The sequence below is a fragment of the Pseudophryne corroboree genome, unplaced genomic scaffold, assembly GCF_028390025.1.
Source record: "Pseudophryne corroboree isolate aPseCor3 unplaced genomic scaffold, aPseCor3.hap2 scaffold_572, whole genome shotgun sequence".
NCBI classification, from domain to species: Eukaryota; Metazoa; Chordata; class Amphibia; order Anura; family Myobatrachidae; genus Pseudophryne; species Pseudophryne corroboree.
Genome location: NW_026970171.1, coordinates 338506 through 409915, shown reverse-complemented (window position 1 = coordinate 409915; position 71410 = coordinate 338506). Strand labels below are relative to the sequence as shown.

The 71410-nt window shown below is 44.2% G+C and overlaps 23 non-coding genes across 23 annotated transcripts; 14 read left to right on the top strand and 9 right to left on the bottom strand.

The window, feature by feature from the left end:
• Window positions 1–37806: 37806 nt before the first annotated feature.
• Window positions 37807–37970, top strand: LOC135033511 (U1 spliceosomal RNA). The gene has a single exon (XR_010228871.1). It is a non-coding gene; the product is annotated as a U1 spliceosomal RNA (small nuclear RNA).
• Window positions 37971–38122: 152 nt separating this feature from the next.
• LOC135033545 (U1 spliceosomal RNA) lies at window positions 38123–38285 on the top strand. Its single transcript, XR_010228903.1, has one exon. It is a non-coding gene; the product is annotated as a U1 spliceosomal RNA (small nuclear RNA).
• Window positions 38286–38959: 674 nt separating this feature from the next.
• LOC135033539 (U1 spliceosomal RNA) lies at window positions 38960–39123 on the top strand. The gene has a single exon (XR_010228898.1). It is a non-coding gene; the product is annotated as a U1 spliceosomal RNA (small nuclear RNA).
• Window positions 39124–39275: 152 nt separating this feature from the next.
• On the top strand, window positions 39276–39438 carry LOC135033547 (U1 spliceosomal RNA). The gene has a single exon (XR_010228905.1). It is a non-coding gene; the product is annotated as a U1 spliceosomal RNA (small nuclear RNA).
• Window positions 39439–40108: 670 nt separating this feature from the next.
• LOC135033528 (U1 spliceosomal RNA) lies at window positions 40109–40272 on the top strand. Its single transcript, XR_010228888.1, has one exon. It is a non-coding gene; the product is annotated as a U1 spliceosomal RNA (small nuclear RNA).
• Window positions 40273–40424: 152 nt separating this feature from the next.
• Window positions 40425–40587, top strand: LOC135033546 (U1 spliceosomal RNA). Its single transcript, XR_010228904.1, has one exon. It is a non-coding gene; the product is annotated as a U1 spliceosomal RNA (small nuclear RNA).
• A 674-nt stretch (window positions 40588–41261) lies between these two features.
• On the top strand, window positions 41262–41425 carry LOC135033538 (U1 spliceosomal RNA). The gene has a single exon (XR_010228897.1). It is a non-coding gene; the product is annotated as a U1 spliceosomal RNA (small nuclear RNA).
• A 152-nt stretch (window positions 41426–41577) lies between these two features.
• LOC135033553 (U1 spliceosomal RNA) lies at window positions 41578–41740 on the top strand. Its single transcript, XR_010228911.1, has one exon. It is a non-coding gene; the product is annotated as a U1 spliceosomal RNA (small nuclear RNA).
• Window positions 41741–42410: 670 nt separating this feature from the next.
• On the top strand, window positions 42411–42574 carry LOC135033533 (U1 spliceosomal RNA). Its single transcript, XR_010228892.1, has one exon. It is a non-coding gene; the product is annotated as a U1 spliceosomal RNA (small nuclear RNA).
• A 152-nt stretch (window positions 42575–42726) lies between these two features.
• Window positions 42727–42889, top strand: LOC135033506 (U1 spliceosomal RNA). The gene has a single exon (XR_010228866.1). It is a non-coding gene; the product is annotated as a U1 spliceosomal RNA (small nuclear RNA).
• Window positions 42890–43455: 566 nt separating this feature from the next.
• On the bottom strand, window positions 43456–43619 carry LOC135033531 (U1 spliceosomal RNA). Its single transcript, XR_010228890.1, has one exon. It is a non-coding gene; the product is annotated as a U1 spliceosomal RNA (small nuclear RNA).
• Window positions 43620–44290: 671 nt separating this feature from the next.
• LOC135033503 (U1 spliceosomal RNA) lies at window positions 44291–44453 on the bottom strand. Its single transcript, XR_010228863.1, has one exon. It is a non-coding gene; the product is annotated as a U1 spliceosomal RNA (small nuclear RNA).
• Window positions 44454–44605: 152 nt separating this feature from the next.
• On the bottom strand, window positions 44606–44769 carry LOC135033532 (U1 spliceosomal RNA). The gene has a single exon (XR_010228891.1). It is a non-coding gene; the product is annotated as a U1 spliceosomal RNA (small nuclear RNA).
• A 671-nt stretch (window positions 44770–45440) lies between these two features.
• On the bottom strand, window positions 45441–45603 carry LOC135033541 (U1 spliceosomal RNA). The gene has a single exon (XR_010228900.1). It is a non-coding gene; the product is annotated as a U1 spliceosomal RNA (small nuclear RNA).
• Window positions 45604–45755: 152 nt separating this feature from the next.
• LOC135033518 (U1 spliceosomal RNA) lies at window positions 45756–45919 on the bottom strand. Its single transcript, XR_010228878.1, has one exon. It is a non-coding gene; the product is annotated as a U1 spliceosomal RNA (small nuclear RNA).
• Window positions 45920–46590: 671 nt separating this feature from the next.
• LOC135033557 (U1 spliceosomal RNA) lies at window positions 46591–46753 on the bottom strand. The gene has a single exon (XR_010228914.1). It is a non-coding gene; the product is annotated as a U1 spliceosomal RNA (small nuclear RNA).
• Window positions 46754–46905: 152 nt separating this feature from the next.
• Window positions 46906–47069, bottom strand: LOC135033513 (U1 spliceosomal RNA). The gene has a single exon (XR_010228873.1). It is a non-coding gene; the product is annotated as a U1 spliceosomal RNA (small nuclear RNA).
• Window positions 47070–47740: 671 nt separating this feature from the next.
• LOC135033496 (U1 spliceosomal RNA) lies at window positions 47741–47903 on the bottom strand. Its single transcript, XR_010228857.1, has one exon. It is a non-coding gene; the product is annotated as a U1 spliceosomal RNA (small nuclear RNA).
• Window positions 47904–48055: 152 nt separating this feature from the next.
• Window positions 48056–48219, bottom strand: LOC135033529 (U1 spliceosomal RNA). Its single transcript, XR_010228889.1, has one exon. It is a non-coding gene; the product is annotated as a U1 spliceosomal RNA (small nuclear RNA).
• Window positions 48220–49298: 1079 nt separating this feature from the next.
• On the top strand, window positions 49299–49462 carry LOC135033524 (U1 spliceosomal RNA). The gene has a single exon (XR_010228884.1). It is a non-coding gene; the product is annotated as a U1 spliceosomal RNA (small nuclear RNA).
• Window positions 49463–49614: 152 nt separating this feature from the next.
• LOC135033499 (U1 spliceosomal RNA) lies at window positions 49615–49777 on the top strand. The gene has a single exon (XR_010228860.1). It is a non-coding gene; the product is annotated as a U1 spliceosomal RNA (small nuclear RNA).
• A 671-nt stretch (window positions 49778–50448) lies between these two features.
• On the top strand, window positions 50449–50612 carry LOC135033525 (U1 spliceosomal RNA). The gene has a single exon (XR_010228885.1). It is a non-coding gene; the product is annotated as a U1 spliceosomal RNA (small nuclear RNA).
• A 152-nt stretch (window positions 50613–50764) lies between these two features.
• On the top strand, window positions 50765–50927 carry LOC135033507 (U1 spliceosomal RNA). The gene has a single exon (XR_010228867.1). It is a non-coding gene; the product is annotated as a U1 spliceosomal RNA (small nuclear RNA).
• Window positions 50928–71410: the final 20483 nt, after the last annotated feature.

Below are 71410 nucleotides of genomic sequence, written 5' to 3'. Positions count from 1 at the left end.
CACTATATCTACCTGTCTCTCTTCACACAAGATTTATATCCTTGTCAATTGCTTGAGTAAAGAGATAGGCAGTAATCACTTATTGAACAGTGATTACTGACAGAGACCTATCCATCCAAGCAATGCAATTTTTGATGCAGACCACAACTGGAGATGTAAATTTATAAAGGACCACAAGAGAGAAAAGATGATCTGAATTGATAAAATCAACATAGATATCTAATAATTACCAGAGAATCAGATTGAGAGAATATATGATAACATATAGGGCCGAATAAATATGTTACTCATCTCTCATCATGAGGATAATTTATCCTATCAACTAGTGATGGAATAGGTCTACACAGGATCAAAACAGCGTACGGTTGAACTCTTGATTCCATGCTGACACGTCTCCTCTAAAGATGAGGCTCATACTCCCGTTAATCGTTGGAATATAGGGATAGGTAATAACCACTTACCTGAATATTGATTTTGAGTATAGAACCATCCTCCTACCCCATACAAGTTTCAAAGTAGCTCGAAAAACGGATCATAAGAGAGAAAAGATGATCTTGACCTACATAATCAATACAGATATTTAACCTTTGATAGAGGGTTAGACCGAGACAAACTTGTAAAACAGATCTATAGAGAAATTAATTATTAATAAACGATAAGATAATGGTGTCCCCCATTTTAATTGAACAGAATACAATATAATATTCCCTTAACACGAAATGGAAGGATGAAATCACGTTAAAGGAATAATGACACATCACATTTATACAATACATCACAATACCTTATTTGTTATGGTATAAATAGATGACAATTAAGGGCCACACTAACAATGTGATCACTCTCAATACACTTCAGCACTTGTATCACAACAATAAAATGATACCTATTTCACATCATACTTAATAAATGATTTTACCAGCACACTAGAATCACATACTTTAGCACTCTCCAGCACAATCACCCTATAAATTAATTTAATTTATACACATATTGAATCTACAACCACAGCAATCAATTTAATCACATGTACATGCATGACTAGATAAGTGCATGCCAGTTTGCTCACAGTATTCACAGTGTAAAGTTTTATTTTATTCACATATCGGCACACATAAATCATTTTTCACGTTTTTTCATTTGCACTTTATTTTACGTACATGCACATATTAATGAAATGAAGGCGATATCAGGATGAGAGAACTCCCACCCATACAAATATATTAATGAACCAGCGTTATAAACAATCTGTAGAAAAATAGAGGTGACGATCATTTACAATTCCGCGGACAGCCCATATTGGAGACAGATATGTCTTATGAAATTTTCCCCCTAGTACACACAAAATCGGGACCAGGATTGGTCAGAATTAAGCACGTGATCGGACTCATCACAACACCAGATCTCGAGTTGTGGGAGCCGTATTACGTCAGTGCAATTAAGTCACATGATTAGGAATGAGCCCCAGGATTGGTGCGGCTCAATCGTTAAATTCAGACTGAAGGAAGCAGTCTGGTTAGCCCTGACGAAAAGTAAACTGTGAAACGCGCGTCGGCGTCTTCACACTAGGCTCATGTGTACAATGATATGTGCAATTAGTCAATTGGTGTTAGCCAGAAAATAGAAGTGTGACATGCTTATATAAGGGATAGCAATGCAATGTGTTTAGCATAGAGAATGAGAACTGATAGGATTTGGTAGTCCATTAGATCCACACACCCAGCACAACTATTAATGAGCCAGTGCAGCAATACCGGACACTGTGGAAACTCACCAGCTATACATGTGATAACACAGTGATAGAATTTGACTGTAAGCCACTCAAGTACGGCAATATAGCCGTCACAGAACGTTATGCTTTGAATATATATTCACCTGTGAATTATACACAGTGTTCTTTACAAACATTCACAGCCGCATTAACAGCTGACCATTAATCCGATGAATTAACAGTGAACCATTTAACAAACAATCACACTGAATAGCTGTCAGCCAGAAATCGTGTGCTACTCACATTTCTAACACTGCAGTTACGTATTAAGAATTCCTGTGTCAGAAGGACACAGCTGCAACATAGTAACAAGATCTGTCTGCACAGCTGTGTGAGACAGTAACATTGCTAGTATAGCTCATTGCAACATATGTATCTGATTACAATCCACACACAAAGCCTGTAATGTTTAATAGGGCTTAGATAGTGGAAACCTAGAATTATCTTACTAGCATTTGTGATTCGCAGTAGAATTCAATTAACAATACATGTGTGAATAGCACAATAGAAGTGTGGCTGGAGTGAATTTCTAAAGCTGTTAATTTCAGTAACAGACGTATTGCTGCTACTGCTAGGCCTATCACGTTCATACTGACAGGCTGATTATACAAGAGACATCTGTGTCAGTCTTGAATACTTACACACAATGCAAGTAATCACCATTGCAAATAAATTATGTATATGATACAGATAACGAGATGTGCATGATACCAATAGTGATCATTTCCCAATAAATTTAATACCACATGTGAAAAACATAACTTGGTCAAGTGACCTTGCACAACTTCAGATAATGTGTACTATCATGGCTATTAAAGCGTAAATACTAATCCAGTGAAGAGTAAGACAATAAGTGTCAATTGATAAATATTTAACAAGTATATTTGACCACTTGGATGAGATTTATAAGCTGGTAGTTCTATATAGACGTTGACAGTAAAATCTGAGAACGCCAATAAACCAGCAGCATGCGTATATAGGAGGGTGGCATTTAGAAGACCACCTATACACAAAAAATATTTTTTCTTGCGTTGACAGCAGAGTCTGAGAACGCACAGATTTTACTTATGTCAAAGTTAACATACCAAAAATAAGCAATTTAAGTGCAATTGGTATACAATAATGAACTTGATGAATAAGTGTCATCCACAACATTAATATCTGCACGTTGACAGCAGAGACTGAGAACGTCTATTAATGCGCATAACAGTATTACGGCACTGACAGCAGTGACTGAGAGTGCCATACTGTTTGGAATACAGAACGGCTTCTCCTGATATGCATGCACCAATACATGTGACACTTAAATGTTTCTAACTTGTCTTTCTATCCAATGGACAGGAATTAGGGAACAATAGTACACTTATCTGACGCATGTTAGGATTGGAAATCACACATGTGGACAATACATTGCTTTTCACACTAACTATATCCAACCATTAATTGGGATAACTTTCTGGCAACACCGTATGAATTTGGTATAAGGTCATAGAACCTACTATAATAAATATTTAATATATTTGACTTTGCACAACACATTGGAGCAAGAGAGTGTGTTTTTTAATGTTTATGTTGCACTGTGTCTTGCACTTGTCTGAATTTATTTTAATATTTCACAGTTCTCAGCGTTTTTAAACAAACACTAATAAAAGTTACATTTTATATAAATTTTCTTTGACCATTTACACAATTACAGTGCGCCACCCACAGTCCAAATCTTTCCCTTTCCTTCAAATCTATCTTACATGTTGGTAACATACATGGTGTGGCAGCACCCCCATAATATGTGACCAGATTCAAAGTGGCAGAATAAGATATGGGGTTCTCCTTATATTTAATTTCATTTAAAGATACATACACTAGTGCAGTAGATCTTCCATTTCCCTTTTTCCCTTTATTCAATTGTCAAGGCTGAGACTTCAGCATTTCTAATCTCTACTAGCACAGTTAATTACGCATAGCAATTGATATTCGCAAATAACGACTTAATAAAAATTTCATTGATTCAATAAACCAGAATGGCTTCCTTCAGTCTAACAAAGGACCTAGATGATAGGCGAGAAAGGTTGAAAAACAGTTTGGATTCAACCTTTGGGAATGAAATCAACAATGTAGATCCATCCAACAGAGATTGGTCAGATGACCTTTTCTCTTTGAAACAAATACTGATCAAGCAAGGGAAAACGTGGTGGAACCGTCTGATGTTTGATAGTTACATCAAACATAATATCACCCCACGTGGGTTGAGACCACGAGTATTCCCGACATTTGAACTGGCAAATGCAGAGCTAAAGAAGGAATGGGAAATGGCATTGACCCAATGCTCTAGGGAGCTGATTAAAATATTAATCAAACACGATGAAATCTTGTTAACCCAATACACACAAGAGATCTCTGCTCTGGGGGAAAAATTAAAAAGATTTGAAACAGTGGAAAAATTCCAAGCCACATACAATAAGTACAAGAAAGACGTGGAGGATATGGAACAAGAGATCATAGAGAGAAAGAAAAAGAAACTTTCTAGGGACAAAAATGATTTTGCTCAGGATAAAGTTTACAGGTGGAAATCCTACCCACCAAGGAATAGTAAAATCAATAATCAATTGAATTATACAACCTCAGACGTAGAGTCCTCAGAAGGAGAAGATTTACAAACCAGGAGAAGACCCTATAATAGGGATTTTTTAGAACAAACCCCGAGAAGGGTCCAGGACCACACCAATATGGAAGAGTTAAGATCAGGAGGGGGAAGGGGGGTCAGAAGAAAGCGCGACAGCAGGGATTGGAGAGACGAACCCAGAGAACAGAGGAGAAAGCGATAAATGATGATGACACATTACGCATCATTAACCTGTCTGATAAGACCCTTACTGCAGATCAAATTAATCTTTTGAGCAAGGGCCTGTCTTTCTCACCTACACACAGACCTGATAGATTCGAATGTGAGAAGGATTTACAACTTTTTATGAGAAAAATATTACTGAAAAAATTCTTTTTCACACAACAACAGTGGAAAGAAAACCATCCAACTTTAGAATCTATCCCTTCTCAGGAGATATTGGTAACATCATTAACCCCTGAGGATCAAACAGCCCTTGAAATTTTGGAAGAACTAGAAACAGGGGATGAACTTCCCCTTGCCCCCTCCCCTTTTGATCCTCTTAAACTTAAGAACAAGTCCTCCTTTTTTCCGGAGTATAAAATCTCTCCATCGGCAAAAGTTTTCTATGACCTGGTTTCCAGAGATTTGGACCTCATGTTCACACGTATACAGCAATTTCAACCGCATGATGACAACTTGACAAGGGGAGAGAGAGCAGCCTTACAAGAAATCATTAAATGGCAAGACATTGTTATTAAACCCTCAGATAAGGGGGGCAACATCGTACTGTGGCCCAAACATATGTATGTCACCGAATTAAGGAGACAATTAAACGATCAGGATTGTTATAAACCACTGATATTTAATCCCACCAAAAACTTTCTCAGTATATACAACTCCATCATTTTGAAAGCATATCAAAGTGGAATTATAAAGAAAAAAGATTATGAATTTCTGAAAACAGACAATCCACGAGTGGCAACTCTATATCTTTTGCCAAAAGTGCATAAAGATGAGAGAACTCCCCCCGGTAGACCTATTGTCTCTGGTGTAGGCAGTCTAACCGAAAAGGCAAGCACATACGTTGATCAATATCTCAGACATCATGTGCTCACATTGCCTTCCTACACCAGAGACACTATGGATGTACTGAACAAACTGCAGGATATGACAGTCAATCAAGGGACGTGGCTGGCCACCTATGATGTCGAAAGTCTCTATACGAGCATTGATCACGACAAGGGTTTGGCAGCCACTAAATATTTCTTGAACATGGGAACCCATTACGAGTTCAATGAGTTTCTAATTTCCCTGCTACAGTTTATACTAACCAGAAACTATTTTATTAGCGAAGAGACCTTCTACCTCCAGGTTAGAGGGACAGCGATGGGGACAGCTTGTGCCCCATCGTATGCTAACCTCTACCTGGGATGGTGGGAGAAGGAACATGTATTCAATGAAAACTTAGAGGAATACACACAACATATCTTGTTATATCTTCGCTATATTGACGATATCCTGGTGGTCTGGGAGGGAGAAGCAGAGATGTTGGAGGAATTTATCACCATCCTCAATAACAATGATCTTAATTTGAAACTGACAGGGGAGAAAGACCAGAAGGAAATTCATTTCCTGGACCTCAGTATCAAAATAGAGAGTGATGGCAGGATCAGTACAGACATTTTTCGCAAAAAAACAGCGACAAATAGCATTTTGCATGCCAGTAGCTCTCATTTACCCTCTACAATCAGAGCTATCCCTAAGGGAGAACTGCTCCGTACAAAAAGGAATTGTTCAAATGATGTAATCTATCACGAACGAGAAACCCAGGCCTGTGACCGTCTAAAGAAACGGGGATATAGCAACAGGATTATTAAATCTGCGGTTAATAATGTAAGATTACACACAAGAGAGTCACTCTTATCCCCCAAGATTAGACCTCAAAAGGAAGAACCAGTCCGATTTGTGAGCACATTTAACCCCAAATGGAATGAGATCAACGGTATATTACAGAAGCATTGGTCGGTACTGCAAACGGATGAGGTTCTGGAGCAAGTTCTACCTAACCGCGTTCAGAGTAGTTGGAGGAGATCCAAGAACTTGAAGGATCTAATAGTGCAGAGCCATCTTGCTGCCCCTTCTAGACAACTATACAGTAAAAAAGGCTCGTATCAATGCGGTCGCTGCAAAGCATGCCAATACATGATATCTAAACAATCATACATAGATAAATTTGGCAAAAAATGGCTGATCCAGAACTTCATTAATTGCACCACAATGGGCGTGGTGTATCATCTAGAATGCCCATGTGGCAAAAGATACATTGGGAAAACCATTCGCCCATTAAAAGTTAGAATTTTGGAACATGCTAACAGCATCAGAAATGCAAAAAAGGATGCTGAAAGATTCAGAACATTAACACCAGTGGCAAAACACTTCCTATACCATCATGGAAGTGACACTGGAGGGTTGAAAGCCTATGGGATGCAACGAATCCAGCTAGGGATCAGAGGGGGCAATATGGACAATGAGTTGCTCAAACTGGAGACCAAACTTATTTTTTTGATGGATAGCATGCAACCTAGAGGACTGAATGAATATAACAGCTATCTTCCATTCCTGGGATAAAATAGCTCCCCAAAACTGATACTGGAAAATATCCCTTCAGGATTAGACAAACATAAGTTTAATCCCTGACACTATATCTACCTGTCTCTCTTCACACAAGATTTATATCCTTGTCAATTGCTTGAGTAAAGAGATAGGCAGTAATCACTTATTGAACAGTGATTACTGACAGAGACCTATCCATCCAAGCAATGCAATTTTTGATGCAGACCACAACTGGAGATGTAAATTTATAAAGGACCACAAGAGAGAAAAGATGATCTGAATTGATAAAATCAACATAGATATCTAATAATTACCAGAGAATCAGATTGAGAGAATATATGATAACATATAGGGCCGAATAAATATGTTACTCATCTCTCATCATGAGGATAATTTATCCTATCAACTAGTGATGGAATAGGTCTACACAGGATCAAAACAGCGTACGGTTGAACTCTTGATTCCATGCTGACACGTCTCCTCTAAAGATGAGGCTCATACTCCCGTTAATCGTTGGAATATAGGGATAGGTAATAACCACTTACCTGAATATTGATTTTGAGTATAGAACCATCCTCCTACCCCATACAAGTTTCAAAGTAGCTCGAAAAACGGATCATAAGAGAGAAAAGATGATCTTGACCTACATAATCAATACAGATATTTAACCTTTGATAGAGGGTTAGACCGAGACAAACTTGTAAAACAGATCTATAGAGAAATTAATTATTAATAAACGATAAGATAATGGTGTCCCCCATTTTAATTGAACAGAATACAATATAATATTCCCTTAACACGAAATGGAAGGATGAAATCACGTTAAAGGAATAATGACACATCACATTTATACAATACATCACAATACCTTATTTGTTATGGTATAAATAGATGACAATTAAGGGCCACACTAACAATGTGATCACTCTCAATACACTTCAGCACTTGTATCACAACAATAAAATGATACCTATTTCACATCATACTTAATAAATGATTTTACCAGCACACTAGAATCACATACTTTAGCACTCTCCAGCACAATCACCCTATAAATTAATTTAATTTATACACATATTGAATCTACAACCACAGCAATCAATTTAATCACATGTACATGCATGACTAGATAAGTGCATGCCAGTTTGCTCACAGTATTCACAGTGTAAAGTTTTATTTTATTCACATATCGGCACACATAAATCATTTTTCACGTTTTTTCATTTGCACTTTATTTTACGTACATGCACATATTAATGAAATGAAGGCGATATCAGGATGAGAGAACTCCCACCCATACAAATATATTAATGAACCAGCGTTATAAACAATCTGTAGAAAAATAGAGGTGACGATCATTTACAATTCCGCGGACAGCCCATATTGGAGACAGATATGTCTTATGAAATTTTCCCCCTAGAACACACAAAATCGGGACCAGGATTGGTCAGAATTAAGCACGTGATCGGACTCATCACAACACCAGATCTCGAGTTGTGGGAGCCGTATTACGTCAGTGCAATTAAGTCACATGATTAGGAATGAGCCCCAGGATTGGTGCGGCTCAATCGTTAAATTCAGACTGAAGGAAGCAGTCTGGTTAGCCCTGACGAAAAGTAAACTGTGAAACGCGCGTCGGCGTCTTCACACTAGGCTCATGTGTACAATGATATGTGCAATTAGTCAATTGGTGTTAGCCAGAAAATAGAAGTGTGACATGCTTATATAAGGGATAGCAATGCAATGTGTTTAGCATAGAGAATGAGAACTGATAGGATTTGGTAGTCCATTAGATCCACACACCCAGCACAACTATTAATGAGCCAGTGCAGCAATACCGGACACTGTGGAAACTCACCAGCTATACATGTGATAACACAGTGATAGAATTTGACTGTAAGCCACTCAAGTACGGCAATATAGCCGTCACAGAACGTTATGCTTTGAATATATATTCACCTGTGAATTATACACAGTGTTCTTTACAAACATTCACAGCCGCATTAACAGCTGACCATTAATCCGATGAATTAACAGTGAACCATTTAACAAACAATCACACTGAATAGCTGTCAGCCAGAAATCGTGTGCTACTCACATTTCTAACACTGCAGTTACGTATTAAGAATTCCTGTGTCAGAAGGACACAGCTGCAACATAGTAACAAGATCTGTCTGCACAGCTGTGTGAGACAGTAACATTGCTAGTATAGCTCATTGCAACATATGTATCTGATTACAATCCACACACAAAGCCTGTAATGTTTAATAGGGCTTAGATAGTGGAAACCTAGAATTATCTTACTAGCATTTGTGATTCGCAGTAGAATTCAATTAACAATACATGTGTGAATAGCACAATAGAAGTGTGGCTGGAGTGAATTTCTAAAGCTGTTAATTTCAGTAACAGACGTATTGCTGCTACTGCTAGGCCTATCACGTTCATACTGACAGGCTGATTATACAAGAGACATCTGTGTCAGTCTTGAATACTTACACACAATGCAAGTAATCACCATTGCAAATAAATTATGTATATGATACAGATAACGAGATGTGCATGATACCAATAGTGATCATTTCCCAATAAATTTAATACCACATGTGAAAAACATAACTTGGTCAAGTGACCTTGCACAACTTCAGATAATGTGTACTATCATGGCTATTAAAGCGTAAATACTAATCCAGTGAAGAGTAAGACAATAAGTGTCAATTGATAAATATTTAACAAGTATATTTGACCACTTGGATGAGATTTATAAGCTGGTAGTTCTATATAGACGTTGACAGTAAAATCTGAGAACGCCAATAAACCAGCAGCATGCGTATATAGGAGGGTGGCATTTAGAAGACCACCTATACACAAAAAATATTTTTTCTTGCGTTGACAGCAGAGTCTGAGAACGCACAGATTTTACTTATGTCAAAGTTAACATACCAAAAATAAGCAATTTAAGTGCAATTGGTATACAATAATGAACTTGATGAATAAGTGTCATCCACAACATTAATATCTGCACGTTGACAGCAGAGACTGAGAACGTCTATTAATGCGCATAACAGTATTACGGCACTGACAGCAGTGACTGAGAGTGCCATACTGTTTGGAATACAGAACGGCTTCTCCTGATATGCATGCACCAATACATGTGACACTTAAATGTTTCTAACTTGTCTTTCTATCCAATGGACAGGAATTAGGGAACAATAGTACACTTATCTGACGCATGTTAGGATTGGAAATCACACATGTGGACAATACATTGCTTTTCACACTAACTATATCCAACCATTAATTGGGATAACTTTCTGGCAACACCGTATGAATTTGGTATAAGGTCATAGAACCTACTATAATAAATATTTAATATATTTGACTTTGCACAACACATTGGAGCAAGAGAGTGTGTTTTTTAATGTTTATGTTGCACTGTGTCTTGCACTTGTCTGAATTTATTTTAATATTTCACAGTTCTCAGCGTTTTTAAACAAACACTAATAAAAGTTACATTTTATATAAATTTTCTTTGACCATTTACACAATTACAGTGCGCCACCCACAGTCCAAATCTTTCCCTTTCCTTCAAATCTATCTTACATGTTGGTAACATACATGGTGTGGCAGCACCCCCATAATATGTGACCAGATTCAAAGTGGCAGAATAAGATATGGGGTTCTCCTTATATTTAATTTCATTTAAAGATACATACACTAGTGCAGTAGATCTTCCATTTCCCTTTTTCCCTTTATTCAATTGTCAAGGCTGAGACTTCAGCATTTCTAATCTCTACTAGCACAGTTAATTACGCATAGCAATTGATATTCGCAAATAACGACTTAATAAAAATTTCATTGATTCAATAAACCAGAATGGCTTCCTTCAGTCTAACAAAGGACCTAGATGATAGGCGAGAAAGGTTGAAAAACAGTTTGGATTCAACCTTTGGGAATGAAATCAACAATGTAGATCCATCCAACAGAGATTGGTCAGATGACCTTTTCTCTTTGAAACAAATACTGATCAAGCAAGGGAAAACGTGGTGGAACCGTCTGATGTTTGATAGTTACATCAAACATAATATCACCCCACGTGGGTTGAGACCACGAGTATTCCCGACATTTGAACTGGCAAATGCAGAGCTAAAGAAGGAATGGGAAATGGCATTGACCCAATGCTCTAGGGAGCTGATTAAAATATTAATCAAACACGATGAAATCTTGTTAACCCAATACACACAAGAGATCTCTGCTCTGGGGGAAAAATTAAAAAGATTTGAAACAGTGGAAAAATTCCAAGCCACATACAATAAGTACAAGAAAGACGTGGAGGATATGGAACAAGAGATCATAGAGAGAAAGAAAAAGAAACTTTCTAGGGACAAAAATGATTTTGCTCAGGATAAAGTTTACAGGTGGAAATCCTACCCACCAAGGAATAGTAAAATCAATAATCAATTGAATTATACAACCTCAGACGTAGAGTCCTCAGAAGGAGAAGATTTACAAACCAGGAGAAGACCCTATAATAGGGATTTTTTAGAACAAACCCCGAGAAGGGTCCAGGACCACACCAATATGGAAGAGTTAAGATCAGGAGGGGGAAGGGGGGTCAGAAGAAAGCGCGACAGCAGGGATTGGAGAGACGAACCCAGAGAACAGAGGAGAAAGCGATAAATGATGATGACACATTACGCATCATTAACCTGTCTGATAAGACCCTTACTGCAGATCAAATTAATCTTTTGAGCAAGGGCCTGTCTTTCTCACCTACACACAGACCTGATAGATTCGAATGTGAGAAGGATTTACAACTTTTTATGAGAAAAATATTACTGAAAAAATTCTTTTTCACACAACAACAGTGGAAAGAAAACCATCCAACTTTAGAATCTATCCCTTCTCAGGAGATATTGGTAACATCATTAACCCCTGAGGATCAAACAGCCCTTGAAATTTTGGAAGAACTAGAAACAGGGGATGAACTTCCCCTTGCCCCCTCCCCTTTTGATCCTCTTAAACTTAAGAACAAGTCCTCCTTTTTTCCGGAGTATAAAATCTCTCCATCGGCAAAAGTTTTCTATGACCTGGTTTCCAGAGATTTGGACCTCATGTTCACACGTATACAGCAATTTCAACCGCATGATGACAACTTGACAAGGGGAGAGAGAGCAGCCTTACAAGAAATCATTAAATGGCAAGACATTGTTATTAAACCCTCAGATAAGGGGGGCAACATCGTACTGTGGCCCAAACATATGTATGTCACCGAATTAAGGAGACAATTAAACGATCAGGATTGTTATAAACCACTGATATTTAATCCCACCAAAAACTTTCTCAGTATATACAACTCCATCATTTTGAAAGCATATCAAAGTGGAATTATAAAGAAAAAAGATTATGAATTTCTGAAAACAGACAATCCACGAGTGGCAACTCTATATCTTTTGCCAAAAGTGCATAAAGATGAGAGAACTCCCCCCGGTAGACCTATTGTCTCTGGTGTAGGCAGTCTAACCGAAAAGGCAAGCACATACGTTGATCAATATCTCAGACATCATGTGCTCACATTGCCTTCCTACACCAGAGACACTATGGATGTACTGAACAAACTGCAGGATATGACAGTCAATCAAGGGACGTGGCTGGCCACCTATGATGTCGAAAGTCTCTATACGAGCATTGATCACGACAAGGGTTTGGCAGCCACTAAATATTTCTTGAACATGGGAACCCATTACGAGTTCAATGAGTTTCTAATTTCCCTGCTACAGTTTATACTAACCAGAAACTATTTTATTAGCGAAGAGACCTTCTACCTCCAGGTTAGAGGGACAGCGATGGGGACAGCTTGTGCCCCATCGTATGCTAACCTCTACCTGGGATGGTGGGAGAAGGAACATGTATTCAATGAAAACTTAGAGGAATACACACAACATATCTTGTTATATCTTCGCTATATTGACGATATCCTGGTGGTCTGGGAGGGAGAAGCAGAGATGTTGGAGGAATTTATCACCATCCTCAATAACAATGATCTTAATTTGAAACTGACAGGGGAGAAAGACCAGAAGGAAATTCATTTCCTGGACCTCAGTATCAAAATAGAGAGTGATGGCAGGATCAGTACAGACATTTTTCGCAAAAAAACAGCGACAAATAGCATTTTGCATGCCAGTAGCTCTCATTTACCCTCTACAATCAGAGCTATCCCTAAGGGAGCACTGCTCCGTACAAAAAGGAATTGTTCAAATGATGTAATCTATCACGAACGAGAAACCCAGGCCTGTGACCGTCTAAAGAAACGGGGATATAGCAACAGGATTATTAAATCTGCGGTTAATAATGTAAGATTACACACAAGAGAGTCACTCTTATCCCCCAAGATTAGACCTCAAAAGGAAGAACCAGTCCGATTTGTGAGCACATTTAACCCCAAATGGAATGAGATCAACGGTATATTACAGAAGCATTGGTCGGTACTGCAAACGGATGAGGTTCTGGAGCAAGTTCTACCTAACCGCGTTCAGAGTAGTTGGAGGAGATCCAAGAACTTGAAGGATCTAATAGTGCAGAGCCATCTTGCTGCCCCTTCTAGACAACTATACAGTAAAAAAGGCTCGTATCAATGCGGTCGCTGCAAAGCATGCCAATACATGATATCTAAACAATCATACATAGATAAATTTGGCAAAAAATGGCTGATCCAGAACTTCATTAATTGCACCACAATGGGCGTGGTGTATCATCTAGAATGCCCATGTGGCAAAAGATACATTGGGAAAACCATTCGCCCATTAAAAGTTAGAATTTTGGAACATGCTAACAGCATCAGAAATGCAAAAAAGGATGCTGAAAGATTCAGAACATTAACACCAGTGGCAAAACACTTCCTATACCATCATGGAAGTGACACTGGAGGGTTGAAAGCCTATGGGATGCAACGAATCCAGCTAGGGATCAGAGGGGGCAATATGGACAATGAGTTGCTCAAACTGGAGACCAAACTTATTTTTTTGATGGATAGCATGCAACCTAGAGGACTGAATGAATATAACAGCTATCTTCCATTCCTGGGATAAAATAGCTCCCCAAAACTGATACTGGAAAATATCCCTTCAGGATTAGACAAACATAAGTTTAATCCCTGACACTATATCTACCTGTCTCTCTTCACACAAGATTTATATCCTTGTCAATTGCTTGAGTAAAGAGATAGGCAGTAATCACTTATTGAACAGTGATTACTGACAGAGACCTATCCATCCAAGCAATGCAATTTTTGATGCAGACCACAACTGGAGATGTAAATTTATAAAGGACCACAAGAGAGAAAAGATGATCTGAATTGATAAAATCAACATAGATATCTAATAATTACCAGAGAATCAGATTGAGAGAATATATGATAACATATAGGGCCGAATAAATATGTTACTCATCTCTCATCATGAGGATAATTTATCCTATCAACTAGTGATGGAATAGGTCTACACAGGATCAAAACAGCGTACGGTTGAACTCTTGATTCCATGCTGACACGTCTCCTCTAAAGATGAGGCTCATACTCCCGTTAATCGTTGGAATATAGGGATAGGTAATAACCACTTACCTGAATATTGATTTTGAGTATAGAACCATCCTCCTACCCCATACAAGTTTCAAAGTAGCTCGAAAAACGGATCATAAGAGAGAAAAGATGATCTTGACCTACATAATCAATACAGATATTTAACCTTTGATAGAGGGTTAGACCGAGACAAGCTTGTAAAACAGATCTATAGAGAAATTAATTATTAATAAACGATAAGATAATGGTGTCCCCCATTTTAATTGAACAGAATACAATATAATATTCCCTTAACACGAAATGGAAGGATGAAATCACGTTAAAGGAATAATGACACATCACATTTATACAATACATCACAATACCTTATTTGTTATGGTATAAATAGATGACAATTAAGGGCCACACTAACAATGTGATCACTCTCAATACACTTCAGCACTTGTATCACAACAATAAAATGATACCTATTTCACATCATACTTAATAAATGATTTTACCAGCACACTAGAATCACATACTTTAGCACTCTCCAGCACAATCACCCTATAAATTAATTTAATTTATACACATATTGAATCTACAACCACAGCAATCAATTTAATCACATGTACATGCATGACTAGATAAGTGCATGCCAGTTTGCTCACAGTATTCACAGTGTAAAGTTTTATTTTATTCACATATCGGCACACATAAATCATTTTTCACGTTTTTTCATTTGCACTTTATTTTACGTACATGCACATATTAATGAAATGAAGGCGATATCAGGATGAGAGAACTCCCACCCATACAAATATATTAATGAACCAGCGTTATAAACAATCTGTAGAAAAATAGAGGTGACGATCATTTACAATTCCGCGGACAGCCCATATTGGAGACAGATATGTCTTATGAAATTTTCCCCCTAGTACACACAAAATCGGGACCAGGATTGGTCAGAATTAAGCACGTGATCGGACTCATCACAACACCAGATCTCGAGTTGTGGGAGCCGTATTACGTCAGTGCAATTAAGTCACATGATTAGGAATGAGCCCCAGGATTGGTGCGGCTCAATCGTTAAATTCAGACTGAAGGAAGCAGTCTGGTTAGCCCTGACGAAAAGTAAACTGTGAAACGCGCGTCGGCGTCTTCACACTAGGCTCATGTGTACAATGATATGTGCAATTAGTCAATTGGTGTTAGCCAGAAAATAGAAGTGTGACATGCTTATATAAGGGATAGCAATGCAATGTGTTTAGCATAGAGAATGAGAACTGATAGGATTTGGTAGTCCATTAGATCCACACACCCAGCACAACTATTAATGAGCCAGTGCAGCAATACCGGACACTGTGGAAACTCACCAGCTATACATGTGATAACACAGTGATAGAATTTGACTGTAAGCCACTCAAGTACGGCAATATAGCCGTCACAGAACGTTATGCTTTGAATATATATTCACCTGTGAATTATACACAGTGTTCTTTACAAACATTCACAGCCGCATTAACAGCTGACCATTAATCCGATGAATTAACAGTGAACCATTTAACAAACAATCACACTGAATAGCTGTCAGCCAGAAATCGTGTGCTACTCACATTTCTAACACTGCAGTTACGTATTAAGAATTCCTGTGTCAGAAGGACACAGCTGCAACATAGTAACAAGATCTGTCTGCACAGCTGTGTGAGACAGTAACATTGCTAGTATAGCTCATTGCAACATATGTATCTGATTACAATCCACACACAAAGCCTGTAATGTTTAATAGGGCTTAGATAGTGGAAACCTAGAATTATCTTACTAGCATTTGTGATTCGCAGTAGAATTCAATTAACAATACATGTGTGAATAGCACAATAGAAGTGTGGCTGGAGTGAATTTCTAAAGCTGTTAATTTCAGTAACAGACGTATTGCTGCTACTGCTAGGCCTATCACGTTCATACTGACAGGCTGATTATACAAGAGACATCTGTGTCAGTCTTGAATACTTACACACAATGCAAGTAATCACCATTGCAAATAAATTATGTATATGATACAGATAACGAGATGTGCATGATACCAATAGTGATCATTTCCCAATAAATTTAATACCACATGTGAAAAACATAACTTGGTCAAGTGACCTTGCACAACTTCAGATAATGTGTACTATCATGGCTATTAAAGCGTAAATACTAATCCAGTGAAGAGTAAGACAATAAGTGTCAATTGATAAATATTTAACAAGTATATTTGACCACTTGGATGAGATTTATAAGCTGGTAGTTCTATATAGACGTTGACAGTAAAATCTGAGAACGCCAATAAACCAGCAGCATGCGTATATAGGAGGGTGGCATTTAGAAGACCACCTATACACAAAAAATATTTTTTCTTGCGTTGACAGCAGAGTCTGAGAACGCACAGATTTTACTTATGTCAAAGTTAACATACCAAAAATAAGCAATTTAAGTGCAATTGGTATACAATAATGAACTTGATGAATAAGTGTCATCCACAACATTAATATCTGCACGTTGACAGCAGAGACTGAGAACGTCTATTAATGCGCATAACAGTATTACGGCACTGACAGCAGTGACTGAGAGTGCCATACTGTTTGGAATACAGAACGGCTTCTCCTGATATGCATGCACCAATACATGTGACACTTAAATGTTTCTAACTTGTCTTTCTATCCAATGGACAGGAATTAGGGAACAATAGTACACTTATCTGACGCATGTTAGGATTGGAAATCACACATGTGGACAATACATTGCTTTTCACACTAACTATATCCAACCATTAATTGGGATAACTTTCTGGCAACACCGTATGAATTTGGTATAAGGTCATAGAACCTACTATAATAAATATTTAATATATTTGACTTTGCACAACACATTGGAGCAAGAGAGTGTGTTTTTTAATGTTTATGTTGCACTGTGTCTTGCACTTGTCTGAATTTATTTTAATATTTCACAGTTCTCAGCGTTTTTAAACAAACACTAATAAAAGTTACATTTTATATAAATTTTCTTTGACCATTTACACAATTACAGTGCGCCACCCACAGTCCAAATCTTTCCCTTTCCTTCAAATCTATCTTACATGTTGGTAACATACATGGTGTGGCAGCACCCCCATAATATGTGACCAGATTCAAAGTGGCAGAATAAGATATGGGGTTCTCCTTATATTTAATTTCATTTAAAGATACATACACTAGTGCAGTAGATCTTCCATTTCCCTTTTTCCCTTTATTCAATTGTCAAGGCTGAGACTTCAGCATTTCTAATCTCTACTAGCACAGTTAATTACGCATAGCAATTGATATTCGCAAATAACGACTTAATAAAAATTTCATTGATTCAATAAACCAGAATGGCTTCCTTCAGTCTAACAAAGGACCTAGATGATAGGCGAGAAAGGTTGAAAAACAGTTTGGATTCAACCTTTGGGAATGAAATCAACAATGTAGATCCATCCAACAGAGATTGGTCAGATGACCTTTTCTCTTTGAAACAAATACTGATCAAGCAAGGGAAAACGTGGTGGAACCGTCTGATGTTTGATAGTTACATCAAACATAATATCACCCCACGTGGGTTGAGACCACGAGTATTCCCGACATTTGAACTGGCAAATGCAGAGCTAAAGAAGGAATGGGAAATGGCATTGACCCAATGCTCTAGGGAGCTGATTAAAATATTAATCAAACACGATGAAATCTTGTTAACCCAATACACACAAGAGATCTCTGCTCTGGGGGAAAAATTAAAAAGATTTGAAACAGTGGAAAAATTCCAAGCCACATACAATAAGTACAAGAAAGACGTGGAGGATATGGAACAAGAGATCATAGAGAGAAAGAAAAAGAAACTTTCTAGGGACAAAAATGATTTTGCTCAGGATAAAGTTTACAGGTGGAAATCCTACCCACCAAGGAATAGTAAAATCAATAATCAATTGAATTATACAACCTCAGACGTAGAGTCCTCAGAAGGAGAAGATTTACAAACCAGGAGAAGACCCTATAATAGGGATTTTTTAGAACAAACCCCGAGAAGGGTCCAGGACCACACCAATATGGAAGAGTTAAGATCAGGAGGGGGAAGGGGGGTCAGAAGAAAGCGCGACAGCAGGGATTGGAGAGACGAACCCAGAGAACAGAGGAGAAAGCGATAAATGATGATGACACATTACGCATCATTAACCTGTCTGATAAGACCCTTACTGCAGATCAAATTAATCTTTTGAGCAAGGGCCTGTCTTTCTCACCTACACACAGACCTGATAGATTCGAATGTGAGAAGGATTTACAACTTTTTATGAGAAAAATATTACTGAAAAAATTCTTTTTCACACAACAACAGTGGAAAGAAAACCATCCAACTTTAGAATCTATCCCTTCTCAGGAGATATTGGTAACATCATTAACCCCTGAGGATCAAACAGCCCTTGAAATTTTGGAAGAACTAGAAACAGGGGATGAACTTCCCCTTGCCCCCTCCCCTTTTGATCCTCTTAAACTTAAGAACAAGTCCTCCTTTTTTCCGGAGTATAAAATCTCTCCATCGGCAAAAGTTTTCTATGACCTGGTTTCCAGAGATTTGGACCTCATGTTCACACGTATACAGCAATTTCAACCGCATGATGACAACTTGACAAGGGGAGAGAGAGCAGCCTTACAAGAAATCATTAAATGGCAAGACATTGTTATTAAACCCTCAGATAAGGGGGGCAACATCGTACTGTGGCCCAAACATATGTATGTCACCGAATTAAGGAGACAATTAAACGATCAGGATTGTTATAAACCACTGATATTTAATCCCACCAAAAACTTTCTCAGTATATACAACTCCATCATTTTGAAAGCATATCAAAGTGGAATTATAAAGAAAAAAGATTATGAATTTCTGAAAACAGACAATCCACGAGTGGCAACTCTATATCTTTTGCCAAAAGTGCATAAAGATGAGAGAACTCCCCCCGGTAGACCTATTGTCTCTGGTGTAGGCAGTCTAACCGAAAAGGCAAGCACATACGTTGATCAATATCTCAGACATCATGTGCTCACATTGCCTTCCTACACCAGAGACACTATGGATGTACTGAACAAACTGCAGGATATGACAGTCAATCAAGGGACGTGGCTGGCCACCTATGATGTCGAAAGTCTCTATACGAGCATTGATCACGACAAGGGTTTGGCAGCCACTAAATATTTCTTGAACATGGGAACCCATTACGAGTTCAATGAGTTTCTAATTTCCCTGCTACAGTTTATACTAACCAGAAACTATTTTATTAGCGAAGAGACCTTCTACCTCCAGGTTAGAGGGACAGCGATGGGGACAGCTTGTGCCCCATCGTATGCTAACCTCTACCTGGGATGGTGGGAGAAGGAACATGTATTCAATGAAAACTTAGAGGAATACACACAACATATCTTGTTATATCTTCGCTATATTGACGATATCCTGGTGGTCTGGGAGGGAGAAGCAGAGATGTTGGAGGAATTTATCACCATCCTCAATAACAATGATCTTAATTTGAAACTGACAGGGGAGAAAGACCAGAAGGAAATTCATTTCCTGGACCTCAGTATCAAAATAGAGAGTGATGGCAGGATCAGTACAGACATTTTTCGCAAAAAAACAGCGACAAATAGCATTTTGCATGCCAGTAGCTCTCATTTACCCTCTACAATCAGAGCTATCCCTAAGGGAGAACTGCTCCGTACAAAAAGGAATTGTTCAAATGATGTAATCTATCACGAACGAGAAACCCAGGCCTGTGACCGTCTAAAGAAACGGGGATATAGCAACAGGATTATTAAATCTGCGGTTAATAATGTAAGATTACACACAAGAGAGTCACTCTTATCCCCCAAGATTAGACCTCAAAAGGAAGAACCAGTCCGATTTGTGAGCACATTTAACCCCAAATGGAATGAGATCAACGGTATATTACAGAAGCATTGGTCGGTACTGCAAACGGATGAGGTTCTGGAGCAAGTTCTACCTAACCGCGTTCAGAGTAGTTGGAGGAGATCCAAGAACTTGAAGGATCTAATAGTGCAGAGCCATCTTGCTGCCCCTTCTAGACAACTATACAGTAAAAAAGGCTCGTATCAATGCGGTCGCTGCAAAGCATGCCAATACATGATATCTAAACAATCATACATAGATAAATTTGGCAAAAAATGGCTGATCCAGAACTTCATTAATTGCACCACAATGGGCGTGGTGTATCATCTAGAATGCCCATGTGGCAAAAGATACATTGGGAAATCCATTCGCCCATTAAAAGTTAGAATTTTGGAACATGCTAACAGCATCAGAAATGCAAAAAAGGATGCTGAAAGATTCAGAACATTAACACCAGTGGCAAAACACTTCCTATACCATCATGGAAGTGACACTGGAGGGTTGAAAGCCTATGGGATGCAACGAATCCAGCTAGGGATCAGAGGGGGCAATATGGACAATGAGTTGCTCAAACTGGAGACCAAACTTATTTTTTTGATGGATAGCATGCAACCTAGAGGACTGAATGAATATAACAGCTATCTTCCATTCCTGGGATAAAATAGCTCCCCAAAACTGATACTGGAAAATATCCCTTCAGGATTAGACAAACATAAATTTAATCCCTGACACTATATCTACCTGTCTCTCTTCACACAAGATTTATATCCTTGTCAATTGCTTGAGTAAAGAGATAGGCAGTAATCACTTATTGAACAGTGATTACTGACAGAGACCTATCCATCCAAGCAATGCAATTTTTGATGCAGACCACAACTGGAGATGTAAATTTATAAAGGACCACAAGAGAGAAAAGATGATCTGAATTGATAAAATCAACATAGATATCTAATAATTACCAGAGAATCAGATTGAGAGAATATATGATAACATATAGGGCCGAATAAATATGTTACTCATCTCTCATCATGAGGATAATTTATCCTATCAACTAGTGATGGAATAGGTCTACACAGGATCAAAACAGCGTACGGTTGAACTCTTGATTCCATGCTGACACGTCTCCTCTAAAGATGAGGCTCATACTCCCGTTAATCGTTGGAATATAGGGATAGGTAATAACCACTTACCTGAATATTGATTTTGAGTATAGAACCATCCTCCTACCCCATACAAGTTTCAAAGTAGCTCGAAAAACGGATCATAAGAGAGAAAAGATGATCTTGACCTACATAATCAATACAGATATTTAACCTTTGATAGAGGGTTAGACCGAGACAAACTTGTAAAACAGATCTATAGAGAAATTAATTATTAATAAACGATAAGATAATGGTGTCCCCCATTTTAATTGAACAGAATACAATATAATATTCCCTTAACACGAAATGGAAGGATGAAATCACGTTAAAGGAATAATGACACATCACATTTATACAATACATCACAATACCTTATTTGTTATGGTATAAATAGATGACAATTAAGGGCCACACTAACAATGTGATCACTCTCAATACACTTCAGCACTTGTATCACAACAATAAAATGATACCTATTTCACATCATACTTAATAAATGATTTTACCAGCACACTAGAATCACATACTTTAGCACTCTCCAGCACAATCACCCTATAAATTAATTTAATTTATACACATATTGAATCTACAACCACAGCAATCAATTTAATCACATGTACATGCATGACTAGATAAGTGCATGCCAGTTTGCTCACAGTATTCACAGTGTAAAGTTTTATTTTATTCACATATCGGCACACATAAATCATTTTTCACGTTTTTTCATTTGCACTTTATTTTACGTACATGCACATATTAATGAAATGAAGGCGATATCAGGATGAGAGAACTCCCACCCATACAAATATATTAATGAACCAGCGTTATAAACAATCTGTAGAAAAATAGAGGTGACGATCATTTACAATTCCGCGGACAGCCCATATTGGAGACAGATATGTCTTATGAAATTTTCCCCCTAGAACACACAAAATCGGGACCAGGATTGGTCAGAATTAAGCACGTGATCGGACTCATCACAACACCAGATCTCGAGTTGTGGGAGCCGTATTACGTCAGTGCAATTAAGTCACATGATTAGGAATGAGCCCCAGGATTGGTGCGGCTCAATCGTTAAATTCAGACTGAAGGAAGCAGTCTGGTTAGCCCTGACGAAAAGTAAACTGTGAAACGCGCGTCGGCGTCTTCACACTAGGCTCATGTGTACAATGATATGTGCAATTAGTCAATTGGTGTTAGCCAGAAAATAGAAGTGTGACATGCTTATATAAGGGATAGCAATGCAATGTGTTTAGCATAGAGAATGAGAACTGATAGGATTTGGTAGTCCATTAGATCCACACACCCAGCACAACTATTAATGAGCCAGTGCAGCAATACCGGACACTGTGGAAACTCACCAGCTATACATGTGATAACACAGTGATAGAATTTGACTGTAAGCCACTCAAGTACGGCAATATAGCCGTCACAGAACGTTATGCTTTGAATATATATTCACCTGTGAATTATACACAGTGTTCTTTACAAACATTCACAGCCGCATTAACAGCTGACCATTAATCCGATGAATTAACAGTGAACCATTTAACAAACAATCACACTGAATAGCTGTCAGCCAGAAATCGTGTGCTACTCACATTTCTAACACTGCAGTTACGTATTAAGAATTCCTGTGTCAGAAGGACACAGCTGCAACATAGTAACAAGATCTGTCTGCACAGCTGTGTGAGACAGTAACATTGCTAGTATAGCTCATTGCAACATATGTATCTGATTACAATCCACACACAAAGCCTGTAATGTTTAATAGGGCTTAGATAGTGGAAACCTAGAATTATCTTACTAGCATTTGTGATTCGCAGTAGAATTCAATTAACAATACATGTGTGAATAGCACAATAGAAGTGTGGCTGGAGTGAATTTCTAAAGCTGTTAATTTCAGTAACAGACGTATTGCTGCTACTGCTAGGCCTATCACGTTCATACTGACAGGCTGATTATACAAGAGACATCTGTGTCAGTCTTGAATACTTACACACAATGCAAGTAATCACCATTGCAAATAAATTATGTATATGATACAGATAACGAGATGTGCATGATACCAATAGTGATCATTTCCCAATAAATTTAATACCACATGTGAAAAACATAACTTGGTCAAGTGACCTTGCACAACTTCAGATAATGTGTACTATCATGGCTATTAAAGCGTAAATACTAATCCAGTGAAGAGTAAGACAATAAGTGTCAATTGATAAATATTTAACAAGTATATTTGACCACTTGGATGAGATTTATAAGCTGGTAGTTCTATATAGACGTTGACAGTAAAATCTGAGAACGCCAATAAACCAGCAGCATGCGTATATAGGAGGGTGGCATTTAGAAGACCACCTATACACAAAAAATATTTTTTCTTGCGTTGACAGCAGAGTCTGAGAACGCACAGATTTTACTTATGTCAAAGTTAACATACCAAAAATAAGCAATTTAAGTGCAATTGGTATACAATAATGAACTTGATGAATAAGTGTCATCCACAACATTAATATCTGCACGTTGACAGCAGAGACTGAGAACGTCTATTAATGCGCATAACAGTATTACGGCACTGACAGCAGTGACTGAGAGTGCCATACTGTTTGGAATACAGAACGGCTTCTCCTGATATGCATGCACCAATACATGTGACACTTAAATGTTTCTAACTTGTCTTTCTATCCAATGGACAGGAATTAGGGAACAATAGTACACTTATCTGACGCATGTTAGGATTGGAAATCACACATGTGGACAATACATTGCTTTTCACACTAACTATATCCAACCATTAATTGGGATAACTTTCTGGCAACACCGTATGAATTTGGTATAAGGTCATAGAACCTACTATAATAAATATTTAATATATTTGACTTTGCACAACACATTGGAGCAAGAGAGTGTGTTTTTTAATGTTTATGTTGCACTGTGTCTTGCACTTGTCTGAATTTATTTTAATATTTCACAGTTCTCAGCGTTTTTAAACAAACACTAATAAAAGTTACATTTTATATAAATTTTCTTTGACCATTTACACAATTACAGTGCGCCACCCACAGTCCAAATCTTTCCCTTTCCTTCAAATCTATCTTACATGTTGGTAACATACATGGTGTGGCAGCACCCCCATAATATGTGACCAGATTCAAAGTGGCAGAATAAGATATGGGGTTCTCCTTATATTTAATTTAATTTAAAGATACATACACTAGTGCAGTAGATCTTCCATTTCCCTTTTTCCCTTTATTCAATTGTCAAGGCTGAGACTTCAGCATTTCTAATCTCTACTAGCACAGTTAATTACGCATAGCAATTGATATTCGCAAATAACGACTTAATAAAAATTTCATTGATTCAATAAACCAGAATGGCTTCCTTCAGTCTAACAAAGGACCTAGATGATAGGCGAGAAAGGTTGAAAAACAGTTTGGATTCAACCTTTGGGAATGAAATCAACAATGTAGATCCATCCAACAGAGATTGGTCAGATGACCTTTTCTCTTTGAAACAAATACTGATCAAGCAAGGGAAAACGTGGTGGAACCGTCTGATGTTTGATAGTTACATCAAACATAATATCACCCCACGTGGGTTGAGACCACGAGTATTCCCGACATTTGAACTGGCAAATGCAGAGCTAAAGAAGGAATGGGAAATGGCATTGACCCAATGCTCTAGGGAGCTGATTAAAATATTAATCAAACACGATGAAATCTTGTTAACCCAATACACACAAGAGATCTCTGCTCTGGGGGAAAAATTAAAAAGATTTGAAACAGTGGAAAAATTCCAAGCCACATACAATAAGTACAAGAAAGACGTGGAGGATATGGAACAAGAGATCATAGAGAGAAAGAAAAAGAAACTTTCTAGGGACAAAAATGATTTTGCTCAGGATAAAGTTTACAGGTGGAAATCCTACCCACCAAGGAATAGTAAAATCAATAATCAATTGAATTATACAACCTCAGACGTAGAGTCCTCAGAAGGAGAAGATTTACAAACCAGGAGAAGACCCTATAATAGGGATTTTTTAGAACAAACCCCGAGAAGGGTCCAGGACCACACCAGTATGGAAGAGTTAAGATCAGGAGGGGGAAGGGGGGTCAGAAGAAAGCGCGACAGCAGGGATTGGAGAGACGAACCCAGAGAACAGAGGAGAAAGCGATAAATGATGATGACACATTACGCATCATTAACCTGTCTGATAAGACCCTTACTGCAGATCAAATTAATCTTTTGAGCAAGGGCCTGTCTTTCTCACCTACACACAGACCTGATAGATTCGAATGTGAGAAGGATTTACAACTTTTTATGAGAAAAATATTACTGAAAAAATTCTTTTTCACACAACAACAGTGGAAAGAAAACCATCCAACTTTAGAATCTATCCCTTCTCAGGAGATATTGGTAACATCATTAACCCCTGAGGATCAAACAGCCCTTGAAATTTTGGAAGAACTAGAAACAGGGGATGAACTTCCCCTTGCCCCCTCCCCTTTTGATCCTCTTAAACTTAAGAACAAGTCCTCCTTTTTTCCAGAGTATAAAATCTCTCCATCGGCAAAAGTTTTCTATGACCTGGTTTCCAGAGATTTGGACCTCATGTTCACACGTATACAGCAATTTCAACCGCATGATGACAACTTGACAAGGGGAGAGAGAGCAGCCTTACAAGAAATCATTAAATGGCAAGACATTGTTATTAAACCCTCTGATAAGGGGGGCAACATCGTACTGTGGCCCAAACATATGTATGTCACCGAATTAAGGAGACAATTAAACGATCAGGATTGTTATAAACCACTGATATTTAATCCCACCAAAAACTTTCTCAGTATATACAACTCCATCATTTTGAAAGCATATCAAAGTGGAATTATAAAGAAAAAAGATTATGAATTTCTGAAAACAGACAATCCACGAGTGGCAACTCTATATCTTTTGCCAAAAGTGCATAAAGATGAGAGAACTCCCCCCGGTAGACCTATTGTCTCTGGTGTAGGCAGTCTAACCGAAAAGGCAAGCACATACGTTGATCAATATCTCAGACATCATGTGCTCACATTGCCTTCCTACACCAGAGACACTATGGATGTACTGAACAAACTGCAGGATATGACAGTCAATCAAGGGACGTGGCTGGCCACCTATGATGTCGAAAGTCTCTATACGAGCATTGATCACGACAAGGGTTTGGCAGCCACTAAATATTTCTTGAACATGGGAACCCATTACGAGTTCAATGAGTTTCTAATTTCCCTGCTACAGTTTATACTAACCAGAAACTATTTTATTAGCGAAGAGACCTTCTACCTCCAGGTTAGAGGGACAGCGATGGGGACAGCTTGTGCCCCATCGTATGCTAACCTCTACCTGGGATGGTGGGAGAAGGAACATGTATTCAATGAAAACTTAGAGGAATACACACAACATATCTTGTTATATCTTCGCTATATTGACGATATCCTGGTGGTCTGGGAGGGAGAAGCAGAGATGTTGGAGGAATTTATCACCATCCTCAATAACAATGATCTTAATTTGAAACTGACAGGGGAGAAAGACCAGAAGGAAATTCATTTCCTGGACCTCAGTATCAAAATAGAGAGTGATGGCAGGATCAGTACAGACATTTTTCGCAAAAAAACAGCGACAAATAGCATTTTGCATGCCAGTAGCTCTCATTTACCCTCTACAATCAGAGCTATCCCTAAGGGAGAACTGCTCCGTACAAAAAGGAATTGTTCAAATGATGTAATCTATCACGAACGAGAAACCCAGGCCTGTGACCGTCTAAAGAAACGGGGATATAGCAACAGGATTATTAAATCTGCGGTTAATAATGTAAGATTACACACAAGAGAGTCACTCTTATCCCCCAAGATTAGACCTCAAAAGGAAGAACCAGTCCGATTTGTGAGCACATTTAACCCCAAATGGAATGAGATCAACGGTATATTACAGAAGCATTGGTCGGTACTGCAAACGGATGAGGTTCTGGAGCAAGTTCTACCTAACCGCGTTCAGAGTAGTTGGAGGAGATCCAAGAACTTGAAGGATCTAATAGTGCAGAGCCATCTTGCTGCCCCTTCTAGACAACTATACAGTAAAAAAGGCTCGTATCAATGCGGTCGCTGCAAAGCATGCCAATACATGATATCTAAACAATCATACATAGATAAATTTGGCAAAAAATGGCTGATCCAGAACTTCATTAATTGCACCACAATGGGCGTGGTGTATCATCTAGAATGCCCATGTGGCAAAAGATACATTGGGAAAACCATTCGCCCATTAAAAGTTAGAATTTTGGAACATGCTAACAGCATCAGAAATGCAAAAAAGGATGCTGAAAGATTCAGAACATTAACACCAGTGGCAAAACACTTCCTATACCATCATGGAAGTGACACTGGAGGGTTGAAAGCCTATGGGATGCAACGAATCCAGCTAGGGATCAGAGGGGGCAATATGGACAATGAGTTGCTCAAACTGGAGACCAAACTTATTTTTTTGATGGATAGCATGCAACCTAGAGGACTGAATGAATATAACAGCTATCTTCCATTCCTGGGATAAAATAGCTCCCCAAAACTGATACTGGAAAATATCCCTTCAGGATTAGACAAACATAAGTTTAATCCCTGACACTATATCTACCTGTCTCTCTTCACACAAGATTTATATCCTTGTCAATTGCTTGAGTAAAGAGATAGGCAGTAATCACTTATTGAACAGTGATTACTGACAGAGACCTATCCATCCAAGCAATGCAATTTTTGATGCAGACCACAACTGGAGATGTAAATTTATAAAGGACCACAAGAGAGAAAAGATGATCTGAATTGATAAAATCAACATAGATATCTAATAATTACCAGAGAATCAGATTGAGAGAATATATGATAACATATAGGGCCGAATAAATATGTTACTCATCTCTCATCATGAGGATAATTTATCCTATCAACTAGTGATGGAATAGGTCTACACAGGATCAAAACAGCGTACGGTTGAACTCTTGATTCCATGCTGACACGTCTCCTCTAAAGATGAGGCTCATACTCCCGTTAATCGTTGGAATATAGGGATAGGTAATAACCACTTACCTGAATATTGATTTTGAGTATAGAACCATCCTCCTACCCCATACAAGTTTCAAAGTAGCTCGAAAAACGGATCATAAGAGAGAAAAGATGATCTTGACCTACATAATCAATACAGATATTTAACCTTTGATAGAGGGTTAGACCGAGACAAACTTGTAAAACAGATCTATAGAGAAATTAATTATTAATAAACGATAAGATAATGGTGTCCCCCATTTTAATTGAACAGAATACAATATAATATTCCCTTAACACGAAATGGAAGGATGAAATCACGTTAAAGGAATAATGACACATCACATTTATACAATACATCACAATACCTTATTTGTTATGGTATAAATAGATGACAATTAAGGGCCACACTAACAATGTGATCACTCTCAATACACTTCAGCACTTGTATCACAACAATAAAATGATACCTATTTCACATCATACTTAATAAATGATTTTACCAGCACACTAGAATCACATACTTTAGCACTCTCCAGCACAATCACCCTATAAATTAATTTAATTTATACACATATTGAATCTACAACCACAGCAATCAATTTAATCACATGTACATGCATGACTAGATAAGTGCATGCCAGTTTGCTCACAGTATTCACAGTGTAAAGTTTTATTTTATTCACATATCGGCACACATAAATCATTTTTCACGTTTTTTCATTTGCACTTTATTTTACGTACATGCACATATTAATGAAATGAAGGCGATATCAGGATGAGAGAACTCCCACCCATACAAATATATTAATGAACCAGCGTTATAAACAATCTGTAGAAAAATAGAGGTGACGATCATTTACAATTCCGCGGACAGCCCATATTGGAGACAGATATGTCTTATGAAATTTTCCCCCTAGTACACACAAAATCGGGACCAGGATTGGTCAGAATTAAGCACGTGATCGGACTCATCACAACACCAGATCTCGAGTTGTGGGAGCCGTATTACGTCAGTGCAATTAAGTCACATGATTAGGAATGAGCCCCAGGATTGGTGCGGCTCAATCGTTAAATTCAGACTGAAGGAAGCAGTCTGGTTAGCCCTGACGAAAAGTAAACTGTGAAACGCGCGTCGGCGTCTTCACACTAGGCTCATGTGTACAATGATATGTGCAATTAGTCAATTGGTGTTAGCCAGAAAATAGAAGTGTGACATGCTTATATAAGGGATAGCAATGCAATGTGTTTAGCATAGAGAATGAGAACTGATAGGATTTGGTAGTCCATTAGATCCACACACCCAGCACAACTATTAATGAGCCAGTGCAGCAATACCGGACACTGTGGAAACTCACCAGCTATACATGTGATAACACAGTGATAGAATTTGACTGTAAGCCACTCAAGTACGGCAATATAGCCGTCACAGAACGTTATGCTTTGAATATATATTCACCTGTGAATTATACACAGTGTTCTTTACAAACATTCACAGCCGCATTAACAGCTGACCATTAATCCGATGAATTAACAGTGAACCATTTAACAAACAATCACACTGAATAGCTGTCAGCCAGAAATCGTGTGCTACTCACATTTCTAACACTGCAGTTACGTATTAAGAATTCCTGTGTCAGAAGGACACAGCTGCAACATAGTAACAAGATCTGTCTGCACAGCTGTGTGAGACAGTAACATTGCTAGTATAGCTCATTGCAACATATGTATCTGATTACAATCCACACACAAAGCCTGTAATGTTTAATAGGGCTTAGATAGTGGAAACCTAGAATTATCTTACTAGCATTTGTGATTCGCAGTAGAATTCAATTAACAATACATGTGTGAATAGCACAATAGAAGTGTGGCTGGAGTGAATTTCTAAAGCTGTTAATTTCAGTAACAGACGTATTGCTGCTACTGCTAGGCCTATCACGTTCATACTGACAGGCTGATTATACAAGAGACATCTGTGTCAGTCTTGAATACTTACACACAATGCAAGTAATCACCATTGCAAATAAATTATGTATATGATACAGATAACGAGATGTGCATGATACCAATAGTGATCATTTCCCAATAAATTTAATACCACATGTGAAAAACATAACTTGGTCAAGTGACCTTGCACAACTTCAGATAATGTGTACTATCATGGCTATTAAAGCGTAAATACTAATCCAGTGAAGAGTAAGACAATAAGTGTCAATTGATAAATATTTAACAAGTATATTTGACCACTTGGATGAGATTTATAAGCTGGTAGTTCTATATAGACGTTGACAGTAAAATCTGAGAACGCCAATAAACCAGCAGCATGCGTATATAGGAGGGTGGCATTTAGAAGACCACCTATACACAAAAAATATTTTTTCTTGCGTTGACAGCAGAGTCTGAGAACGCACAGATTTTACTTATGTCAAAGTTAACATACCAAAAATAAGCAATTTAAGTGCAATTGGTATACAATAATGAACTTGATGAATAAGTGTCATCCACAACATTAATATCTGCACGTTGACAGCAGAGACTGAGAACGTCTATTAATGCGCATAACAGTATTACGGCACTGACAGCAGTGACTGAGAGTGCCATACTGTTTGGAATACAGAACGGCTTCTCCTGATATGCATGCACCAATACATGTGACACTTAAATGTTTCTAACTTGTCTTTCTATCCAATGGACAGGAATTAGGGAACAATAGTACACTTATCTGACGCATGTTAGGATTGGAAATCACACATGTGGACAATACATTGCTTTTCACACTAACTATATCCAACCATTAATTGGGATAACTTTCTGGCAACACCGTATGAATTTGGTATAAGGTCATAGAACCTACTATAATAAATATTTAATATATTTGACTTTGCACAACACATTGGAGCAAGAGAGTGTGTTTTTTAATGTTTATGTTGCACTGTGTCTTGCACTTGTCTGAATTTATTTTAATATTTCACAGTTCTCAGCGTTTTTAAACAAACACTAATAAAAGTTACATTTTATATAAATTTTCTTTGACCATTTACACAATTACAGTGCGCCACCCACAGTCCAAATCTTTCCCTTTCCTTCAAATCTATCTTACATGTTGGTAACATACATGGTGTGGCAGCACCCCCATAATATGTGACCAGATTCAAAGTGGCAGAATAAGATATGGGGTTCTCCTTATATTTAATTTAATTTAAAGATACATACACTAGTGCAGTAGATCTTCCATTTCCCTTTTTCCCTTTATTCAATGAATAAAAAAAATAAATTTAAAAAAAGCGATGAAATTCCATAGACAAAAAACCTTACGGTTTCACATGTCCCATTAAGGCTTCTTAGACATGATCGAAATTTCAGAAACCTGTTGTAACTCTTCCACTCAAACTCCAAAAAGCAATGAAATTCCGATCATTAAGGCTGACGCCTTAATGGACGTGTTCCTTGCGCAATACAGATATGGTATGCCATCACAGCCTGTGGGTAAGTGCAGATTCAGCACTCTCACAGAGTGAGATTGCTGTCACTCACACAATGGTGGAGCTGCTAATTCACAGATTTGTGTGCTCATTGGAATACACACATGCAGTCTATGCAACTGAAAGTCTGAGCGGAAGACAAAGCTGCTCAGATGAGGTAAGAGTGTTGTTGATTGGAGGGAGGAGAGCGGTGTGGATGGGGGAACAGAAGTGTGTGGATAGAGGGAACACTAAGCAGCACTGATGGGGGGGACAAAGAAACACAGGGGGTAATTCAGACCGCAGCAGCAGCAATCGCAGTCTGAATTAGTTTGTGAGGTGCGCACGTGCAATGGCCGCACTGCGCGTGCGTACCCCAGGAGCCCAGTGAGGTGCTATCAGCATTTCAATGGCTGCGATCACCCTGCCTGATTGATAGGCAGAGATGGTTGCGGGGAAGGAGGGGGGCGTGCAAACAGCGTTAGAATGCCATTGGCAGGGCATGGTCTGCACAACGGAGGCGTTTCCGGACCACTGGGGGGTGGGCTGTAGCGGTTATCCCCTGCCAAGAGCGCAGGATCCACGAAATTTACCTTCAGGATGTCAGCTACATGAATGGGGTAAGAGTGGTGTGGATAGGGGGTAGATTAAGCAGCAAGTATGGGAAGGGAGACAGAGCGGTGCAGATGGGTTGAAAACACTGGCATGGATGGGTAGAAAACTGATGCAGATGGGAGAGAAGATAGTGTGCCATGTACTGAAGGAGGCAGAGTGACGTTGAAGAAGGAAACACTGAGCAGCACAGAGAGAAGGAAACGGTGGTACAGACAAGGCACAGGTGGGGAAATACAGATGGTACAGATAAGTTAGTACAGACTAGCACAGATGGGAGAACACAGCAGTAGGGATTGGGGAAGACAGGGCAGCATGGGGGTGTATAGGGGAAGTAAGTGTAGATGCATAGACCGTAGATAGGGTATTATAGTTTTAGCAATTAACCAAGATGTTTGAGGGAGCTAAATGTGTATACTAAGTGAGATGGATGTATGGAGTTAGAAGGATGTTGTAACAAGGTGGGATTGTTGTGGTGACCGAATGGGATGGTTGTGGGCACTGTGTGGGATGGGAGCACCACAAAACTGCTCAGACCTTCAGTTGCATAGACTGCATGTGTGTATTCCAATGAGCAAACAAATCTGTGAATTAGCAGCTCCACCATTGTGTGAGTGACAGCAATCTCACTCTGTGAGAGTGCTGAATCTGCACTTACCCACAGGCTGTGATGGCATACCATATCTGTATTGCGCAAGGAACACGTCCATTAAGGCGTCAGCCTTAATGATCGGAATTTCATTGCTTTTTGGAGTTTGAGTGGAAGAGTTACAACAGGTTTCTGAAATTTCGATCATGTCTAAGAAGCCTTAATGGGACATGTGAAACCGTAAGGTTTTTTGTCTATGGAATATATATATATATATATATATATATAAAAAAACAACAACCTTGAGTTGGGCTTTTTTTGGGGCTTTTTAGGATTGGTTTGGGCTTGTTTTGGGCTTATTTTTCAGTCATCGGTTGCTTGTTTTCCATTTCAGAGTTGGCAACACTGGTGTAGGCTGGCCTGTGCTGTAGTTCTTGAACTGTACTATACCGACAGCATTTGTATTGTGTTTTGGCTGTGCTGCAACACAGTACTTATGTGTGTAATGTTTATGTATGTTTTTTTGCTTCTTTATGTCAATAAAGACTGCTTTTTCAATCCAATATCTGAAAACAATCAATGTTTATCTTTGATGGCAATAGAAGTGGTATGATATTTGCTGCTTTTGAAAGGCAATATCTGATATGTCCCCTATCTGGGAACCATATATTAAATGGCTTTTCAGAAAAGGAAGATGGTAGAAGAGCTTTCAGTACTTGTTGGACCGATGCACATTTCCTATTCTAGCCTCCAAAAACAGATTCAGTTGCATTTTCCAGTGTGTTTTAAATGCGCCTTTGCAAATGTCTTACATCGACAAACTTATTTAGTACTATTTTGCAAATAGGGTTACATTGTTGCAACATTGTGTTCCCTAATTGCTTGATTTTTTAAATGCAACAATTGATAAAGACACCTGATAACTGCTCTGTGGAGTCTTATTTTGCGTCTACTTCTTATCTTCATTTAATTCCCTACCTCTAATCAAGGCATTTTTAAATGCTGGGGGCTGCCAGGACGTGAGGCCTACCTAGACTTTAGATCTGAATTTGAATGTACTTGTGAACTAACTTAATTTCCTACTTCTAAATTCATTCCTAAATTCACTACTTACATAAATCCTGTAGTTGGGCATTTTGGGACTTCGATTGTGGGCATTGTTTTGTGTCCAGACCAGCAGCAGGTGGTGTGCATTTGCTGGAAAGGCATCGAAGACCTCCGATATGCTGCATCTCCTGATGTGTGTCTACTTCAAGTGGCTGTCAGCAAATGCCTGCTAGATACCCCATTCCAAGCTGATTGTGACTTCACGGAACATGCATCATAGAACAGGCATGCTAGAACATGGGTCTTCAACCTGCGACCCTCCAGCTGCTGTGGAACTACACATCCCAGCATGCCCTGCCTCAGTTTTAGCATACCTTAATAGCAAAACTGTGGCAGGGCATGCTGGGATGTGTAGTTTCACAGCAGCTGGAGGGCCACAGGATGAAGACCCATGTGCTAGAGCCAAGCCGCAAGTACATTGAATGCTAGCAAGCTGAATGTTTAAATCCTTTTTGTTCCGCAGCATTCCAATGCGGAAGATTCCATGGAACCAGAGATTATTCCATTGAGAAGGACATGCTGCCTGGATGACTGCACTGTGCAAATTAAGTCACGGAGCCAGTTGGCTTGTGGGTGGCTCTGGTGACTGGGTGGTTGGGTGGGCGGTGTGTCGGAGGTGGAGCACATGCAAATGAATGTGTATCATCCAGCTAGTGAGAGTGAAAACTCATGCAGGAGTGTGCCTGCTTGTCAGTGGGTTATGCACCTTGCCAGACGTCAAATCTACATGGAGCAGCTGGAGGGGACAAGAGCAGGTTTGCAAAATATAGATAGAAGAGCATATATGCTGGCGCATTCTCCATGATTGTGTCAGCTTATGTTTTGGTGCACTGCACTTTCCTCCACTAAGTTTTAGCTATTTTGGTTAAACGCAAGTGTAGTTGCTTCTCGCCCTTTTGGCTGTGATCTTGTATCGTGGTTGAAGAGTCTGCTGGAGGGATTGTTTTCTTCATTGGCGAGAGACTGAAGATATTCCAGGATGGAAGGCTTGGGAACACTATCCGTTTTTAAGTTGTGGAAGAGTTGAAAGACCGGATTGGACTACATTCTATAGTAAAGGATATCTTTGTATTTATTAATCCTCCCTTTATATGTGTCGGTCTTTCAATAAAGCTTCGGGCTTGTGATTCCCTCACCCTCTTACACTCCACACCCATAGCCTTATTAACTGTTGTATTATTGTATTGTTTAAATGTATAGTGCAGTTCATGATTTATAGTGTAGGCTGGCCTGTGCTGTAGTTCTTGAACTGTACTATACCGACAGCATTTGTATTGTGTTTTATCTGTGCTGCAACACAGTACTTATGTGTGTAATGTTTATGTATGTTTTTTTGCTTCTTTATGTCAATAAAGACTGCTTTTTCAATCCAATATCTGAAAACAATCAATGTTTATCTTTGATGGCAATAGAAGTGGTATGATATTTGCTGCTTTTGAAAGGCAATATCTGATATGTCCCCTATCTGGGAACCATATATTAAATGGCTTTTCAGAAAAGGGAGATGGTAGAAGAGCTTTCAGTACTTGTAGGACCGATGCACATTTCCTATTCTAGCCTCCAAAAACAGATTCAGTTGCATTTTCCAGCGTGTTTTGGATGCGCCTTTGCAAATGTCTTACATCGACAAACTTATTTAGTACTATTTTGCAAATAGGGTTACATTGTTGCAACATTGTGTTCCCTAATTGCTTGATTTTTTAAATGCAACAATTGATAAAGACACCTGATAACTGCTCTGTGGAGTCTTATTTTGTGTCTACTTTTTATCTACATTTAATTCTCTACCTCTTATCAAGGCATTTTTAAGTGCTGGGGGCTGCCAGGACGTGAGGCCTACCTAGACTTTAGATCTGAATTTGAATGTACTTGTGAACTAACTTCATTTCCTACTTCTAAATTCATTCCTAAATTCACTACTTACATGAATCCTGTAGTTGGGCATTTTGGGACTTCGATTGTGGGCATTGTTTTGTGTCCAGACCAGCAGCAGGTGGTGTGCATTTGCTGGAAAGGCATCGAAGACCTCCGATCTCCTGATGTGTGTCTCCCTCAAGTGGCTGTCAGCAAATGCCTGCTAGACACCCCATTCCAAGCTGATTGTGACATCACGGTACATGCATCATAGAACAGGCATGCTAGAACATGGGTCTTCAACCTGCGACCCTCCAGCTGCTGTGGAACTACACATCCCAGCATGCCCTGCCTCAGTTTTAGCATACCTTAATAGCAAAACTGTGGCAGGGCATGCTGGGATGTGTAGTTTCACAGCAGCTGGAGGGCCACAGGATGAAGACCCATGTGCTAAAGCCAAGCCGCAGGTACATTGAATGCTAGCAAGCTGAATATTTAAATCCTTTTTATTCCGCAGCATTCCAATGTGGAAGATTCCATGGAACCAGAGATCCTTCCATTGAGAAGGACATGCTGCCTGGATGACTACACTGTGCAAATTAAATCACGGAGCCAGTTGGCTTGTGGGTGGCTCTGGTCACTGGGTGGTTGGGTGGGTGGTGTGTCGGAGGTGGAGCACATGCAAATGATTGTGTATCATCCAGCTAGTGAGAGAGAAAACTCATGCAGGAGTGTGCCTGCTTGTCAGTGGGTTATGCACCTTTCCAGACGTCAAATCTACATGGAGCAGCTGGAGAGGACAAGAGCAGGTTTGCAAAATATAGACAGAAGAGCTCTCCAGCCTAGTTTGCTGTCTGTTTCCACTTCTCTTTTCTTGAGCCGCTCCCTTCTATGCCCTTGCGCACTATCCTGACTTCTCCCATCTGCTTACTTTGTGCCTTCCAACGCACAATGCGAACTACAGGTAGTGCTGCAGGGCCCACACCCTTTTACTTGCCATACAGAGCAGCTCTGGAGCTGTTACAGTGCCCAGCTTCTGCAAGAAATCAGCTTGAATGCTTCAGGGGCTGGGGCATAGCCAACATGAGCCCCACACCGAAGGAGGGTGGAGGTGTTTAATGCGAACTAGGGGTCATCCAAGCGCCGCAAAAGGCCGCCATGCCCTGCACGCCCCTTTTCTCTTTTCATATGCAGACGAGGGTTGAAGCCAAATTTGACCCACTGCTTGGATGACATCACCATATGCAAATCCATCTGCTGCAGGCCTTCCCCCAGGAATGCTTGCACTAGTTGTTGCATTTGGTTTGTTGTTTGGGGGTGCTTCAGTATTAGGCAGCCTTCTGCCCTCCCATGTTCATCTGAAAATATGTGTTCTCCCTGCAGTTGTTGTCCCCAGATGAGAGTTCCCTTGTGCTGCCTCAGTTGAATCTTCTTTACTTGACAGAGATGTGCCTGAGCAGCGGCCCTCCCCAGCCCTATCCCAAATCATACTTATTTTGCATAGGAGATACCATGGTCATGAAGATTGTTCTCCCAGGGTGAGGTTCATTCATTGCATTCTGGGTATGCTGACCCCTGTGATTTCCCCAAATGTGGGAAACTTGACTGCATTATTTGTGGTAGTGGGGGACTGTGTTTGTGCTTTCCTCTGGTCAGCTCTGGTAAAAGTCAGATTTCTTTATCTCAGATCTTCCTCTAGCCTTGTTCTTCTTTCGAGAGTTCCCTTGTGCTGCCTCAGTTGGATCTCCTTTACTTGACAGGGGGGTGCCCAAGCTGCGACCGTCCCCAGCTCTAGCCCAACTCCTACTTACCTGCCAGGTGAGATACTATGATCATGAAGGTGCTTCTCCCAGGGTAAGGCTCACCCATTGCACTCTGGGTGTGCTGCCCCTGTGATTTCCCCAAATGTGGGAAACTTGACTGCATAATTTGTGTTTCCACTGGTCGGCTTTCATATAATTCAGATCTCTTTGTCTCAGGTCTCTCTCCAGCCTAGTTTGCAGTCTGTTTCCACTTCTTTTTTTTTGAGCCCCTCCCTTCTATACCCTTGTGCACTATCCTGACTTCTCCTCCTGTCTGCTTACTTTGTGCCTTCCAATGCACAATGCAAACTACAGGTAGTGCTGCAGGGCCCACAAACTTTTACTTGCATTACAGAGCAGCTCTGGAGCTGTTACAGTGCCAAGCTGCTGCAAGAAATCAGCTTGAATGCTTCAGGGGCTGGGGCATTGCCAACATGAGCCCCACACCGAAGGAGGGTGGGGGTGTTTAATGCGAACTAAGGGTCATCCAAGCGCCGCAAAAGGCCGCCATTCCCTACATACCCCTTTTCTCTTTTCATATGCAGATGAGGGTTCCAGCCAACTTTGGCCCACTGCTTGGATGACATCACTGTATGCAAATCCGTCTTCTGCAGACCATCCCCCAGGAATGCTTGTACTAGTTGTTGCATTTGGTTTGTTGTTTGGGGGTGCTTCAGTATTAGGCAGCCTTCTGCCCTCCCATGTTCATCTGAAAATATGTGTTCTCCCTGCAGTTGTTGTCCCCAGATGAGAGTTCCCTTGTGCTGCCTCAGTTGAATCTCCTTTACTTGACAGAGATGTGCCTGAGCAGCGGCCCTCCCCAGCCCTATCCCAAATCATACTTATTTTGCATAGGAGATATCATGGTAATGAAGACTGTTATCCCAGGGTGAGGTTCATTCATTGCATTCTGGGTATTCTGACCCCTGTGATTTCCCCAAATGTGGGAAACTCGACTTCATTATTTGTGGTAGTGGGGGACTGTGTTTGTGCTTTTCTCTGGTCAGCTCTGGTAAAAGTCAGATTTATTTGTCTCAGATCTTCATCTAGCCTTGTTCTTCTTTCGAGAGTTCCCTTGTGCTGATTCACTTGGATCTCCTTCACTTGACAGGGAAGTGCCCGAGCAGCGACCCTACCCAGCTCTAGCCCAACTCCTACTTACCTGCCAGGTGAGATACTATGATCATGAAGGTGCTTCTCCCAGGGCAAGGCTCACCCATTGCACTCTGGGTGTGCTGCTCTTGCGATTTCCCCAAATGTGGGAAACTTGACTGCATAATTTGTGTTTCCCCTGGTCGGCTCTCGTATAATTCAGATCTCTTTGTCTCAGGTCTCTCTCCAGCCTAGTTTGCTGTCTGTTTCCACTTCTCTTTTCTTGAGCCGCTCCCTTCTATGCCCTTGCGCACTATTATGACCTCTCCTGTCTGCTTACTTTGTGCCTTCCAACGTCAATGCAAACTACAGGTAGTGCTGCAGGGCCCTCACCCTTTTACATGCTTTACAGAGCAGCTCTGGAGCTGTTACAGTGCCCAGCTGCTGCAAGAAATCAGCTTGAATGCTTCTAGGGCTGGGGCATAGCCAACATGAGCCCCACACCGAAGGAGGGTGGAGGTGTTTAATGTGAATTAGGGGTCATCCAAGCGCCGCAAAAGGCCGCCATGCCCTGCACATCCCTTTTTTCTTTTCATATGCAGACGAGGGTTGAAGCCAACTTTGACCCACTGCTTGGATGACATCACCATATGCAAATCCATCTGCTGCAGGCCTTCCCCCAGGAATGCTTGCACTAGTTGTTGCATTTGGTTTGTTGTTTGGGGGTGCTTCAGTATTAGGCAGCCTTCTGCCCTCCCATGTTCATCTGAAAATATGTGTTCTCCCTGCAGTTGTTGTCCCCAGATGAGAGTTCCCTTGTGCTGCCTCAGTTGAATCTCCTTTACTTGACAGAGATGTGCCTGAGCAGCGGCCCTCCCCAGCTCTATCCCAAATCATACTTATTTTGCATAGGAGATACCATGGTCATGAAGATTGTTCTCCCAGGTTGAGGTTCATTCATTGCATTCTGGGTATGCTGACCCCTGTGATTTCCCCAAATGTGGGAAACTTGACTGCATTGTTTGTGGTAGTGGGGGACTGTGTTTGTGCTTTCCTCTGGTCAGCTCTGGTAAAAGTCAGATTTCTTTGTCTCAGATCTTCCTCTAGCCTTGTTCTTCTTTCGAGAGTTCCCTTGTGCTGCCTCAGTTGGATCTCCTTTACTTGACAGGGGGGTGCCCAAGCAGCGACCCTCCCCAGCTCTAGCCCAACTCCTACTTACCTGCCAGGTGAGATACTATGATCATGAAGGTGCTTCTCCCAGGGCAAGGCTCACCCATTGCACTCTGGGTGTGCTGCCCCTGTGATTTCCCCAAATGTGGGAAACTTGACTGCATAATTTGTGTTTCCACTGGTCGGCTTTCATATAATTCAGATCTCTTTGTCTCAGGTCTCTCTCCAGCCTAGTTTGCAGTCTGTTTCCACTTCTTTTTTTTTGAGCCCCTCCCTTCTATACCCTTGTGCACTATCCTGACTTCTCCTCCTGTCTGCTTACTTTGTGCCTTCCAATGCACAATGCAAACTACAGGTAGTGCTGCAGGGCCCACAAACTTTTACTTGCCTTACAGAGCAGCTCTGGAGCTGTTACAGTGCCAAGCTGCTGCAAGAAATCAGCTTGAATGCTTCAGGGGCTGGGGCATTGCCAACATGAGCCCCACACCGAAGGAGGGTGGGGGTGTTTAATGCGAACTAAGGGTCATCCAAGCGCCGCAAAAGGCCGCCATTCCCTACATACCCCTTTTCTCTTTTCATATGCAGATGAGGGTTCCAGCCAACTTTGGCCCACTGCTTGGATGACATCACTGTATGCAAATCCGTCTTCTGCAGACCTTCCCCCAGGAATGCTTGTACTAGTTGTTGCATTTGGTTTGTTGTTTGGGGGTGCTTCAGTATTAGGCAGCCTTCTGCCCTCCCATGTTCATCTGAAAATATGTGTTCTCCCTGCAGTTGTTGTCCCCAGATGAGAGTTCCCTTGTGCTGCCTCAGTTGAATCTCCTTTACTTGACAGAGATGTGCCTGAGCAGCGGCCCTCCCCAGCCCTATCCCAAATCATACTTATTTTGCATAGGAGATATCATGGTAATGAAGACTGTTATCCCAGGGTGAGGTTCATTCATTGCATTCTGGGTATTCTGACCCCTGTGATTTCCCCAAATGTGGGAAACTCGACTTCATTATTTGTGGTAGTGGGGGACTGTGTTTGTGCTTTTCTCTGGTCAGCTCTGGTAAAAGTCAGATTTCTTCGTCTCAGATCTTCCTCTAGCCTTGTTCTTCTTTCGAGAGTTCCCTTGTGCTGCCTCAGTTGGATCTCCTTCACTTGACAGGGGGGTGCCCGAGCTGCGACCCTCCCCAGCTCTAGCCCAACTCCTACTTACCTGCCAGGTGAGATACTATGATCATGTAGGTGCTTCTCCCAGGGCAAGGCTCACCCATTGCACTCTGGGTGTGCTGCCCCTGTGATTTCCCCAAATGTGGGAAACTTGACTGCATAATTTGTGTTTCCCCTGGTCGGCTCTCGTATAATTCAGATCTCTTTGTCTCAGGTCTCTCTCCAGCCTAGTTTGCTGTCTGTTTCCACTTCTCTTTTCTTGAGCCGCTCCCTTCTATGCCCTTGTGCACTAATCTGACCTCTCCTGTCTGCTTACTTTGTGCCTTCCAACGCACAATGCAAACTACAGGTAGTGCTGCAGGGCCCACACCCTTTTACATGCTTTACAGAGCAGCTCTGGAGCTGTTACAGTGCCCAGCTGCTGCAAGAAATCAGCTTGAATGCTTCAGGGGCTGGGGCATAGCCAACATGAGCCCCACACCGAAGGAGGGTGGAGATGTTTAATGCGAATTAGGGGTCATCCAAGCGCCGCAAAAGGCCGCCATTCCCTGCACATCCCTTTTTTCTTTTCATATGCAGATGAGGGTTGAAGCCAACTTTGACCCACTGCTTGGATGACATCACCATATGCAAATCCATCTGCTGCAGGCCTTCCCCAGGAATGCTTGCACTAGTTGTTGCATTTGGTTTGTTGTTTGGGGGTGCTTCAGTATTAGGCAGCCTTCTGCCCTCCCATGTTCATCTGAAAATATGTGTTCTCCCTGCAGTTGTTGTCCCAAGATGAGAGTTCCCTTGTGCTGACTCAGTTGAATCGCCTTTACTTGACAGAGATGTGCCTGAGCAGCGGCCCTCCCCAGCCCTATCCCAAATCATACTTATTTTGCATAGGAGATACCATGGTCATGAAGATTGTTCTCCCAGGGTGAGGTTCATTCATTGCATTCTGGTTATGCTGACCGCTGTGATTTCCCCAAATGTTGGAAACTCGACTGCATTATTTGTGGTAGTGGGGGGCTGTGTTTGTGCTTTCCTCTGGTCAGCTCTGGTAAAAGTCAGATTTCTTTGTCTCAGATCTTCCTCTAGCCTTGTTCTTCTTTCGAGAGTTCCCTTGTGCTGCCTCAGTTGGATCTCCTTCACTTGACAGGGGGGTGCCCGAGCAGCGACCCTCCCCAGCTCTAGCCCAACTCCTACTTACCTGCCAGGTGAGATCCTATGATCATGTAGGTGCTTCTCCCAGGGCAAGGCTCACCCATCGCACTCTGGGTGTGCTGCCCCTATGATTTCCCCAAATGTGGGAAACTTGACTGCATAATTTGTGTTTCCCCTGGTCGGCTCTCGTATAATTCAGATGTCTTTGTCTCAGGTCTCTCTCCAACCTATTTTGCTGTCTGTTTCCACTTCTCTTTTCTTGAGCCGCTCCCTTCTATGCCCTTGCGCACTATCCTGACTTCTCCCGTCTGCTTACTTTGTGCCTTCCAACGCACAATGCGAACTACAGGTAGTGCTGCAGGGCCCACACCCTTTTACTTGCCTTACAGAGCAGCTCTGGAGCTGTTACAGTGCCCAGCTGCTGCAAGAAATCAGCTTGAATGCTTCAGGGGCTGGGGCATAGCCAACATGAGCCCCACACCGAAGGAGGGTGGAGGTGTTTAATGCGGACTAGGGGTCATCCAAGCGCCGCAAAAGGCCGCCATGCCCTGCACGCCCCTCTTCTCTATTCATATGCAGATGAGTGTTGAAGCCAACTTTGACCTACGTAAGAAGGAGTTGGGCTAGAGCTGGGGAGGGTCGCTGCTCGGGCACCCCCCTGTCAAGTGAAGGAGATCCAACTGAGGCAGCACAAGGGAACTCTCGAAAGAAGAACAAGGCTAGAGGAAGATCTGAGACAAAGAAATCTGACTTTTACCAGAGCTGACCAGAGGAAAGCACAAACACAGTCCCCCACTACCACAAATAATGCTGTCAAGTTTACCACATTTGGGGAAATCACATGGGTCAGCATACCCAGAATGCAATGAATGAACCTCACCCTGGGAGAACAATCTTCATGACCATGGTATCTCCTATGCAAAATAAGTATGATTTGGGATAGGGCTGGGGAGGGCCGCTGCTCAGGCACATCTCTGTCAAGTAAAGGAGATTCAACTGAGGCAGCACAAGGGAACTCTCATCTGGGGACAACAACTGCAGGAGGTACACATATTTTCAGATGAACATGGGAGGGCAGAAGGCTGCCTAATACTGAAGCACCCCCAAACAACAAACCAAATGCTACAACTAGTGCAAGCATTCCTGGGGGAAGGCCTGCAGCAGATGGATTTGCATATGGTGATGTCATCCAAGCAGTGGGTCAAAGTTGGCTTCAACCCTCGTCTGCATATGAAAAGAGAAAATTGGCATGCAGGGCATGGCGGCCTTTTGCGGTGCTTGGATGACCCCTAGTTCGCATTAAACACCTCCACCCTCCTTCGGTGTGGGGCTCATGTTGGCTATGCCCCAGCCCCTGAAGCATTCAAGCTGATTTCTTGCAGCAGCTGGGCACTATAACAGCTCCAGAGCTGCTCTGTAAGGCAAGTAAAAGGGTGTGGGCCCTGCAGCACTACCTGTAGTTCGCATTGTGCGTTGGAAGGCACAAATTAAGCAGACGGGAGAAGTCAGGATAGTGCGCAAGGGCATAGAAGGGAGTGGCTCAAGAAAAGAGAAGTGGAAACAGACAACAAACTAGGCTGGAGAGAGACCTGAGACAAAGAGATCTGAATTATACGAGAGCCGACCAGGGGAAACACAAATTATGCAGTCAAGTGTCCAACATTTGGGGAAACCGCAGGAGCAGCACACCCAGAGTGCAATGGGTGAGCCTTGCCCTGGGAGAAGCAACTTCATGATCATAGTATCTCACCTGGCAGGTAAGTAGGAGTTGGGCTAGAGCTGGGGAGGGTCGCTGCTCGGGCACCCCCCTGTCAAGTGAAGGAGATCCAACTGAGGCAGCACAAGGGAACTCTCGAAAGAAGAACAAGGCTAGAGGAAGATCTGAGACAAAGAAATCTGACTTTTACCAGAGCTGACCAGAGGAAAGCACAAACACAGTCCCCAACTACCACAAATAATGCAGTCAAGTTTCCCACATTTGGGGAAATCACAGGGGTCAGCATACCCAGAATGCATTGACTGAATCTCACCCTGGGAGAACAATCTTCATGACCATGGTATCTCCTATGCAAAATAAGTATGATTTGGGATAGGGCTGGGGAGGGCCGCTGCTCAGGAACATCTCTGTCAAGTAAAGGAGATTCAACTGAGGCAGCACAAGGGAACTCTCAGCTTGGGACAACAACTCCAGGGAGAACACATATTTTCAGATGAACATGGGAGGGCAGAAGGTTGCCTAATACTGAAGCACCCCCAAACAACAAACCAAATGCAACAACTTGTGCAAGCATTCCTGGGGGAAGGCCTGCAGCAGATGGATTTGCATATGGTGATGTCATCCAAGCAGTGGGTCAAAGATGGCTTCAACCCTCGTCTGCATATGAAAAGAGAAAAGGGGCGTGCAGGGCATGGCAGCCTTTTGCGGCGCTTGGAAGACCCCTAGTTCGCATTAAACACCTCCACCCTCCTTCGGTGTGGGGCTCATATTGGCTATGCCCCAGCCCCTGAAGCATTCAAGCTGATTTCTTGCAGCAGCTGGGCACTGTAACAGCTCCAGAGCTGATCTGTAAGGCAAGTAAAAGGGTGTGGGCCCTGCAGCACTACCTGTAGTTCGCATTGTGCGTTGGAAGGCACAAATTAAGCAGACGGGAGAAGTCAGGATAGTGCGCAAGGGCATAGAAGGGAGTGGCTCAAGAAAAGAGAAGTGGAAACAGACAGCAAACTAGGCTGGAGAGAGACCTGAGACAAAGAGATCTGAATTATACGAGAGCCGACCAGGGGAAACACAAATTATGCAGTCAAGTTTCCCACATTTGGGGAAATCGCAGGAGCAGCACACCCAGAGTGCAATGGGTGAGCCTTGCCCTGGGAGAAGCACCTTCATGATCATAGTATCTCACCTGGCAGGTAAGTAAGATTTGGGATAGAGCTGGGGAGGGTCGCTGCTCGGGCACCCCCCTGTCAAGTGAAGGAGATCCAACCGAGGCAGCACAAGGAAACTCTCGAAAGAAGAACAAGGCTAGAGGAAGATCTGAGACAAATAAATCTGACTTTTACCAGAGCTGACCAGAGGAAAGAACAAACACAGTCCCCCACTACCACAAATAATGCAGTCGAGTTTCCCACATTTGGGGAAATCATAGGAGTCAGCATACCCAGAATGCAATGAATTAACCTCACCCTGGGAGAACAATCTTCATGACCATGGTATCTCCTATGCAAAATAAGTATGATTTGGGATAGGGCTGGGGAGGGCCGCTGCTCAGGCACATCTCTGTCAAGTAAAGGAGATTCAACTGAGGCAGCACAAGGGAACTCTCATCTGGGGACAACAACTGCAGGGAGAACACATATTTTCAGATGAACATGGTAGGGCAGAAGGCTGCCTAATACTGAAGCACCCCCAAACAACAAACCAAATGCAACAACTAGTGCAAGCATTCCTGGGGGAAGGCCTGCAGCAGATGGATTTGCATATGGTGATGTCATTCAAGCAGTGGGTCAAAGTTGGCTTCAACCCTCGTCTGCATATGAAAAGAGAAAAGGGGCGTGCAGGGCATGGCGGCCTTTTGCGGCGCTTGGATGACCCCTAGTTCGCATTAAACACCTCCACCCTCCTTCGATGTGGGGCTCATGTTGGCTATGCCCCAGCCCCTGAAGCATTCAAGCTGATTTCTTGCAGCAGCTGGGCACTGTAACAGCTCCAGAGCTGCTCTGTAAGGCAAGTAAAAGGGCGTGGGCCCTGCAGCACTACCTGTAGTTTGCATTGTGCGTTGGAAGGCACAAAGTAAGCAGACGGGAGAAGTCAGGATAGTGCGCAAGGGCATAGAAGGGAGCGGCTCAAGAAAAGAGAAGTGGAAACAGACAGCAAACTAGGCTGGAGAGAGACCTGAGACAAAGAGATCTGAATTATACGAGAGCCGACCAGGGGAAACACAAATTATGCAGTCAAGTTTCCCACATTTGGGGAAATCACAGGAGCAGCACACCCAGAGTGCAATGGGTGAGCCTTGCCCTGGGAGAAGCACCTTCATGATCATAGTATCTCACCTGGCAGATCAGTAGGAGTTGGGCTACAGCTGGGGAGGGTCGCTGCTCGGGCACCCCCCTGTCAAGTGAAGGAGATCCAACTGAGGCAGCACAAGGGAACTCTCGAAAGAAGAACAAGGCTAGAGGAAAATCTGAGACAAATAAATCTGACTTTTACCAGAGCTGACCAGAGGAAAGCACAAACACAGTCCCCCACTACCACAAATAATGCAGTCGAGTTTCCCACATTTGGGGAAATCACAGGGGTCAGCATACCCAGAATGCAATGAATGAACCTCACCCTGGGAGAACAATCTTCATGAAAATGGTATCTCCTATGCAAAATAAGTATGATTTGGGATAGGGCTGGGGAGGGCCGCTGCTCAGGCACATCTCTGTCAAGTAAAGGAGATTCAACTGAGGCAGCACAAGGGAACTCTCATCTGAGGACAACAACTGCAGGGAGAACACATATTTTCAGATGAACATGGTAGGGCAGAAGGCTGCCTAATACTGAAGCACCCCCAAACAGCAAACCAAATGCAACAACTAGTGCAAGCATTCCCGGGGGAAGGCATGCAGCAGATGGATTTGCATATGGTGATGTCATCCAAGCAGTGGGTCAAAGTTGGCTTCAACCCTCGTCTGCATATGAAAAGAGAAAAGGGGCGTGCAGGGCATGGCGGCCTTTTGCGGCGCTTGGATGACCCCTAGTTCGCATTAAACACCTCCACCCTCCTTCGATGTGGGGCTCATGTTGGCTATGCCCCAGCCCCTGAAGCATTCAAGCTGATTTCTTGCAGCAGCTGGGCACTGTAACAGCTCCAGAGCTGCTCTGTAAGGCAAGTAAAAGGGCGTGGGCCCTGTAGCACTACCTGTAGTTTGCATTGTGCGTTGGAAGGCACAAAGTAAGCAGACGGGAGAAGTCAGGATAGTGCGCAAGGGCATAGAAGGGAGCGGCTCAAGAAAAGAGAAGTGGAAACAGACAGCAAACTAGGCTGGAGAGAGACCTGAGACAAAGAGATCTGAATTATACGAGAGCCGACCAGGGGAAACACAAATTATGCAGTCAAGTGTCCAACATTTGGGAAAACCGCAGGAGCAGCACACCCAGAGTGCAATGGGTGAGCCTTGCCCTGGGAGAAGCACCTTCATGATCATAGTATCTCACCTGGCAGGTAAGTAGGAGTTGGGCTAGAGCTGGGGAGGGTCGCTGCTCGGGCACCCCCCTGTCAAGTGAAGGAGATCCAACTGAGGCAGCACAAGGGAACTCTCGAAAGAAGAACAAGGCTAGAGGAAGATCTGAGACAAAGAAATCTGACTTTTACCAGAGCTGACCAGAGGAAAGCACAAACACAGTCCCTTACTACCACAAATAATGCAGTCCAGTTTCCCACATTTGGGGAAATCACAGGGATCAGCATACCCAGAATGCAATGAATGAACCTCACCCTGGGAGAACAATCTTCATGACCATGGTATCTCCTATGCAAAATAAGTATGATTTGGGATAGGGCTGGGGAGGGCCGCTGCTCAGGCACATCTCTGTCAAGAATTTATAAAGTCTATACATATATATAACCAAATGTCAATATATATATATAGAACCCAGCGCTCCTATCAAAACGTATCTATTTCACCAATTTGTTGCTTATATATTTGTTGCGCTCCCTTGATAACAAGTGTGATTATCTTTAAAATTTGGTTTATTATTGGTAGAACAGTACTACCTATGGGAGCAGCATTTTATAATATATGGTGAAAATTAATAGATGATCATGAAGGTGCTTCTCCCAGGGCAAGGCTCATCCATTGCACTCTGGGTGTGCTGCTCCTGCGATTTCCCCAAATGTGGGAAAGTTGACTGCATAATTTGTGTTTCCCCTGGTTGGCTCTCGTATAATTCAGATCTCTTTGTCTCAGGTCTCTCTCCAGCCTAGTTTGCTGTCTGTTTCCACTTCTCTTTTCTTGAGCCGCTCCCTTCTATGCCCTTGCGCACTATCTTGACTTCTCCCGTCTGCTTACTTTGTGCCTTCCAACGCACAATGTGAACTACAGGTAGTGCTGCAGGGCCCACACCCTTTTACTTGCCTTACAGAGCAGCTCTGGAGCTATTACAGTGCCCAGCTGCTGCAAGTAATCAGCTTGAATGCTTCAGGGGCTGGGGCATAGCCAACATGAGCCCCACACCGAAGGAGGGTGGAGGTGTTTAATGCGAACTAGGGGTCATCCAAGCACCGCAAAAGGCCGCCATGCCCTGCATGCCAATTTTATCTTTTCATAAGCAGACGAGGGTTGAAGCCAACTTTGACCCACTGTTTGGATGACATCACCATATGCAAATCCATCTGCTGCAGGCCTTCCCCCAGGAATGCTTGCACTAGTTGTTGCATTTGGTTTGTTGTTTGGGGGTGCTTCAGTATTAGGCAGCCTTCTGCCCTCCCATGTTCATCTGAAAATATGTGTTCTCCCTGCAGTTGTTGTCCCCCGATGAGAGTTCCCTTGTGCTGCCTCAGTTGAATCTCCTTTACTTGACAGAGATGTGCCTGAGCAGCGGCCCTCCCCAGCTCTATCCCAAATCATACTTATTTTGCATAGGAGATACCATGGTCAAGAAGATTGTTTTCCCAGGGTGAGGTTCATTCATTGCATTCTGGGTATGCTGACCCCTGTGATTTCCCCAAATGTGGGAAACTGGACTGCATTATTTGTGGTAGTGAGGGACTGTGTTTGTGCTTTCCTCTGGTCAGCTCTGGTAAAAGTCAGATTTCTTTGTCTCAGATCTTCCTCTAGCCTTGTTCTTCTTTCGAGAGTTCCCTTGTGCTGCCTCAGTTGGATCTCCTTCACTTGACAGGGGGGTGCCCGAGCAGCGACCCTCCCCAGCTCTAGCCCAGCTCCTACTTACCTGCCAGGTGAGATACTATGATCATGAAGGTGCTTCTCCCAGGGCAAGGCTCACCCATTGCACTCTGGGTGTGCTACTCCTGCGGTTTCCCCAAATGTTGGACACTTGACTGCATAATTTGTGTTTCACCTGGTCGGCTCTCGTATAATTCAGATCTCTTTGTCTCAGGTCTCTCTCCAGCCTAATTTGCAGTCTGTTTCCACTTCTCTTTTCTTGAGTTGCTCCCTTCTATGCCCTTGCGCACTATCCTGACTTCTCCCGTCTGCTTACTTTGTGCCTTCCAACACACAATGCAAACTACAGGTAGTGCTGCAGGGCCCACACCCTTTTACTTGCCTTACAGAGCAGCTCTGGAGCTGTTACAGTGCCCAGCTGCTGCAAGAAATCAGCTTGAATGCTTCAGGGGCTGGGGCATAGCCATCATGAACCCCACACCGAAGGAGGGTGGAGGTGTTTAATGCGAACTAGGGGTCATCCAAGCACCGCAAAAGGCCGCCATGCCCTGCATGCCAATTTTATCTTTTCATAAGCAGACGAGGGTTGAAGCCAACTTTGACCCACTGTTTGGATGACATCACCATATGCAAATCCATCTGCTGCAGGCCTTCCCCCAGGAATGCTTGCACTAGTTGTTGCATTTGGTTTGTTGTTTGGGGGTGCTTCAGTATTAGGCAGCCTTCTGCCCTCCCATGTTCATCTGAAAATATGTGTACCTCCTGCAGTTGTTGTCCCCAGATGAGAGTTCCCTTGTGCTGCCTCAGTTGAATCTCCTTTACTTGACAGAGATGTGCCTGAGCAGCGGCCCTCTCCAGCCCTATCCCAAATCATACTTATTTTGCATAGGAGATACCATGGTCATGAAGATTGTTCTCCCAGGGTGAGGTTCATTCATTGCATTCTGGGTATGCTGACCCCTGTTATTTTCCCAAATGTGGTAAACTTGACAGCATTATTTGTGGTAGTGGGGGACTGTGTTTGTGCTTTCCTCTGGTCAGCTCTGGTAAAAGTCAGATTTCTTTGTCTCAGATCTTCCTCTAGCCTTGTTCTTCTTTCGAGAGTTCCCTTGTGCTGCCTCAGTTGGATCTCCTTCACTTGACAGGGGGGTGCCCGAGCAGCGACCCTCCCCAGCTCTAGCCCAACTCCTACTTACCTGCTAGGTGAGATACTATGATCATGAAGGTGCTTCTCCCAGGGCAAGGCTCACCAATTGCACTCTGGGTGTGCTGCTCCTGCGATATCCCCAAATGTGGGAAACTTGACAGCATAATTTGTGTTTTCCCTGGTCGGCTCTCGTATAATTCAGATCTCTTTGTCTCATGTCTTTCTCCAGCCTAGTTTGCTGTCTGTTTACACTTCTCTTTTCTTGAGCCACTCCCTTCTATGCCCTTGCGCACTATCTTGACTTCTCCCGTCTGCTTACTTTGTGCCTTCCAACGCACAATGCGAACTACAGGTAGTGCTGCAGGGCCCACACCCTTTTAGTTGCCTTACAGGGCAGCTCTGGAGCTATAACAGTGCCCAGCTGCTGCAAGTAATCAGCTTGAATGCTTCAGGGGCTGGGGCATAGCCAACATGAGCCCCACACCGAAGTAGGGTGGAGGTGTTTAATGCGAACTAGGGGTCATCCAAGCGCCGCAAAAGGCCGCCATGCCCTGCACGCCCCTTTTCTCTTTTCATATGCAGACGAGGGTTGAAGCCAACTTTGACCCACTGCTTGGATGACATCACCATATGCAAATCCATCTGCTGCAGGCCTTCCCCCAGGAATGCTTGTACTAGTTGTTGCATTTGGTTTGTTGTTTGGGGGTGCTTCAGTATTAGGCAGCCTTCTGCCCTCCCATGTTCATCTGAAAATATGTGTTCTCCCTGCAGTTGTTGTCCCCAGATGAGAGTTCCCTTGTGCTGCCTCAGTTGAATCTCCTTTACTTGACAAGGGAGGCATTTTGGATTTTTTCTTTGGGTACCCTTACACCTGATGGTCTGAATGAGAGCATCGAACTGAACAACATTGGCAGTCTCTGAAGATTTTATCTATTGATTTACCTAATATATTATTTATTGAATATCCATTTATTGTATGTTTAATAAATAAACAAAATTATTAGAAGTAGCTATTTTGGAAACAGCTTTCCTTTTAGGATGAAACTGTATAATCCTGTTGTATGTGTTCCTTTAAAGTTCTTTAGTAAAATCCACTAGTAATGATGAACATCAGATTTCTTCCTCCATCCTCTTTTTACACTTTCTCTTGGTTCTATATATATATATATATTTTTTTATTTTTATTTTTTTCCCCTCCTTCTCCCAAAAGGCCCCCCTCCCTCCCCCCCTCCCTGTTTTAAATTTTAAAATCTTTAAATATTTAAATCTTCGAATCCTTAAATTGTCTGTTTAATATTTATTTTTTCTTCAATTCTTTTTGTTGTTTAAACAGCAATGTAGTTATTCCAGGGGTTAAAATAATGAAATATAGAAATAATATTAACAAAAATTAAAGGTAAAAATGAATTGATAGAATGATCCCATTAAAAGTAAATAAATAATATGGATGTTAAGCTGAGCGGGTTGGATTCAAACATGGGACTAGCTGCATAGAGTGCATTTGATGTTTCCCCTGCGCCACAAGAACTGCTTTAGTAGTGGCATGGATTTATGTTACCCTAAAAGGTTTTATATAAGTAAATGGGGATCCTTAGTGCTGAGTCTCTGAATTATGTATATGTGATTATAGATATGAGGTATTGATTGAAAGATTATAGGTTAATCTGTATATAGATTATATATTTTCTGTTATTTTTTAAACCACCTTGTTGCTTATTTTATTATTATTTTTAATCACCATGTTGCTTATTTTTATATTATGAAATGCCTTTATATGTGCAATTGCAATTAGAAAGTTGTTCCATATGTGAGTCATTACATGTATGCATCCAATTAGTACATGTATGTATCCAATCAACTAATTAGTAATGCTATTGGTCCGGTGCATTTTAAAAAGAGCCTGCTAGGCTGCTGATGTATCCTCTGACGAAACCGCTCTTGGATAACAGCGGAGAAACGCGTAAGGAAGGTGATTACCGGACACTCTGATTGCTGAGATATAAGCCCGTTCATGAACGAGCTACATCACGGCGGACGTCTGATGTAAAGACAGCGGTGAAGGGGAAAAAGCAATTTGAGACCGAGCAAAAGGAGGTCTCTACCCCACGGCAGGGAGAAATATCCCGACCGCGAGTGCCAATAAGATCCATCCACGGTTAACGGGGGTCGTAGCATACCGCTGTGTTTCACCAACCATCACAGCGCTCTCCCCCTGTTTTCTTTCATTACTCACGTGAGTTACATATGAACTTTAACTGCAGTAAATAATAAGAATTTACTTACCGATAATTCTATTTCTCATAGTCCGTAGTGGATGCTGGGGACTCCGTAAGGACCATGGGGAATAGCGGCTCCGCAGGAGACTGGGCACATCTAAAGAAAGCTTTAGGACTATGTGGTGTGCACTGGCTCCTCCCCCTATGACCCTCCTCCAAGCCTCAGTTAGGATACTTTGCCCGGACGAGCGTACACAATAAGGAAGGATTTTGAATCCCGGGTAAGACTCATACCAGCCACACCAATCACACCGTATAACTTGTGATCTGAACCCAGTTAACAGTATGATAACAGAGGAGCCTCTGAAAAGATGGCTCCCAACAATAATAACCCGATTTTTGTAACAATAACTATGTACAAGTATTGCAGACAATCCGCACTTGGGATGGGCGCCCAGCATCCACTACGGATTATGAGAAATAGAATTATCGGTAAGTAAATTCTTATTTTCTCTAACGTCCTAAGTGGATGCTGGGGACTCCGTAAGGACCATGGGGATTATACCAAAGCTCCCAAACGGGCGGGAGAGTGCGGATGACTCTGCAGCACCGAATGAGAGAACTCCAGGTCCTCCTCAGAATAAACTGAGACCTAAGAATAAACATTTGATTTTTTAAATGTTTAATGAAAATGTTCGTATAACATCACTGTTCTGTGCAAAATTATTTTATTAACCAAACCGAATTGTTTAAGGTCCGTACACACTTAACGATTTAATGAGCGACGTCGCTCATTTTATCGTTAAGTGTGTATGCAGCCAGCGACAAACGATGCGCGGCCCCGCGGGTCGGCAACAATCGTCGCTGTCGGTAGGGCATGCAGGAAGGATGTGGACTGTCGTCCACGACCTTCATGCAGGGCTGGCGGGGGCGTGACGTCACTGAGCGATATGAGCGGTCATATCGCTCAGTGTGTACAGTCGGCCGCCGGCCGGCCCGGGAGGGGAAACATTAGACGATGTCGCTCACAGAGCGACATCGTTTAATGTGTATGGGCCTTTAGACTTTGGTCAAAATATTTTGCTGCCTTTGCAGCTGATGCAGGGAGGGGGGTAGGCGGCAGCAGCCTGTAACTGAGGCTGGAGGTAGGCGTGAAATGCATTGCTTGTACGTGTGAGTGCGTGGTGTCAGGTGCTGCGCGTGTATATGTGTGTGTGTGTCAGGTGCTGCCTGTGTATGTGTGTGTCAGCTCCTGTGTGTATGTGTGTGTCAGGTGCTGCGTGTATATATGAGTGTGTCTGATGGTGCGTGTGTATGCGTCAGCTGCCGCACGTGTGTGTGTGTGTCAGGTGTTGCGGGTGTATATGTGTGTGAGTATCAGGTGCTCCGCGTGTGTACAAGTGTATGTCTGGTGCTGTGCATGAATACGTATGTCTGTGTCAGGTGATGCGCGTGTACATGAGTGTGCGTCAGGTGCTGCGCGTGTACATGAGTGTGCATTAGGTGCTGCGCGTGTACATGAGTGTGCATTAGGTGCTGCGTGTGTACATGAGTGTGCATCAGGTGCTGCGCGTGTACATGTGTGTGCCTCAGGTGCTGCACGTGTCTATGTGTGTGCCTCAGGTGCTGCACGTGTCTATGTGTGTGCCTCAGGTGCTGCACGTGTCTATGTGTGTGTGAGTAAGGCACTGCGTGTGTATGTGTGTGTCTGATGGTGTGCGTGTATATGCATGTGTCAGGTGCTGCGTGTATATGCATGTGTCAGGTGCTGCGTGTATATGCATGTGTCAGGTGCTGCGTGTATATGCATGTGTCAGGTGCTGCGTGTATATGCATGTGTCAGGTGCTGCATGTTTATTTTATTGTGTCTGATGGTACGTGTGTGTGTCAGGTGCCGCACGTGTATATGTGTGTGTGTCAGGTGTTGCGCGTGTATGTGTGGGTCAGGTGCTGCATGTTTATTTTATTGTGTCTGATGCTACGTGTGTGTGTGTGTCAGGTGCCGCACGTGTATGTGTGTGTGTCAGGTGTTGCGCGTGTATGTGTGTGTCAGGTGCCGTTCCCCTTCTTCCCATCCCAGCTCTCTCTGTAGAATACAGCTCTGCACCCAGAGAGAGGGAAAGACTAGGGGGCTGATCACTGCACTGCTCACTTTTTGGTCATGAGTTCGGCCTCCTGTTTCTTCCAGTGCTGTGTTCCTGCAGCCTAGCCCTCCCTGTTGTGCCAGAGAATCAGCCCTTCCTTCCCCTGACAGAGAGAGAGAGCCCGAGGCAGAGACACTCTTCCCGTAGCTGGCCTACCCCCAGTACTTCAGCACTGGCCATGCGGCAGTCAACAAAGGAGACCAGCAGGGGGTTCTGGCAGCATCAGCTGTGGCCGCAGCTGGATCGGGGAGGCCTGCAGTGTCTGAGGTGGGCAGCACTTCCTCCGCCGCTGTCACCTTCCCCTGCCGGAGAGAAAGCCAGAGACATACCCTTCCCGCAGCTGGGCTACCCCTAGTACCTCAGCGCTGGACAGGCAGAAGTCTATGGAGGGGACCGGCAGGGGTTTCGGGCCGCAGCAGCAGCAGTCAGATCAGGGAGGCCTGCAGGGTCAGAACTGGGCAGCACTTCCACCAACACTGTCACCTCTGTGCTGGGCATGTACACCAGTCCGTACGGACGGAGGTGTCCACAACAGGCAGCAGTATAATGAGTCAGACAAACTCATTACACGCTGCCCACTGCTGCGCCGCATGCCCTCGATGGAGGAAGCCTAGATGCGGTCCCCAGCGGCAGCGAGGGAGAAGGGTGATCACATCACCCTTCAACCCGGCACCTAACAATCAGCTGGGGATCTGCAGTAGCTTCATCTCTCTCTTCCTCTCCCTCTCTGACAGCACAGCAGCCCCTCTGGGTCCCATGTAGCTCTGCCCCCCTGCTCACAGTTCCCTCGGCCTCTCCTGATTAAAAAGAAAATAAGAGCCTGACCTGCTGCTCAGATGCGAGGAGTGGACGGGCGGTAGGTCCTCTGTGAGTACACTACACAGTCAAAATTAACTCTGACTCCTCACAACAGTGTGGACTGCGGGCGACGTCAGATGCCAATTTGGGTGTGCTTGCCGCACTACCTGCCCATCAAGCCCAACGTGGCATTTTGTATTAGGAACCCTATAACAGCATTCAGACATCCCTCCCTATGACGCTGCCATCCATACACTTCCGCTCTCATACATCCGTACACCGCCACTCTCATACATCCGCACACTGCCGCTCTCACACAACTGTACACTGTTGCTCTCATACATCCATACACTGCCGCTCTCATACATACGTACAACCCCGCTTTCATACATACGTACAACCCCGCTCTCATACATCCGTACAACCCCGCACTCTTACAGCCGCACTCTTACAGCCGTACTCTTACAGCCGTACTCTTACAGCCGTACTCTTACAGCCGTACTCTTACAGCCGCACACTGCCGCACTCTTACAGCCGCACACTGCCGCACGCATACAGCCGCACACCATCGCACTCATACAGCCGCACACCGACGCAGTTATACAGCCGTACATTGCCGCTCTCATACATCCGCACACTGCCGCTCTCATACATCCGCACACTGCCGCTCACATCTATACATACATAGCCTCCATGCATCTACACATCCAATCCCCGCGCAAGGGAACACTGAAATCACTATCACTTTTCCCCGGGGTGTGACCACAGCCAGCCACTACTCCGGCCACCTTCTTGTGACACCAAAATGCATCTTACCTATCATCAGGGTCGTGCTGCTGCTGGGGGCAGGTTGCTGCCTCAGTCTCCTAGTTGGTGCTGCGATTGGAGGGGGTACTGCTTCCCTGTGCTGCCACTGTCTCCCGGATCATCGTGCCGCTGGCTGAATTGCAGCTTGACGCTACTGCTACCGGGAGTAACAGCTTCCTGACTGTTGTTGCTGGTGGCTGCCTACTGCTCATTGCCGCCGGAACACTGACCGGCTCGGCAGTGATGCTGGCGGAGGAGTAGTGGCGGTGGGGTGGTGCCTTCTCCCTTCCCTCGAGCATGCCGCAGTGTAAAAAATAAGATTTTACTTACCGATAAATCTATTTCTCGTAGTCCGTAGTGGATGCTGGGACTCCGTCAGGACCATGGGGATTAGCGGCTCCGCAGGAGACAGGGCACAAAAATAAAAGCTTTAGGACTAGGTGGTGTGCACTGGCTCCTCCCCCTATGACCCTCCTCCAAGCCTCAGTTAGGATACTGTGCCCGGACGAGCGTACACAATAAGGAAGGATTTTGAATCCCGGGTAAGACTCATACCAGCCACACCAATCACACCGTACAACCTGTGATCTGAACCCAGTTAACAGTATGACAAACGTAGGAGCCTCTGAACAGACGGCTCACAACAATAACAACCCGATTTTTTTGTAACAATAACTATATACAAGTATTGCAGACAATCCGCACTTGGGATGGGCGCCCAGCATCCACTACGGACTACGAGAAATAGATTTATCGGTAAGTAAAATCTTATTTTCTCTGACGTCCTAGTGGATGCTGGGACTCCGTCAGGACCATGGGGATTATACCAAAGCTCCCAAACGGGCGGGAGAGTGCGGATGACTCTGCAGCACCGAATGAGAGAACTCCAGGTCCTCTTTAGCCAGGGTATCAAATTTGTAGAATTTTACAAACGTGTTCTCCCCCGACCACGTAGCTGCTCGGCAGAGTTGTAATGCCGAGACCCCTCGGGCAGCCGCCCAAGATGAGCCCACCTTCCTTGTGGAATGGGCCTTGATAGATTTAGGCTGTGGCAGGCCTGCCACAGAATGTGCAAGTTGAATTGTGCTACAAATCCAACGAGCAATCGTCTGCTTAGAAGCAGGAGCACCCAGCTTGTTGGGTGCATACAGTATAAACAGCGAGTCAGATTTTCTGACTCCAGCCGTCCTTGAAATATATATTTTCAATGCCCTGACAACGTCCAGCAACTTGGAATCCTCCAAATCGCTAGTAGCCGCAGGCACCACAATAGGCTGGTTCAGGTGAAACGCTGAAACCACCTTAGACAGAAACTGAGGACGCGTCCGCAGTTCTGCCCTGTCCGAATGGAAAGTCAGATATGGGCTTTTATACGATAAAGTCGCCAATTCTGACACTCTCCTGGCTGAAGCCAGGGCCAGTAGCATGGTTACTTTCCATGTAAGATATTTCAAATCCACCGATTTGAGTGGCTCAAACCAATGGGATTTGAGAAAATCCAAAACTACATTAAGATCCCACGGAGCCACTGGGGGCACAACCGGGGGCTGTATATGTAGTACTCCTTTTACAAAAGTCTGGACTTCAGGAACTGAAGCCAATTCTTTCTGGAAGAAAATCGACAGGGCCGAAATTTGAACCTTAATGGACCCTAATTTGAGGCCCATAGACAATCCTGTTTGCAGGAAATGTAGGAATCGACCCAGTTGAAATTCCTCCGTCGGGGCCTTCCTGGCCTCACACCACGCAACATATTTTCTCCAAATGCGGTGATAATGTTGTGCAGTCACCTCCTTCCTGGCTTTTACCAGGGTAGGGATGACCTCTTCCGGAATGCCTTTTTCCCTTAGAATTCGGCGTTCAACCGCCATGCCGTCAAACGCAGCCGCGGTAAGTCTTGGAATAGACACGGTCCCTGCTGAAGCAGGTCCCGTCTTAGAGGTAGAGGCCACGGATCTTCCGTGAGCATCTCCTGAAGTTCCGGGTACCAAGTTCTTCTTGGCCAATCCGGAGCCACGAGTATCGTTCTTACTCCCCTTTGCCGTATAATTCTCAGTACTTTTGGTATGAGAGGCAGAGGAGGAAACACATACACTGACTGGAACACCCACGGTGTTACCAGAGCGTCCACAGCTATTGCCTGAGGGTCTCTTGACCTGGCGCAATACCTGTCCAGTTTTTTGTTGAGGCGGGACGCCATCATATCCACCTTTGGTTTTTCCCAACGGTTCACAATCATGTGGAAGACTTCTGGATGAAGTCCCCACTCTCCCGGGTGTAGATCGTGTCTGCTGAGGAAGTCCGCTTCCCAGTTGTCCACTCCCGGAATGAACACTGCTGACAGTGCTATCACATGATCTTCCGCCCAGCGAAGAATCCTTGCAGCTTCTGCCATTGCCCTCCTGCTTCTTGTGCCGCCCTGTCTGTTTACGTGGGCGACTGCCGTGATGTTGTCCGACTGGATCAACACCGGCTGACCCTGAAGCAGGGGTTTTGCCAGGCTTAGAGCATTGTAAATCGCTCTTAGCTCCAGTATATTTATGTGAAGAGACATCTCCAGGCTTGACCACACTCCCTGGAAGTTTCTTCCCTGTGTGACCGCTCCCCAGCCTCTCAGACTGGCATCCGTGGTCACCAGGACCGTCATGTATGCCGAATCTGCGGCCCTCTAATAGATGAGCACTCTGCAACCACCACAGAAGAGACACCCTTGTCCGTGGAGACAAAGTTATCCGCTGATGCATCTGCAGATGCGATCCGGACCATTTGTCCAGCAGATCCCACTGAAAAGTTCGTGCGTGGAATCTGCCGAATGGAATCGCTTCGTAAGAAGCCACCATTTTTCCCAGGACTCTTGTGCATTGATGCACAGACACTTTTCCTGGTTTTAGGAGGTTCCTGACAAGTTCGGATAACTCCCTGGCTTTCTCCTCCGGAAGAAACATCTTTTTCTGAACCGTGCCCAGAATCATTCCCAGGAACAGCAGACGTGTCGTCGGGGTCAATTGAGATTTTGGAAAATTCAGAATCCACCCGTGCTGTTGCAGCACTACTTGGGTTAGTGCTACTACGTCCTCCAGCTGTTCTCTGGACCTTGCCCTTATCAGGAGATCGTCCAAGTAAGGGATAATTAATACGCCTTTTCTTCGCAGAAGAAACATCATTTCGGCCATTACCTTGGTAAAGACCCGAGGTGCCGTGGACAATCCAAACGGCAGCGTCTGAAACTGATAATGACAGTTTTGCACCACGAACCTGAGGTACCCTTGATGTGAAGGGCAAATTGGGACATGCAGGTAAGCATCCTTGATGTCCAGGGACACCATAAAGTCCCCTTCTTCCAGATTCGCTATCACTGCTCTGAGTGACTCCATCTTGAACTTGAATTTTTGTATGTACAGGTTCAAAGATTTCAGATTTAGAATAGGTCTTACCGAGCCGTCCGGCTTCGGTACCACAAATAGTGTGGAATAATACCCCTTTCCCTGTTGTAGGAGGGGTACCTTGACTATCACCTGCTGAGAATACAGCTTGTGAATGGCTTCCAATACCGTCGCCCTGTCTGAGGGAGACGTTGGCAGAGCAGACTTTAGGAACCGGCGAGGGGGAGACTTCTCGAATTCCAACCTGTAACCCTGAGATACTACCTGCAGGATCCAGGGGTCCACCTGTGAGTGAGCCCACTGTGCGCTGAAATTCTTGAGTCGACCCCCCACCGCCCCTGAGTCCGCTTGTAAAGCCCCAACGTCATGCTGAGGGCTTTGCAGAAGCCGGGGAGGGCTTCTGCTCCTGGGAGGGAGCTGCTTGGTGCACTCTCTTACCCTTTCCTTTGCCTCGGGGCAGATATGACTGTCCTTTTGCCCGCTTGTTCTTATAGGAACGAAAGGACTGCGGCTGAAAAGACGGTGTCTTTTTCTGTTGGGAGGGGACCTGAGGTAAAAAGGTGGATTTCCCGGCTGTTGCCGTGGCCACCAAATCCGATAGACCGACCCCAAATAATTCCTCCCCTTTATACGGCAATACTTCCATATGCCGTTTGGAATCCGCATCACCTGACCACTGTCGCGTCCATAACTTCTTCTGGCAGATATGGACATCGCACTTACTCTCGATGCCAGAGTGCAAATATCCCTCTGAGCATCTCGCATATAAAGAAAAGCATCCTTTAATTGCTCTATAGTCAATAAAATACTGTCCCTATCCAGGGTATCAATATTTTCAGTCAGGGAATCCGACCAAACCACCCCAGCACTGCACATCCATGCTGAGGCGATGGCTGGTCGCAGTATAACACCAGTATGAGTGTATATACTTTTCAGGGTAGTTTCCAGCCTCCTATCAGCTGGATCCTTGAGGGCGGCCGTTTCAGGAGACGGTAACGCCACTTGTTTTGATAAGCGTGTGAGTGCCTTATCCACCCTAGGGGGTGTTTCCCAGCGCGCCCTAACCTCTGGCGGGAAAGGATATAATGCCAATAACTTCTTTGAAATTAGCAGTTTTCTATCGGGGTTAATCCACGCTTCATCACACACTTCATTCAATTCCTCTGATTCAGGAAAAACTACAGGTAGTTTTTTCAGACCCCACATAATACCCCTTTTTGTGGTACTTGCAGTATCAGAGATATGCAAAGCCTCCTTCATTGCCGTGATCATATAACGTGTGGCCCTACTGGAAAATACGTTTGTTTCTTCACCGTCGACACTAGATTCGGTGTCCGTGTCTGGGTCTGTGTCGACCGACTGAGGTAAAGGGCGTTTCACAGCCCCTGACGGTGTCTGAGACGCCTGGACAGGTACTAACTGGTTTGCCGGCCGTCTCATGTCGTCAACTGATTTTTGTAACGTGCTGACATTATCACGTAATTCCATAAACAAAGCCATCCATTCCGGTGTCGACTCCCTAGGGGGTGACATCACCATTACCGGCAATTGCTCCGCCTCCACACCAACATCGTCCTCATACATGTCGACACACACGTACCGACACACAGCAGACACACAGGGAATGCTTTTATCGAAGACAGGACCCCACTAGCCCTTTGGGGAGACAGAGGGAGAGTTTGCCAGCACACACCCAAGCGCTATAAATATATAGGAACAACCCTACAGAAGTGTTGTTTCCTTTATAGCAGCTTAATATATCAATATCGCCAAAAAAGTGCCCCCCCTCTCTGTTTTTTTACCCTGTTTCTGTAGTGCAGTGCAGGGGAGAGTCCTGGGAGCCTTCCTCGCAGCGGAGCTGTGCAGGAAAATGGCGCTGTATGCTGAGGAGATAGGCCCCGCCCCCTATTTCGGCGGGCTCTTCTCCCGGTGTTTGTGAGACCTGGCAGGGGTTAAATACATCCATATAGCCCCAGGGGCTATATGTGATGTATTTTTAGCCAGAACAAGGTATTATCATTGCTGCCCAGGGCGCCCCCCCCCAGCGCCCTGCACCCTCAGTGACCGCTGGTGTGAAGTGTGCTGACAACAATGGCGCACAGCTGCAGTGCTGTGCGCTACCTCATGAAGACTGAAAAGTCTTCTGCCGCCGGTTTCTGGACCTCTTCACTTTTCGGCATCTGCAAGGGGGTCGGCGGCGCGGCTCCGGGACCGGACTCCATGGCTGGGCCTGTGTTCGATCCCTCTGGAGCTAATGGTGTCCAGTAGCCTAAGAAGCCAATCCATCCTGCACGCAGGTGAGTTCACTTCTTCTCCCCTAAGTCCCTCGTTGCAGTGAGCCTGTTGCCAGCAGGACTCACTGAAAATAAAAAACCTAATAACTTTTTCTAAGCAGCTCTTTAGGAGAGCCACCTAGATTGCACCCTGCTCGGACGGGCACAAAAACCTAACTGAGGCTTGGAGGAGGGTCATAGGGGGAGGAGCCAGTGCACACCACCTAGTCCTAAAGCTTTTATTTTTGTGCCCTGTCTCCTGCGGAGCCGCTAATCCCCATGGTCCTGACGGAGTCCCAGCATCCACTAGGACGTCAGAGAAAAATAAATAATAAATAGAGAGCATACCAGGGTGAGAGTCTGTATGGATCACAGTGATTACACGGGGCACAGCATAAGGACACCTTGCTGTGATGGGCTCTGCCCACACAGATTGCTGCACTCTCTCTGATGTCAGCCGCTGCCCTCTCGTTCTCTGGGCGGCCAGTTCCAGTGTGAGGTAGGAGAGAAAGAGAACACACAGGTGTTAGGCGCCATGGTCCGCGATGTCCTCGCGGCCCGGCGCCTAGCAACTAGGGACGCCGAGCGTGCTAGCCGCTGGCTCCCTAGCAACGCTAGGACGCCGGGCGCGCTGAGCCGCCTGGACCCTAGCAACGGGGACGCCACGGACGGACTGCGCTCCCCTTGCAGGGTCAATCAAGTGAACTACACACACACACTTGTCTTCTGGTCGTGCAGCAAGGCAGCTGCACGGCATTGTGCTAATCAGGCTCTAAACTTCTGATTGGAGGACTCCCTGCTAAATACATTCTCAGTGCTTCACACAGACGCCGGTAATAGCTTCCTGCATGCTGCTTTGGTATGCTGACGTCTGTTCCAGTTCTGCTGTGTCCGGTCATTCCTGTCCTCAGAGTTCCTGAATCTTAGTGTTGTCATCTCTTCCCAAGGAGTCTTCCAGTCCTCATTTACCCGCAACAGTCGCTAGAGGATCTCGTGTGGTTTTCGTGAGTGGCGGCTCTGCCGCGTGCTGCGGCCTAGGCCGCTTTATTTTGTATTCTGTGTTGGTGCATTTGCGGAGGTTTCCGCTCCCACAGTCCTCTCCGGAACTCGCCGGTGCCGGGTAGAAGAGTGGACAAGTGGGTATTTTGGTTGTCCTTTTCCCTGGCGGTTTTCCGCACATACTCTAGTTTAAAGTTAGTTTTGAGCCCCTGGCTTTGTTGTTTAGTAGAGGGCCCCTTGTTATCACCCTGTCTCGGATTTCTCTTTGTCTCCCATTAAGACCTGAGGGGGCATCGGAGTTGGGCAGACGTAATCCGCCCTTCAAACGCGGCTGCCATGGGCCCAAGCAACCATAGTCTCGCAAGAGATTTCTGACAGCACGGGCGAGACAACGGAGATAGGGCGCCAGGGGCTATTCCCGTTCCCACTCCCTTTCCAAGCATTACGTTCCAGTACTCAGGTCCTTGCTATAAGATATCCCCAGACCAGAGTATTGGAATCATAACAACAGGAGAGCAGCCCTGATATATAACAAAGGTGGAAGTTCTATAGGCAGCAGAGACAGAGACCAGCCAGCCAGTCTCCCAGTGCCCTGATCACTGCACGCCGCCAGCACAGCATTACAGGAGGGTCCTATAGTGCTGCCCTGAGCTAACAGGTGTGTGTACCAGTGTGCTGCGCCCTGGTGTCTCTGAGAGGGGTGAGGTCACCGTGCCGCTTTAGTATATGGCTTTTCCTTAGTACTGTAAGTTACAGCCCTGCACTAGTAGTGGCAACTCTGCCCTATGTGAACCTGTGAGGTTATTTTCCTATTTACAGAATAACCGGGGAGAAGGCGGCCATATTGCGGCTCTCAAGAGAAGGCACTCTAGTACACCCCCTGCTGGCGGCCACTGCGCAGGCGCAACAAATTGAAATGCCCGATCTCTATAATGGGGCATATTTCTCTTAATTAAAAAAAACCTGTAACTTTCTGAAAAACCACAACCCCAAAAGGCACTTCACAGGGACATGCTCTATCTAATAAAACAAACCCCAAGTCATATATATATATATATATATATATATATATAAAATAAGATTTTACTCACCGGTAAATCTATTTCTCGTAGTCCGTAGTGGATGCTGGGACTCCGTAAGGACCATGGGGAATAGCAGCTCCGCAGGAGACTTGGCACAACTAAAGAGAGCTTTATGACTACCTGGTGTGCACTGGCTCCTCCCCCTATGACCCTCCTCCAGACCTCAGTTAGGATACTGTGCCCGGAAGAGCTGACACTAAGGAAGGATTTTGAATCCCGGGTAAGACTCATACCAGCCACACCAATCACACCGTACAACTCGTGATATTATACCCAGTTAACTGTATGACAACAACGGAGCCTCTGCACAGATGGCTCTCAACAATAACCCTTTTGTTAACAATAACTATGTACAAGTACTTGGGATGGGCGCCCAGCATCCACTACGGACTACGAGAAATAGATTTACCGGTGAGTAAAATCTTATTTTCTCGGACGTCCTAAGTGGATGCTGGGACTCCGTAAGGACCATGGGGATTATATCAAAGCTCCCAAACGGGAGGGAGAGTGCGGATGACTCTGCAGCACCGAATGAGCGAACTCCAGGTCCTCCTCAGCCAGGGTGTCAAACTTGTAAAATCTTGCAAATGTGTTTGACCCCGACCAAGTAGCAGCTCGGCAAAGTTGTAAAGCAGAGACCCCTCGGGCAGCCGCCCAAGAAGAGCCCACCTTCCTCGTGGAATGGGCTTTTACTGATCTAGAATGCGGCAGTCCCGTCGCAGAATGTGCAAGCTGAATTGTGCTACATATCCAGCGAGCAATAGTCTGCTTTGAAGCAGGAGCACCCATCTTGTTTGGTGCGTAGAGGATAAACAGCGAGTAAGTTTTCCTGACTCCAGCCATTCTGGAAACATTAATTTTCAAGGCCCTGACTACATCCAGCAACTTGGAATCCTCCAAGTTCCGAGTAGCCGCAGGCACCACAATAGGTTGGTTCAAATGAAACGCTGAAACCACCTTAGGCAGAAATTGGGGATGAGTCCTCAATTCCGCCCTATCCATATGGAAAATCACATAAGGGCTTTTACATGACAAAGCCGCCAACTCTGACACACGCCTGGCCGAAGCCAGGGCCAATAGCATGACCACTTTCGACGTGAGATATTTTAACTCCACGGTTTTAAGTGGCTCAAACCAATGTGATTTAAGGAAATCCAACACCACGTTGAGATCCCAAGGTGCCACTGGAGGCACAAAAGGAGGCTGAATATGCAGCACTCCTTTAACAAAAGTCTGAACTTCCGGCAGGGAAGCCAGTTCTTTTTGGAAGAAAATCGACAGAGCCGAAATCTGGACCTTAATGGACCCCAATTTGAGGCCCATATTCACCCCTGACTGTAGGAAGTGCAGGAATCGACCCAGTTGAAATTCCTCCGTTGGGGCCTTCCTGTCCTCACACCAAGCAACATATTTTCGCCATATGTGGTGATAATGTTTTGCGGTCACGTCCTTCCTGGCTTTGATCAGCGTAGGAATGACTTCCTCCGGAATGCCCTTTTCCTTCAGGATCCGGTGTTCAACAGCCATGCCGTCAAACGCAGCCGCGGTAAGTCTTGGAACAGACAAGGCCCCTGCTGCAGCAGGTCTTGTCTGAGCGGTAGAGGCCATGGGTCCTCCGAGATCATTTCTTGAAGTTCTGGGTACCAAGCTCTTCTTGGCCAATCCGGAATAATGAGTATAGTTCTTACTCTTCTCCTTCTTATTATCATCAGCACCCTTGGTATGAGAGGAAGAGGAGGAAACACATAAACCGACCGGTACACCCACGGTGTCACTAGAGCATCCACCGCTATCGCCTGAGGGTCCCTTGACCTGGCGCAATAGTTTTCTAGCTTTTTGTTGAGGCGGGACGCCATCATGTCCACCTGTGGCCATTCCCATCGGTTTGTAATCAGCCGGAAGACTTCTGGATGAAGTCCCCACTCTCCCGGGTGGAGGTCGTATCTGCTGAGGAAGTCTGCTTCCCAGTTGTCCACTCCAGGAATAAACACTGCCGACAGTGCTAACACGTGATTTTCCGCCCATCGGTGAATCTTCGTGGCTTCTGCCATCGCCATCCTGCTTCTCGTGCCGCCCTGTCGGTTTACATGGGCGACCGCCGTGATGTTGTCTGACTGAATCAGTACTGGCTGACTTTGAAGCAGGGGTCTTGCCTGACTTAGGGCATTGTAAATAGCTCTTAGTTCCAGAATATTTATGTGTAGGGACATTTCCTGGCTTGACCATAGTCCCTGGAAATTTCTTCCCTGTGTGACTGCTCCCCAGCCTCGAAGGCTGGCGTCCGTGGTTACCAGGACCCAGTCCTGTATGCCGAATCTGCGGCCCTCCAGAAGATGAGCACTCTGCAGCCACCACAGTAGAGACACCCTGGTCCTTGCAGACAGGGTTATCCTCTGATGCATCTGAAGATGCGATCCGGACCACTTGTCCAACAGATCCCACTGAAAGATCCGTGCATGGAACCTTCCGAACGGAATTGCTTCGTAAGAAGCTACCATCTTTCCCAGGACTCGCGTGCAGTGGTGCACCGACACCTGTTTTGGTCTTAGGAGGTCTCTGACTAGCGATGACAACTCCTTGTCCTTCTCCTCCGGGAGAAACACCCTTTTCTGTTCTGTGTCCAGAACCATCCCCAGGAACAATAGACGTGTTGCAGGAACCAGCTGCGACTTTGGAATATTCAGGATCCAGCCGTGCTGTTGTAGCACCTGCCGAGCAAGTGCTACTCCGATCAACAACTGTTCCTTGGACCTCGCCTTTATCAGGAGATCGTCCAAGTACGGGATAATTATAACTCCCTTTTTTCGCAGGAGTATCATCATCTCGGCCATTACCTTGGTAAACACCCTCGGTGCCGTGGACAGACCAAACGGCAGCGTCTGGAATTGGTAATGACAGTCCTGTACCACAAATCTGAGGTACTCCTGGTGAGGAGAGTAAATGGGGACATGCAGGTAAGCATCCTTGATGTCCAGTGATACCATGTAATCCCCTTCCTCCAGGCTTGAGATAACCACCCTGAGCGATTCCATCTTGAACTTGAACCGTTTTATATATGTGTTCAAAGATTTAAAATTTTAAATGGGTCTCACCGAACCGTCCGGTTTCGGTACCACAAACATTGTGGAATAGTAACCCCTTCCTTGTTGAAGGAGGGGTACCTTGACTATCACCTGCTGCGAATACAGCTTGTGAATTTGCCTCTATCACAGCCTCCCTGTCCAAGGGAGATGTTGGCAAGGCAGATTTTAGGAAACGGCGAGGGGGAGACGTCTCGAATTCCAGCTTGTATCCCTGAGACACTACTTGTAGAATCCAGGGATCCACCTGTGAGCAAGCCCACTGATCGCTGAAGCACTTGAGACGGGCCCCCACCGCACCTGGCTCCACCAGTGGAGCCCCAGCGTCATGCTGTGGACTTAGCGGAAGCGGGGGAGGACTTTTGTTCCTGGGAACTGGCTGTATATATATATATATATATATGCACACACACTCATGTATATACATGTATACACAAATACACGTATGTACATGTTTATGTATGTATAATACACTGATAGAGTACATTATATTTATGAATTAATTGCTTCCCGATTCTGCAGCAGCATCATCAGCACCATCAGTGTTACTCACAGTCACTTCACACTGACTGCTGCACAACATATCACTTAATTTCCGGGCCGCCCGCCACCTGGTGAAGAGACATGGGAGATGAAGGACCAGCAGTGCCACGTTGAGCGGAAGTATTGTGAATTAGTTACCCACACACTCCTTGTGACACCTGCTCCCAGTCTGCCCTCCCACCCGCCGCCTGCCATCCGGAACCCGCACTGACAAGTAAGTCTCAGCAGAATGTGTCTGCCGGCGGCTCCCAGTCCCCCCTAGAGGAACACTGCCAGTGGTGTGGCAGCCGCGGCACACTAGGACCGAGAGACCGCAGCGGGAGGAAAGCACGGGTGGGCGGGAGGAGAGCATAGGCGGACATCACCACGTCACATTGCAAGGTGACACCTGTCCCCCCAGTGAGGCCGCCGACGAATGCACTCAGCATAGTATTAGCAGCAGGCAGAGGGGGGGCGGGCGCAGCGGTGGTGGGATGTACGGAAATGAGCTACAGGCTAGGCTCCACCGATCACACACTCAGCGATCACTGTGCTACAGCAAGCGTGGCGTGCAGCGGTGCTGGACATTAGGGAGTGCCTGTGCGCACCAGGCACCCCCTGTACGCACGCCTATGCCCTACCACCCCCCATATGCCACACTACATCACTATGCTATAGCCCTCCCATATGCTGCACTTCATAGTTACACTATACCCCCCATACAACATACTACATCACCACACTACACTACTCACAATAAAATTAAAACATCCCAGTTCCTCATTCTTAATGAGCTCACGTGAGTTCTCTCCCCAACGGAGCTCCAGACCAAGCAAGAATGAAGACACCAGCAGCGTGTAGGGGGCAGGCCTGGTCCACTTGTCAGGAGAGAGCAGTTACTGGAGGGTAAGAAGGGGGCGGGGCCTAGTCCTACAGACGGGAGAGAGCACAGACAGGAGAGAGCAAGGTACAGGGGTAGAAGGGGACGGCTGATGTGAAGGGGGCGGGGCCTATTCTTGCATCCTTTCAAAATTTGACTTTTTAAAATTCGACATTTGACAAATTCGACTTTTCTGCAATGGTACAAATGCGGCAATTCAACAAAAGTATATTCAATTGAAGTTTGCCAATTCGACAACAGTGCTTTTAAACAGTAAATTCGTCATTTTCAATCCGCCACACTTTGCAGGCGGAATCTAATAAAAAAAATTTAAAATATGTTTTTTTTGGGGTAATAGCATATCTATTTATATTAGAAGGGATTAGGTACTTGGTTTGTCTTTTTTGGAGGCACAAGTATTATTTATATATTTTTTAAAAGATTATTATTTTTATTTTTTTTAAATGGAATGTGAAAAACCCGGAAAAGAAAAATTGCGTGGGGTCCCCCCTCCAAAGCATAACCAGCCTCGGGCTCTTCGAGCCGGTCCTGGTTCTAAAAAACCGGGGGGAAAACGGACAGGGGATCCCCCGTATTTTTAAAAAACCAGCTCCGGGCTCTGCGCCTGGTGCTGGTGCAAAAAATACGAGGGACAAAAAGAGTAGGGTCCCCCATTATTTTTACACCAGCATCGGGCTCCACTAGCTGGACAGATAATGCCACAGCCGGGGGTCACTTTTATACAGTGCCCTGCGGCCGTGGCATTAAATATCCAACTAGTCACCCCTGGCCGGGGTACCCTGGTGGAGTGGGGACCCCTTCAATCAAGGGGTCCCCCCCCCAGCCACCCAAGGGCCAGGGGTGAAGCCCGAGGCTGTCCCCCCCATCCAAGGGCTGCGGATGGGAGGCTGATAGCCTTGAGAAAATTGAAAGAATATTGTTTTTTCCAGTAGTACTACAAGTCCCAGCAAGCCTCCCCTGCAAGCTGGTACTTTGAGAACCACAAGTACCAGCATGCGGGAGAAAAACGGGCCCGCTGGTACCTGTAGTTCTACTGGGGAAAAAATACCCAAATAAAAACAGGACACAGACACCGTGAAAGTATAACTTTATTTCACACCTGCCGACACACACATACTTACCTATGTTGACACGAAGCAGTCGGTCCTCTTCTCCAAGTAGAATCCACGGGTACCTGAAAATAAAAGATAATTATACTCACCTGATCCAGGTTCCAGATTAAATCCACGTACTTGGCAAAACAACAAACCGAACACCCGGACCAGACGGACTGAAAGGGGTCCCATGTTTACACATGGGACCCCTTTCCACGAATGCAGACATCCGAATCTCGCGGGAATCCGACAGCGGGATGATGACGTTCGGGCGCGCTCGGGTTAGCCGAGCAAGGCGGGAAGGTTCGAACCTGCCTCGGACCCATGTAAAATGGGTTAAGTTCGGGGGGTCCGGATTCCGACGAACCGAACCCACTCATCACTAGTATGTACGTGTGTGTCAGGTGCCGTGCGCGTGTGTGTCAGGTGTCGTGCGTGTACGTGTGTGTGTGTCAGGTGGCGCGTACCTACATGTGTGTATGTCAGGTGCTGTGCATGTGTGTACGTACACGCGTGTATGTGTCAGGTGCCGCACGTGTACGTGTGTGTGTGTGTGTGTGTGTGTGTGTGTGTGCCAGGAGCCACGCGTGTACATGCGTGAGGGTGTCAGGAGCCGCGCGTATACGTACATACGTGTAGGTGTCAGGTGCCGCGCGTATACATACGTGTGTGTGTCAGGAGCCGAGCGTGCACGTACATGTGTGTGTGTCAGGAGCAACGCGCGTGTGTGTCAGGAGCCACACGTGTGCATACGTGTGTATGTCAGGTGCCACACGTGTACGTACGTACGTACGTACGTACGTGTGTGTTTGTGTGTGTGTGTGTGTCAGGTGCCGCGCGTGTACGTGTGTGTGTCAAGTGCTGCGTGTGTACGTACGTATGTGTGTGCCTGGAGCCGCGCGTGTACATGCATGTGTGTGTGTGTCTCAGGTGCTGTACGTGTATGTGTGTGTCTCAGGTGCTGCACGTGTATATGTGTGTATTTCAGGTGCTGCATTTGTATGCGTCAGCTGCCACGTGGGTGTCAGGTGTTGAGCGTGTTTGTGTCAGCTGTCGCATCTGTATGTGTGTGACTGTCAGGTGCTGCGCGTGTATGTGTGTGTCAGGTGCTGTTCATGTATGTGGGAGTGGCAGGTGCTGCATGTGTATATATGTGTGAGTGGCAGGTGCTGCGTGTGTATACGAGTGTGTGTGAGGTGCTGCGAGTGTATGTGTGTGTTAGGTGCTCTGAGTGTATATGATTGTGTGTCAGGTGCTGTGCGTGTGTGCGTTAAATGCCACATGTATATATGTGTGTCAGGTGCTGCGTGTGTGTGTGTGTGTGTGTCAGGTGCTGCATGTTTGTATGTTTGTATGTGTGTGTGTGTGTGTGTGTGTCAGGTGCTGCA